Source organism: Chenopodium album, chromosome 9 (genome assembly GCF_948465745.1).
Source record: "Chenopodium album chromosome 9, dcCheAlbu1.1, whole genome shotgun sequence".
Lineage (NCBI taxonomy): Eukaryota > Viridiplantae > Streptophyta > Magnoliopsida > Caryophyllales > Amaranthaceae > Chenopodium > Chenopodium album.
Window position 1 is genome coordinate 22,308,809 of NC_137842.1, and position 72,089 is coordinate 22,380,897.

Consider the following 72,089-nt stretch of genomic DNA (forward strand, 5'->3'; position numbering starts at 1 on the left):
CCATATCCTTTCACCCTCAATGGCCAGTACATAAAAGAAGGGAAAGACTTCCCATGCTATGATGTCCCTGAGCCTTACGTCCACGATGAGAAGCGTGAACCAGGATTCGAGATGTTCCTCGATTGTGACTTTGCCGATGAAGGCGAAGAACTCTTCACAACTGAGAAACCAGCTAGTCCAAGCTCTGATGATCTAAACATTAACCTTTTTTTTGGACTACAAAACACTAGTAGAAAAAACGTTATGGGAAGCGGTTCAAACCCCCTAATGGGAAGCGGTTCTGAACCGCATGGGTTTAGGGGGCTTGCCAATTGCCATGTAAATGGCAAGCGGTTCAGAACCGCTTCCCATTAGGGGGGAAAGGGAAGCGGTTTGGCGCCAAAACCGCTTTCCATTTGCACTTGACATAATATTATGTCCAGTGCAAATGGCAAGCGGTTTTGGCGCCAAACCGCTTTCCATTTTTTATTTTTTTTTATACTAGTCGTTGGAGCACGCGCGTTGCGCGTGCCCTCCGAACGGGTAGATAAGGAAATTTCTGGAAATTGTCTAATCAAATATGTACCCGTGGCTCTGTTTTGGTTATGCTATATTAAGGTTGTTTATAAGCTATAGCCTTGGCTTTAGTTTATGTTATTTTATGTGTAAAAAGGTGTATAGTTAAAGGGTATCTTAATACATTATGTAATAATATTGCTACTTTGTCGCGAAGCTTGTGATGTTGTAATTTGCTATTATTTGTTTTTTGTAAAAATGTTTCGTGTTACTGATTAAATTATGAAAAGTCGACATATTGCACAAGGTTATATATTTGTAGCACATAATGAAATTGCTATTACGTATCAATGCTACAGTTATTTGATACTGCTATGTGAGGGAATCTATTGTTCATAAATAGACAAAAGATGGGATGCAAATGAAATGATGGACTGCAAATCTCTTATAAGATAAGGCTATCAACTTATAATAACAATTTGGGAGTTTTCTGATGTCCAATTATTAGCCTGTTGAAAAATATAAAGGAATCTAAGAAGCTGTAAAAAACATAGAGATATGGAATCTTATACTTCAGTTTTTTTTGCCAAAATAAATTACAGCAGTACTGGCCTTAAATTTCTTGTATTAATATGTTAAGTAGTCTAACAGTTACAAACTCTTAACTCTATCTATAAATAGAAACACTTTCTATAGGTCAGTAAGCATACAACGATTTGTATTTGCCTTTTTTCTTTGGGTTTTGTTTCTTCATTTCATAATTTAGAGTGTATTTTCATTAGAGAATAGGGGTCTAGCATAGGAATTCAATGGCAGAATTTCCAATAGTATTTATAGTACGATATGGGAGTGATGATGATCATCATAAGAAGCTTGTATACAAGTATATTATTAGTGGCTTTATTGTTGTTGCAAGTGCATCTAAACTGTATTTTGTTGTTTGTATATGGATGCCTTCATTTTTGTCCTTGTCCTAACAATTGCTGAGTCTATGTATTACCTTGCATAGTCTTGCTAATGTATAAATACTACTTTATGTGCAGCGTATCCCTGATGGTTTCAGAGACGTTCCTGAGGATGGTTTTTTAAATATCGAACTATTTGTGTGTGATGGGCACAGATCTTGGTTAGTAACTCTAGTGCATGAAGAATGCAGTATTGATTGGGGAATATATCTTGATGCAGGGTGGAGTGATTTTGTTGGAGATAATGGCTTAGATGTAGGTGATGTCCTAGTGTTTACCAATTTAGGGGACAACTCATTTAGTATCAGAATTCAGGCTGATAGGGAAGCAAAGAAGATAGAAAAAAGACATGATAACACCTCAAGTAGTTCTCATAAAAAGCGTGGGCGGAAACCAGCCATTGAAGGACTTTCACCTAAAATGATTAAGACCAATGCTTGTCTTACTCAACTTACACCTGCTTGTCAGGAATATTATGTCCTGTTTTCATTTTCAGCAGCATTTATTCAGCAAGGAGTTATAGTATGTTTTCTAAGATGTTGTTATTCAGTTCTTGGTATGCCTATTATGTGTGTGTGCATGGATTAATACAGTGCTATTTTGTTACTGTGCTGCTTGCAGAACGTTCCATTGGATTTTGCTAGGGTGCATTTTTAGGATTTCCTTGACACTACAGATGTAATTCTCCAGAATGGCAACACAAAGTTCAGCGCTCAGCTGAAGGTTACTAAGATTGGGAACACAATTAGTACCTGCTCTATTAAGAACGGGGTTAACAAATTCATTGATTACTTCAGTGTTCAGGTAGAGGAAGGTGCTTTGATTAAGCTCAGAAAAAGGAACCTAATAATCTTTGATGTCAATCTAGTCCTAGTCTAACTGTTTGGATCCACTTGTCAATCTAAAATTAAATCTGATTAGGATTGTTTGTTTTTTGTCTTTTTTTTTTTTTTTTTTTTGGGGTGTTTTTCTTTTTTTCTCCTAGGTTGTGTTTTGAGAGTAATAGACTCAGTATAATAAGTAGGGGTTTTTCCTGTTCTAAGATAGAATAAGCGTAGGCACTATGTAAGTTCCTTGGTTACATATTTTATGATCTGATAACAGATCTAATTCGAAGATAGTACTGAAATCTTTCATTTGCTTATTAACTTATTATGCAGCATATTGTTCAAAGCAACTAACCAGTTCAATTTCAGCAACTAATATATGGTTGTATAGTGAAATATTCAAATTGCACAAAACGAATCAAAAGTCTATTCCATTAGCGATATTATAGCTATATATGCAAACAAGGCAAATGCACAGCCTCCTCAGTCTCACATGCAATAAAAGTTTACTTTTTTGCTAATGAAGGGAAAATGGATCCGAAAAATAGCGAACTGCTGTTGAAATTACATATAGGCAGATGGCTGCTCTTACAAAATGGATTTGTATACTAAAGCTGACTAATAACAAGTGAAAAGTTGTTAGCAGAATCCATAGCCTGTGTAAAAGCATTAGCAGCTATGTTCCATAATTTGATATATATTTCTCTTTGCATTGCTTTTTATGTGAAGGCCAAGAGTTTCTATGTTACAAAAAGTACCATGAATTGTATACCATGCAACATTAAACTGAAGTGTAAGTTCGATCATTCTGATTATCTTAAAGGAAAAATAGTAAGGGAATGCACACATAGGCAGGAATATAGTCACACTGATATTAATAGAGAAAATGACATTTATAAATATAAATTAGATGGCAATTTGTTTTGCCCTTTTATCAGATTAATAGCAAACTGCACTATTAGCTACAACCTATAGTGCTTAAAAGGGTGCCAATGAACTGTGATTAAAAACTGAAGAGAAAGAACGTATAATAACTTAACTTATATTGTAGATAAGTACCCTGATTTAAGGATACAAGCTAGTACATCATAGTTACCCCTGCATTACTATATACATAATATAAGATTTTAGGCATACTAAGTTGAGTGTCCAACAGAGAACTGCAGATCAGCATTTGTTACAGAGGTTTAGTACTATATACATACTTGATGTTTATAGGGAACACAAGATGTCCAAAATGTTCCTTCTAAACAACCAAAAGACATCCTAGATTTAGCAAATTACCATATAAAGGCAATTGATTAAAATCCACATTCTAACAGCAAAAGGTGGCACACACATATATATATATATTTTTTAGTCTGGCTTCTAACAAAAGTCACAAAGGAGGCTTCAAGACGCGTCTTCAGTGTCACAACTTTCTTTCTCAGAATTGTTTTTGAAAAGAGCTGTTCGGAGCTTCTTTCTAGGGACATGCTCCTCATCATCTAATTCCTACATCTTCTCAGCAGGCATTGGTTCTTTGTTTTTAGCATTGCTGCGGGAACGAGTAAGCCTGCTCCATGTAGGCAATTCAGTGGTTGGTGCTGGTGCTTCTGTGATTGTGATTCCTTTACTTGGTGGTTGAAACGGTGCATCAAAGGAATCTGTGTCGAAGGCCTGAGAAGCTAGCCTGAACTCATGGAGTTGAGCTATCTCAGCAAGAACCTCATCACTCATTTCTGTATTGTCTTCAATGTCAGTAGCATTTCTCTCTGTGTTACAGAAAGATGGTGGTTTGCCATGCATTTTGGCTCTCTCAGAAACTGCATCCTCATTCATGGAAATTTTCTGTATTTTCTGTCCTTGATTAACTACAGAAACAATCTCCTCTTTGTTAAGAATTGAAGATGATGAACCTAGAACCTGGGCACTTGGTTCTACATCCTCCACTTTAATGGCTTTCAGAGTCCAAAGGAGAACACTGTTCCTTGCAAGTTCCAAAGTTGGCGTCACTTGAATGAAAAAAGGCTTGGTCGACAGAACTTCTTGTACAGCCTTGAAAGCATCAAAATTGCCCTGCAATATTTAAAGTATCACATAAATAGGCAGTAGACGATAGGCATTGCATACATACTCGAATGTCACTCAGCAGCACTAAAAGCCATGTAAAATGCAAAGTTGCAGCAAATAGGTTCTAATTTAGAATAGAAGGTCATTTAAATAATGAGTAGTATATCGAGTCAACCATGGCCATTGAATGTAATTTTATAGTGCAGATAAGTATCTATATATAACAAGTATGCTCGAAAAAAGTCTTTACAAATTTAGAAAGGTGTGTATTCTTACAGTGGTTTTCATCTCCCAAATTTCAGCTGCTGTCTTTCGGAAAAGCTTTTCTGTGTCATCATTAAAGGTTGTGAATGACATAGTTCCACTGGCATCAATAGCTTCAAACTTGAACGTTAGTCTGTAAAATAATACAAGTTAGTGAAGGCACGTGTAATAATTACTTTATCGTAAAGCATAAATGAAACTGAATAACAGGACTATACTTGTGGACAGCAGTAGCATCGGCTTTTTTGCATGAAATGCAAGGAAAGCGAGTCCCAAGCGCAAGATGTGTTCGCTTTCCACAGCCAAGACAACCTATGTAGGCATTCACCCTTTGCAAGTCAGCTTCTTGTATAGTCACTCTAATCCAAGCTATCTCATCAGGAGTTGCATTAGCTGCCTGCATTAGTAGCATTAATCATATATTAGATATCAGGTGACAATTATGTCTATAGGAAATGCTGTGAATCATTATTTATGGCCTTTTTTTTCCCAGTTAGTTTTCTAAATTTAATTAGAATAGTGTGTAGAGGACCTTTTTGTTTCGGAGTTCAGCTATTGTTACAACTTTCTTCTCAGTGCCTGGGTATCTAACATTCAAAATCCTCTCCTGGCGATCTAGCAATACATGCTGATACAATTGAACCCTGAAACAGAGAGGTAGACATAACTATGTTGGTATTCTGAGAAGGCATAAATGTACATTCACTATATATGCAATACAAGACTCACCACTCACGAAGCATGTCTGCCCGTGCTCCTTTAGGATTTAGGATGATTCTTGTCGACATAGTAGTATTAAGAGTAAATCCTAGAAAGAAAACGCAAAATGAGTAGCTATTTGACAGTCAATTATAGCTGTAAAGATGTAGATGATACCTCTTGTATGGCGGGTTTTCAGTGCTGTAAATCCAACAACATTGAACTTTTCAGCCCAATTCATCATAGCATCGCAAGGCTTTCTAGTGAGATCATTCCATGCTGAAATTGTCATAGCATGGTCTTGGCTGATTTACATTCAAGCATTGGCAAAAAGTTAGCTAACTACTAATGTATGTATGAGCTATAATAAAAAAAACACTGAAATTGCATTTTCACCTTGTGTCTGTAATAGATATCTCTCGCACTGGACTGTCACGACCACGTGTGTTAGGGATCAGCCTTGGTGCTTCTTCAACAAACAAAATCACTCCAACTATATCTGTGTCAATAAAAAGGATACTATTACATAATATGGAAAGCACTTGTGCAATGTAGACCTTGAATAAACAATCTAAGGCAGAAAAATATCATAGCAGATTTATAAGAAGCGAACCAAATCTGCCATTCGGATCAGGTGATCTAGGAATAGTTGATAGAGGTTGATATTTCGGCTCAATTGGTCCACTCTCTGGATTTAACCGCTGAATAATAGTTTGTTGCCCAACTGTCATTTGGTATGGAAGTTCTTCAAGGTTGAATTTGTACTGATCATCCACAAGTGATATAGGAGCCTTTGAAATCTCGTACTAACCAGATGGTTTGAGAACATCTTCATATGCTTCGATCTGGTCTCCAAAAAGAGCACATCGCATCTTGTTTTTCTGGTTAAATAGCCACCATATGAATTATTTAGACACTTACACTGCAGAAATCTACTACTCTATACAGAAAGCAAAAGAACATTCATATTAGCAGATTATTTCTAATTAAAAAGAGACCTTTAAGTAAACATCATGTCCTTCATTTCTCTCGTTTAACAGGTTATCTATACTGTTGTACATACAAATGTTCTTTAAAAAATTAAAATGGCAATCATAACAGAATTATGGTAGGTGAAAAAAGGCCGCGCATTACAAGCACATAACAATCTAATTTTTTTTGTAAAAAATAGACTTGTAAATAAAATTCTTTCCCCCCCTTCCCCTCCCCCTCCCCCCCTACCCCTCATGAGGTAATCTACACTCCTGCACTTACAAATGTTCCCTTTAAATTCAAAAAAAAAACCATAACAGAAAGTTACTATAGGAAAAGAGGTCATGCATAAAAAGCACATAACAAGCTTAAGATATACTGTTAAAACTAAATCTTACAAAGCATAGTTACCTTTTCATCTTGTAGAATTATCGTTTGAAAGATCACACCAGGTTTTTTAGGCGAAGGCTGAGCTCTTCCCTTTTCAGTCACAGTCACTTTCACTTTGTATTCCTTACTCTGAGATGTTAGTTCATCTAAGTATACAGGTTCCAGCTTCATCTGTGGTGGTGTATTCATAGTCTGTGATTTGTGGAACGTAAAATAGTAAGCATGTATACATTAGCAAGCTATAGCATGAAGCATACATCTAAATTGATTGTAAAAATTTGATCTTAATAAGAAAAATGTAGCCCTAAAGCAGTATATATTTGCATGTACAGAGTATAATGTATGTATACATGCATGATCGTGTGAGGTGCACTAATATAATCTAACCATTTTTACTGATTCCTTTTTCTACCTAGGATTTATTCTAAACAATTCAATGGCAAAATATCAAAACAATAAAAGGGAAAGAAAGGATGTACAAATGAACATAAAATCATAGACTTGTAGGGATAAATTTTAAAGGGTCTATGTAAAAAGCAGCAATAAGCATGACAAACATAATACATTAAAATGAAAGCTTATATATAGAAATTAAATAAACAAGAGTCTCAGCTACAGCTTTAATAAGGCAATATGTATCTATAGAGATTCTGTTGTATTTGTATGAACAGGAGCTACACTTTAAGGATTCACTCTTTCATGTGAAAACCCTAAAAATAAAAACCCGAGGGAAAACGGAGAATATACCACAGCTAAGGAAGAAAGTTCAGAGAATAATTTGATGCTTCAAAAGGGCTGAACTAATTTGGTATTTATAGGGTGAAAAAGTACGTAAGCAAGCTAAAAAAACCCTTTTCTTAATAGTAACCGTTTGGTTACAGTTAACTCTCTTTTTCCTCAAGTATAATTACAGCTAGCAAGCATAATAATCTGAGTTGTACTTTTTTTCTTCTACAATAAGTAAAAATTAAGTAATTATTATGGCTAACAAAACACCTAGGCACTTAAATGGGCAATCAAAATTCTTTTTTGTGTCTGAAATAAGGAGAAAGTACAAAACTGATATTTTATAACCTTGTTTACTATGAATAGTGCCTATGACTTGTACTTCTTCTCTTGTATCTATGCAAATGAGCTGTACTCATATTTCATTTATAAAGAGTAACTAAGCATGAAAAGTTTGCAATTTTAATTGTATGGGCTACAATAATAAAGCCCAAACATATTCAGTTTAAAACACAATACAAACTTTATTAAAAATTTAAAAGGCACAAGAATTACTACTCTAAGGAACCTAAATTCTCCCGAACCTACGGGCTACGTTACTTGCGATTGCTAGCATTTTTTTTGACTTGGTTAATCTATTCTAAGCAACAAATTATTTTACTCTATGCATACTAAATGAAAAAAAAATGAAATCTTATTTGTGAGTATAGTATTCGAATAGATACTTCTAAGCTAATATAAAGAGTGTATCACAACTGTAGCATACTTAAGTCGAGGAAAATCTGTAGTGCAACTGCAAAGGCAATACTACTAAGCTCTAATGGACTATTCTAGTCTTAAAAATAAACCGAGTATATTCTGGTGACCAAAAATTGCATAATCATAACAGAAGGGTCGTTATAGCTACACAGAATTACCTGTGCAATGTAACCGAAATAACAAACCTACATTGCTCACTGTGACGAGGAAACCTAACTGAAGGAAAAACACTCGAAGACAAAAGGCATAAACAATTTACAGAATCTGACTAACCAGTGAGAACGGCTGCTATGCTCATTAACATTATTAGACCCAACAACCCTTGCATTACTCCCAGCCCTCAGTACTTCCCACACTTGTTTTGTATTCTCCACTTTTGCTTCAACAAGTCCAGGAACGTGGTGCGAGCCTTCAGAAGCTTGCTTTATCTCTAACCTGAACACCAGGAGAGAAAAGCACAGATCAATAAGCAGTCTTTTAGGTGCAAAGAGAAACAGCAAGCTACAAAATATAAAATGACTTTGAAAAAATGAACTTGAATGCCATTGCCTATAGCCCATATGTTACACCAGGAGAGAAAAGCACAGATCAATAAGTAGTCTTTTAGGTGCAAAGAGAAACAACAAGTTACAGAATATAAAATGACTTTGAAAAAATGAACTTGATTGCCATTGCCCATACCCCATATGTTACTATTGTTTCAAAAGGAAAAAGTGAAATGCATAGCAACAGGACACAAGAAAGGGGTCAATATTTACTTTTTAGATGTTGGCGAGGAGCCCAAGAGATCCCTGATCTGCTCATTATAGACTTCAAGCACACTAACTGATAAGTCATACGTGTAGGTATCACTCCTCTCCTGGGCAATTTTAAACAGCATCTCAAGAGTTCTATAATTCACACCACGATTTTGCTATGTGCCCTCCATTGTAAAGGTCTTCCCAGTTCCAGTTTGACCATAAGGAAATATGCAAACATTATACCCATCCAAACCGATGTTTCCATTGGAGAAGCATCCATGAACACATCAGCTGCATAGCAAAAACACAACTTAGTTAATCTCTTAGACGTACAACATGAACAAGTAACCTTCAACTCCAAGTAAGAAGTCGGTACAATAGCTTTATAGCATTAAATTAAACCCTCAACAGTGTACCTTGATCATCTTTTGGTGTGTAAACTCTGTCAAATTTGAACATCTTGTTATTTGATCCGCCATTCAAAATAGCAAGTTCTCCATCTTTGGCTCCTTCAAAATTAACTATAGTTGCATATCCAGCTGTTTGTTCCTTCTTACTGAGAGGCCGGCAACGGCAGAAGACCCTGATATTCCCTGAAATTAAGAGTGATAGTCAGAATCTTCATTTTAAATTTTTATCTTGGAAAATTTGTATGGTGGTTATATCAGGATTTCTCCATTACTGAATAAGCTTCAAACTGCAATATAAAAATCACATGCCTTTGGCCTCTTGAACTTCATTAAAAAGCTTCTTTATCTTCTTTTGTTCTTCAATATACTTTTGTTTGAATTCCTCACACTGAGCAAATGCAGAAAAATTGAATGCAATCTCTTAACATCCACAAATAGGAGAACAATTCTGTGTCTTTAATAATCCAAACCTACCTAGCATCTGAACTGCTGAAACCATATTGGATAACTCGGGAATTGAATCAGCAGTTTCATGTGCATCATGGGCAAGTTGAGAATGTTCTTCCTTCATATTCTGTGTAAGTTTGCAACTCATCATTTGCTTGATAAAGGCATTGCAGATGAAGCTCAATTAATAAAAAATGTGGGTGCAAAGTACTTGTATAGTATACCTTAATTTTTTCTTCTAAACCAGATATTGTTGTCATCTAGAACTTCTTATCCTGCTCATACCTGCTAGATATGGCTTTTAAACTTTCAGCCTGTTTCTCCACAGTCTGGTCTATAGACAAAAAAGAAAAAAATATCAGGGAGGTAATATACAACATTTAAGCATGGCTTTGTATCTAAATTTAAAATATTTGGAGAATATACTTGACTGAATAATCACAATATCAATTCATAATTTGCCAAAACCACACAGAAAATTATCAGCAGAAGGCTCATACATAAAACTCTCATTTATGAAAATTTTCAGTGAGTTGACATAAAATAAGGACTTAAAACTAAGAAGCAATCTCACAATTTGATTCAAACAAGAAAAAAGCACCGGAAGAATTACGAATCAGATACATGAAGATGACAAAGTACTTTTTCATATATTGGACATCAGATGGCAGAAAAAATATATTAAGGTACAAATTTATAGTGTCCTGTTGTAGTTAACATAATTCCATAAACAAGGGCTTTGCGAAGTTTTTACATAGAGAATAAGACTTGAACACTCTGTTGTCAAGCTCCATTCTAACCTTTTCCAGCTAGTCGTTTGCTGCTGTCAAAGACATCCAGGCTTGATAGCATTCATCTATTTTGCGCTGACACTGCTGACTTAATTCTTCTATCTTTTTCTCATACTTAGCTGTCGATTTACGTCGCAAGCCCTTTTCTTGATGTGAAGTGTCATTACATGATTCAGAAGTAGCAATAAAACCTTAACATTAGAAATCGAGAACTGCACTGTGCCCATTCATTACCTGAGCTAGAACTTCTATTTCAACTGCACAATTCTGACACCTAAATACTTCATGTTTCACCTGAGAATCTATGTCAAAGTAGAAGTAAATATGATAAAATTAGAATCAGTTGCATCTTTGTGAAGTCAGATTTGGAATAACCCATAAATTCTAGGTGGAATCTACCTGCCAACTTTGGTGCTTTGCGAATGCAAATTCCGGTAACTATCGGTTTTCCAGTAACACCTTCAAACCTAATTAGGATCATACCATCCTCCTTAAAAGTGACTCTACAGTCAAACCCTGCACTGAGCAGAATATACTTGTCAATAGTGCTGGACAATGTACATAACTGCCGAAGGATATTTTCTTTTACACCAGGGCAGAGCTTGTTAATTAATTCAGTACGGTATATACTGCATCTGAGTTAGTCCTGCTAATAAAATGCTGAAGTACAGAAGAGAATGCATTGCCTACCTAAAGAGAGTTAATAAGAGCAGCTCTGATGGTCTTACCTTTATTCCAAGAAAGACAATACAAAAACCACACTATACTGTATCTGCTGGAATAATGCCTGCTAGAAGTAGAAACTCAAATGACACTACATTCTTAACACTATTAGCAGAGTGCTGATCTGTATCACTCGTGGTAAAAATGGAAATATCTTTCGATTTCTTGGCTCTTGATAATGCAACATAAAGCTACCCATGAGAAAAGCATGAACGTGGAAGATAGACGGATACTTGGTTGAGAGTTTGCCCTTGAGACTTGTTAATAGTCATTGCAAAGCATAATTTTATAGGAAATTGTTTCCGTTCAAACATAAACGGGTAGTTCACAGATTTAGAAGGTCTTAAATTTATCTTGTGTATGAATACTTCTTCCCCCTTGTAATGACCAACTGCTATCGTACACTGGATTACATTCGGATAAAACTTTTTACAGATTAACCTGGTACCATTGCATAACCCTGATGATGGCAGCAAGTTCCTCAGCAGTATAACAGGGCAGTTCTCTTTTAACACAAGCTCGTGTGGACTCATTCCACCAGGGCAAAGCTTGTTAATTAATTCAGTAGGGTATATGTTGCATGTATCGTTAAGGATTGCATCAAAACTCTTGTACGTAACAGCTTGTCCAGGAAACTTCTCAATCATGAATGTATTTATACAATCAACGTCATCATTCATGGGCGTCAAGATTGCCTTTCTAGTGAAAACCTCACTGTCAAAGGAGCCATGACCAATTTCGGGGAATGTTGTTGCAGTAACAGTAGGCACTAAGTCTGCAATGTTTTCAGTGCACTGTACAATCTGTTCTGGCAAATTGACCAAAGCATTTTCTGTTCGCTGTAATTCACCATTACCTAACCCAAGCAAAAAATCAGCATACACTGGATCTTCTCTCGCTCTAATATTTTCTGTTTGCTTAAATTTCCTAAACTTGGGCCACAGATAAGAAGTAACGATTGTTGCTTGAACTGCTTCTTTCATAGTCTTCCGAGGAACGACTGGAAGAACCTGCCTGAAATCTCCGCCAAATACAACAACCTTCCCTCCAAAGACCACCTTATTCCCACATATATCCTGTAATAAAAGATCTAAAGACTCTAGATTTTCCTTTTTAGCCATAGAAGCTTCATCCCATATTATCAATGTAGTTTCCTTCAACAATGCTGCTAAACAACCCTGTTTTGGAACATCACACACTAATGACCCCTCATGGTCAATTGGAATCTTAAATCGGGAATGTGCAGTTCTACCCGAAGGAATGTTTGCTGCAGCAATTCCTGGTGTAGCTGTAGGCAATACAATCTTGTTCATCTGTCGTATTTCTGCATATAGAGCATTGTACAAGAAAGTCTTGCCTGTGCCTCCATGACATCAATAAAGAAAGGGCCACCTTTCTGCTGCATCACATGTTCCATTATGCATTCAAAAGCTACATTCTGTGCAGCATTTAGCTTTGACCGACAACCTAAGCATTCCTCTGGGATCGGTGCATCAAGAGCATCTATGATATCTTTTGTACGGCTAAATTCATCACTAACTTCTAATGTTAAGTGTTCCAGTCCAAAAAAAGCAAGAGATCTTCCCATGGCTTCAAGGTGCTGCTCAACAGCTCTAACAGTGAGTTGTTGTATCTTCACCAGCTGATTTGGAAACCTATGACAGAAATCTTCAGCAAGGAAGGAATAATAGGTATTCCAAAAAACAGCAGGATCTCTTGGCTGACAGAACATCAGAATCGTTGCAAAAAGGCGACGTAAAGCAACAGGCATATGAGTTTCACATGCTTCAGCCATTCTCGAATTAGCTATATCATCATCTTCAATAAGACCCCGCTTCAAAGCAGCTTCTTGAAAATTTGGATACACACAACCATTCAAATTGCGTAAATCTTCAAATGACGTAGGGCTCCTTACATTCAACAATAGCAATCTAAGGAAGAATCTCTAACCTTCTACAGGAAAGACAAACGCTAACCGCCTAATTGAAATCCTGTTCTGAACTCTTTGTTTCCAAATCTTATCACTTTGATGCCACGTGTAGTTCTCGCAAAATTCACCATACAAATATCCTAAGCCGTGTTCAGAAGCAGCATTCATGGCAAAAAATTCAGTTAGCTGAGTTCTTGACCGCTTACCATCTGAAACAACAGACTGTAACCTTTCATGAGGATGAACACGAACAGTCTGCATGTTAGGTAAATGCACTTGTAAAGGCAAAACGGAAGAATACATGTCAAACATATCAAAACTGAATGGTTGTGTGTAACCCACTGGTTGTCTAGCTCTGCATTTCTTATAGTAACCTTTTCTCCAGTTTCTCTTCTGCAATACATAGGATAACCATCCTTATTATTTGTTGTTTCGCTGCAGAACTGCTTAGGGTACATGTTTTTACAGCTACGCCTAAGTCCATTTTTGCGCATGCAATGAGACTCTGGATTCAGTATACCACAAGGGTCATGCATCATATGCGCCAATACAATTCTTCTCAAACGGAGATTAGTCTCAACAGGAATTTCAGTACAAACAAATCTATCATAGTCAGTAGGAGATTTGAGCTTGTATTCGGGTTTTAGAATAATCAGGAAATGAGCATGTGGGAGCCCTCTTTTCTGAAACTCGATTACATAGACCATGGCAGCAACTTCCCCAAACACTTTTTTCTCCATTATCTCTTTTTTCAGTGCAAGTAGCTTTGCTCTAAAAATCCTTGCAACCAGATCGGGTCTATCCTGTCCAGTTTCACCAGCACCAAGCTCAGCCTTTATTTCAGGCCAATTAGCATTACATGTAATTGTTACAAAAAGATCTGGCTTGCCGAATCTCTGGACTAAATCCATAACATTTAAATAACGCTTCTTCATATCACGAGGACCACCAATATAAGTAGGAGGAAAAATAACTCTACGACCAACATTTTCCTCAAGAGTCTCCCCGGCATCCAGTGAATCCAAAATACCTTTATACAAATCGGCTCTTATTTGTCCTGATTGTTTCGAAAGTAATCATGCCTTGTATTTTCAATCTTCACATACATATCGACAATATACTGTTGGAAACACCTTCCTGCTCGCAGCATCATATTATTAGGCCTGATCTACAACCTGTACGCATAATACTCCCTAGTAGAGATAAACTTGTCTGCTTTAGTATTCTTCCTCTCTTTGAACCTACAGTGAGAAGGGCAGCCTAAAGGTTTCAAATCCCGAAATATAAGAACACCAAAAATGCAATTAGATAGCTTAGGCTAAGAAATGCTTACGGGTTTCTTCCTGATTTAATAATTCAGTTGTTGTATGGACAGCGCAAGACATAATAGGATCTGGAATCGCATCTGTTGCTGTCCGACTTAGATGAGAATTCTTTTTAAGCCCCTGAGTCCAGCCACATTCTCCCCGAGGAAATAACAAAGGATATTGGAGCGGATCATAGCAACCATAATTATGGTAGATTCGGTGAGACTCATTAGATGTCGCTGTCACTAATATATGAGGGCCCAAGCTTTGGCTAGATGAAGCACTTTCTGGCCAGATGACAGCAACATCATCAGTAGCAGGAGCATTATAGATGCGTTGATCAAGAACCGTTGCTTGATTTAGCACAATTCTTGTATCTGCATGAATAATTTTATCTCTTAAAGTCCGAAAGAACACAGCATAAGGATTTTGTTGAGATACCTACATTACAATACTGATCACATATTCTCTTAACTCAAGAAAACAACCCAGCCTATGTTCTGCCTCATGCTGGCCATCATAAAAGTAGAGCTGCAGGTATTTTGGATTACCCTCATCAGGCAATAAATCTGGAACAAAATGATACATTTGCCCATGCAATTTGAATACATAAATCCCTTTGTAAGTGTTTGCATAGTAATGACCCCCAAGCGAACTAAATGCAAACAAGTTGTTATATAGCCTAGCATATTTTCTAAAATGCACAGCACCTTCATCTTTAGAAGTAAACAAGTACACAAGTTCATGAGGATAGGCATTCTCAGCTATTGTAATGTCTCCATTCCCACATAAAAAATGTAAGGACTCAAACATAAATTTTTTTGCACCGCATTTGTCACAGAAGAAAGGCAGAGCAAGTCTGAAAGGTTCTGCTGGTAACTGTCTATCCATAGAAGCAGCAAGAACATCTACCAAAAAAACCAAGAGCAGAAAAAAAACACACATGAGAAATCTCATAAGAGCGCAAAGCAAAGAAAGCAATATATATAACCACAGAATCATTTACCTTCTAGGTTAGCTTGTTTCTGTGTTTTTTTAAGACCATTTTTTTCGGTTCTGCTACTTTGCATGAATCAGAGGCTTCATCATGCATGGTATATCACAGCTAAAGACAAACTTTCCAAGATAATGTAACACAGTATAGCCACTACCAGGGAAAAAGACAGCATGCTAGCATTTATTTACAAAAAAAGAAGGCTTAATTTAAACAGCAGAAAAGATGACAATAAAAGGGGCTATTCAGTTAATATGGTATACCTATCCACCTGAGGCATAGCAAGTTCTTGTATACATTTCTGTCGCTTTGATGTACAAGTCCGTGGACGACATTTAACACCAAGTTGGGTGTCTGGTAAAGGCGAGCTGCGTTTAAAGATATTGATTATTTTTTTGTTTTTTTTTTTTTCCGAAAACCCTTGCTAGCATTCCTAAGTAATACATCATTGCCAAATGTATGTACCTAGCGAATGCTGACTGTGATTGGGAAGCCTTATTTAATCTACTGCATCGCTTTCGAGATAGTTGAGGTATGCCATAGTGACAATCTACCAAACACCAGGTTACAATTACACAAAGCAGTAAATCAAACCAAGGACAACACTTTAACTGGTAATGCATCAAGCTAAAACAATACTCATAAGTACGACCACAAAACTGGTTGTATACTTTGCCGAGTAACAGGAATTCGTGAAACCTTCTGCAGATCAAATCCGCAGTTGATGACAAATTTTGAGCTTTGGATCTGCCAAATTAGTGAGAAAAAGGGTTTCAGAGCAAGAAGAGTCCGACTGACAAGAGCAATCGCGCAAAGCAAATTAAAGCATCAGGCAAAAATATAGACCTATGGAAGTACATCAGAACATCTTCTGGCATCAGATCAAAACAATAATAAGCAAAAATATCCCCTGCTGAAACAAAGCCATAGGAAAATCTAACAAGGAAAACTCTTTAAATAAGGCAAAGCTCAAAACTTGACATGATAAACACTAAATAAATAATAATTTCATTCATTAAAAGGTAGCCATAATAGGCAATATATGAATAGGCTTCATTACAGGCCCAAAATTCCAGCTACATCATACCAGCTAGCACCTCTAGTTCAGACAAGCATAAGTGCTAAACAAAAGATAGCTACAAAGCTGACCACAACACCAGTAAAATCCTAACAACTGGTCACACACCCCTAACTATATAAATTCCAAAAGAAGCTAGACCTTCTACACAGAGCAATCAGTCCTAGCACATTTTTAAACAGCAGATAACTCAGCTGGACCAGTAACCATCTGATCAGAAATATGGACTCCTACGCCACTTGCATTTGGCTCATTTCTCTCGATCATACGCTTCACCGGTAGACTTGGCGGAAGCGCCAGAACTGAAATCTAGTTTGCCTCGTCAGTTCATGTCACACATGAATCGCTAGCCAAACAGGTAGCAGGATGAGGCTGAACAACATTCCTTTCCAAACATTCAATATGGCCTTTCAGCACCAAATACCTCTCCCTTATTAGAGAACATTCTCCACTCATCTTTGCTGCAGCACCATAGTTAACATCAACTATTTCTAGATTGAACACAGAAGCTATAAAGAAGCATGCTTTCTTTACAACCCTTTGCTCAGCAATTGCTGGTTCAGTACAAGGGTCACTGAAAATGCATTCCATGGCAATACTATTGTGAGCATAGGTAACCATCAGCCAAGACATATAGCCATGTCCATCTAACCTAGTGGTCTCAATACCGGTCACAGTGACACCAGTCTTTCTCGCTAAGACTCCCAAATATTGTGCAAAATCCATTGCAACATGAACATCATGAAACGATACATCCTCTCTTGTACTGCACTCTGCACGTATGGAATTCAAATCTTCTCTGTGTTTTACTAATTCAGCGCATCTATTTTTATATAATTTTACACACAGACGGTACATCTTAATCCGTTCATAGGTGAAATCAGACACACGAACATTAAAACGGCTGACTAATCTCTTCAAGCCTTATGAGCTGCTCTCTCGCGAGATTCTTCAACAGAAGCAGCATCTCCACCGTAGAAAATTAATTTCGTACGGCAGTTTGGCTTATTAACCCGCACAAAAACATTGTTCTTAGCAGCATCTATAAAGCCATAAACCAGAGATGGAAACTGTAGCCAAGCAACCACCTTTTCCAAAAGAGGCTGGAAAGGAACAAAGACTCTATTTGATCCTCTAGCCATAACCTGTAATGGCAAAAATTATGTTCAGGACAAAGTATGTAGAACAGGACACACTTTCTCTCGCACAGAAAGCACTAAGCCCTATCTACAATAACTAACATAAACTGTAATCAATCAAAGGGCAAAAAAGAAGTCTATACAAAGAGAACCCTAGAATACAAGGACATTAAGTCCATGTTTAATGGCAATATAAGTAACAACACATCAATTATACCCTTAACTTACAATAAGTAATAAGGATAAAAAAACCAACAACTGGAAAGGTGTAAAGAAGCCAACCAGTATATATTTCAATTAAACATGTGCCACATGATTCCTTCAATCTTCCTTCCTCCTACATACTCCTTTGTAAATGCACATCATCACCCTAATCCCTCAATTCTATAATACATTAAGCCTTAAACTTATAACAACATAACAGCGATCACCCATCCAAGAGTGTGGTTTCCTTGCTTAAACCATCTCACTAACTAATGCACTAAGTCTAACAAATGAATGCAATACCATATTCTTCATGTTACCAAACAAAACAGGCAACCTTAACTCTTCTCAAAAATTGACACAATTTTGTGCCTTTTTTTTTTCTTTTTTTTTTTAAAAAAAAACCTAAACAAACATATAAAAAATCATGATATACCCAAAGCTAATAGCAACACATCAGAAAACAAGCATACTATCAAACAAAGGGGTTCAACAGCAAGAGGCAAGATTAGCATAACAAGCACCTTAAAAAGTCTTGTAAGCTGAAGAAGGAAAATGAGCTGCCACCAGCAGCAATGCAAATATCACAACCAGCAAACCTGTAACCCCACAAACAACCACAGTAAGAATAAACCAATCCAGATGTTCATTAATAAGTATTCCCACTAATTCTTTCCTTCACAAAGTATTCAAATTACTACGGTCATTTAAGGACACAGAGACCTATTTTATGACTCAAATAATTCCTACACACCACAGAGCAATTGTACCACTAAAGAACCACTTCCAACACCACAAGAAAACACAAAAACGAAGATCAAACCATTATCATGGGTAGTCAAACAGCAAAAGCACACTAGTGAAGATATTACCATGAATTAAGTTTCGATAATCTTAGGTCCAATTTGTCAGGGAATCCGAAAAAAACTACATATTCACAAAGCAAGTCGATCAAATACAGAATATAATGTCATCTATAACAAAGCACAACCTCTTAAAAATACACTCCTCCAGAAGAAATTCAGATCGCCCACACTCAGAAAAGGAACACTCTCCCCCTCTATATATAGACAACGGTAACCAAGGCCACCCCAATTACATAACCCTGGAACTACAAGACTTTTTGATTCATATTCAAAGTCAAAGTGTTTTTTAATTACAGAAAATAGGACATTGAAGTAACGGCCAAGTAAATGACTCCCTTAAGGTAACACAAAGGCTACACCAAAGACAACATAACCTACACCACGATCCAGAGGAACAAGAGAACATACCAGCCACTGTGCGAGAAACAACCATACCCAAATCAAAAGAAATCCATTCCAGACCTCATCATCAACCCAAAAGTGTACGCAACAAACCCAGCTACAAGAAAGACCCAAAGCAAAATAACAAAGCAAGAACAAAACTAACCTTCAAAACCACTACGAACAACAACACCTTAGCTGGCAGGCAAAGACAAAACGAAGGACAACTGTAGGCTTCAGCACACATGGCAAACAATTGCAATAAAGCTAAGCAAGGGCAATATCAGAAATGCATTAAAATTAAGGGCAAGGTTGTAATAGCACCACACAACACTATTCACCAGCTACAGTAATTACATTTGCATGTTTATAAGGGTTATAGATATATAAATTAATTAATTAATTAATAATAATATTATTAGTGACCTGTTTTGATATGCACATTAATCTGTAATTTTAAAAATTATTATTATATTAATATTATTATTAAATAATATTAATAATTAATAATAAATAATTTAAAATATTACAAATTTAAGAATAATAATTCAATAACAATAAAATGAATAATAATAATAACATTATAAAACTCATAAATAATATATAGTACTAATTAAAAATAAGTAATATAATGTACATATATATTTAACAAAAAAAAAAGATAGTAACTAAATATTAATTGTTTATAATAAAAAAATACTCAATCTCATTCATTATCTAACTAACACATATATATTACATATTCTACCTAGATTCCATCAAATGTCACAAAAAAAGCCCACATGTCGCGAATTTCATCAACTTCTTCCCTTGTCAAAGGGCCTTTCCTTTGAATCTTACAAACCTTTGAAAAGAAAAAAATACCAAACATTAAACATCATTCATATATTACATAAAATTCAAACTAATAATTAAATAATAATGTATATGTTAAATATTTCAACCATCATTCATATTAGTGACTTGTTTTGATATATTAAATATTTCAAAAATACCAAACATTAAACATCATTCATATTCATATTACATCACTGTATTAATTAGGTGTCCAAGTTTTGAAATCACATCAAAAGAGGGTTTTGTAATTTATAGGACGGTCGTTATCCAAAATCTCCCAAAAAAGCCCCATTTGACTTCTACTTTGCCCGATTTCTACATTTCTTATCTAAGAACTATTTCTTTATCCTAACATTTCAATTACAAGTAGTCTTAGGTGTCTAATGTTTGAAATCATAGCAAATTAGCATTCTACTAAGTTTTAGGACGGCTTTTACCAAAAATCGCCTATTTGACTTCTAACTTGCCCGATTTCTACATTTATTATTTAATGAACTATTTATTCATCATAACATGTCAATTATAACTAGTCTTAGGTTTCTAATGTTTTAAATCATAGCAAATTAGCATTCTACTAGGTTTTAGGACGGCTTTTACCAAAAATTGCCTATATGACTTCTAACTTGCCCGATTTCTACATTTCTTATCTAATGAACTATTCCTTTATCATAACATGTCAATTATAACTAGTCTTAGGTTTCTAATGTTTGAAACCATAGCAAATTAGCATTCTACTAAGTTTTAGGACGGCTATTATCCAAAATCGCCTGTTTGACTTCTACTTTTCCTGATTTCTACATTTCTTATCTAATGAACTATTTCTTTATCATAACATGTTAATTATAACTAGTATTAGGTGTCTAATGTTTGAAACCATAGAAAATTAGCATTCTTCTAAGTTTTAGGATGGCTTTTATCCAAATCGCCTGTTTGACTTCTACTTTGCCCGATTTCTACATTTCTTATCTAATGAACTATTTCTTTATCATAACATGTCAATATTAACCAGTCTTAGGTGTCTAACGTTTGAAACCATAGCAAATTACCATTCTACTAAGTTTTAGGAATGCTATTTTGAGTCGATGAGGATTTCTGATCCTGACTTTCAGTCCAAAATGTGTACCCATTTATGTCATATCCCTCAAATGAATGAACATCTTCCTTTGGACCATAAGCTAGCCACTTTATTGTATCAGACACAGTCTCATCCAATTGACGCATCACACGATCATGGAACCACTTCACAAACATCTTATTATGCAACTGCATTAGTGCTCTTTCCCCTTTTGATGGATATTCAACACGCAAACTATCCATGTGCTCTTCTAAGTATGGGTGAACCTCCTCAATATGATGAAGCACAAATAGGTGAGCTTGCATGATTTGATCTCGAGTAGCCCAGATCCTTTTTGACCCGATTGTGCCATGACCATCAAGTCTCCCTTCATGTCGGGAAGTGGGAAGCCCAATAGGTTCGGCAACGGCAACATACTCTGCCACGAAATTCCCAATCTCCTCGGACACAATTCCTTGTATCATACTGCCTTCCGGATGGGCTGGATTTCTTACTTTATCTTGCAGTGTACCCATGTGTCGTTAAAAAAGGTAGCACCACCTCATAAATACTAGACCGCACAACTTAATCTCACGAACCAAATGCAGAATCAAATGCACCATTATGTCAAAAAGTGAAGGTGGGAAAAACATCTCAAATTTTCACAAAGTTACCACAACATTCGTCTGGAGAGCATCAAGTGTAAAAGGATCAAGAACTTAGCTGCAAATAGTATTGAAAAACCCACATAGGCTTGTTATAACTTCTTTAACGTGCTTTGGTAAAATACCATGAATTGCAATCGGTAGGAATACATCCATCATCATGGGATTTCATACTTGTCTATTTCAATTCTCCATTTAAGGAAACAAACCTTTTCATGTTTGATGAGAACCCAGATGGAAGCTTAATGTCATACAAACAAGCACAAAACCTCCGTTTTTCTTCCTTTGATAATGTGTAGTAAGCTGGAGGTAAATAAACCTTTTAGTTCTTTCCTTTTCCATCACCTTTCTTCTTTGCGATACCCGTGGCCTTTTCCTTGCCCTTCCCCTTACGGTTTTGACCACCATCTTCATTTCCCTTTTCCTTAACCTTCGCCATCCTTACCCGAGCTTAAACCCACAACTCCGGACGAACACCCACGCTTGCAAATCTAACCGCGCACTCTTTCCATCCTTCGTTTTTCCAGGAATGTTCATAATTGTCCCCATAATTGCATCACAAACATTCGTCTCTATATGCATCACATCGAGACAATGTCTAACATCATGTTCTTTCCAGTATTCAAGCTTCCAAAAGATTGATTCCTTTTTAAAGAGAACGTGTGGGTCAATTGGTTTCGTTGTTTTACCAAAAACACATGGAATACCCTTCACTCTTGCATAAACCTCCTTTCCACTCAATGGCCTAGGCGCAACCCCATCCTTAACTTTCCCATCGAAGGCCTTTTTCTGCTTACGATACGGGTGATCGCGCCTAAGAAATCTTCGGGTCCTCACGTACATATCTTTGTCATAGTGCTCAAGGTACACGTTCGGTGTGTCATCAATACAAATGGGACATGCTTTATGCCCTTTGTTCTTGTACCCGGACAGATTGCCATATGCGGGAAAATCATTGATGGTCCACATAAGGGCAGCACGCAAAAGAAACATCTTGTTCTTATGGACATCATAAATGGTAACACCTTCGTCCCTCATCTTTCTCAAATCATCAATAAGGGGCTCAAGGTAAACATCAATGTCGTTTCCAGGTTATCAAAAGTGAAAGCATTATATATTTCCGTTTCATACACAACCACGGAGGCAAGTTGTAAATCACCAAAAGTACCGGCCATGTGCTATGTTTAGTACTAAGAGTGCCAAATGGATTCATACCGTTCGTGCACAACCCAAGCCTTAAATTTATGACTTCACCACCAAATGCCCTAAACTTCATATCGATATTCTTCCATTGTGGAGAGTCAGCAGGATGCTTCAAAAAACCATTTTTCTTTCTTCCCTCAGCATGTCATCTCAGGTTCTTGGCGTCTTTTGGTATTGAAAATAGACGCTTTAACCTTGGAATAATAGGAAGATACCACAACACCTTGGCAGGAGGTCCTTTAATACCAGCATTGAAGCTTGCTCGCTTGTAACGCGACTTACTGCAACGTGGACATTCTCCAACTCTTCATATTCATTTCGATACAAGACACAATCATTCGGACATGCATGTATCTTCTTATACTCTAAACCAAATGGACACATTAGTTTCTTTGCATAATAATAGGAATTAGGAAGTTCATTCCCATATGGCAACATATCACATAACGCAGTCAACAAAGAAGTGAGACTAGTGTCATTCCAGTTATGCTTAGACTTAATGTTAAATAGTGTAAGCACGGCTGAGAGTTTTGTGTATTTTTTGGACCCGGGATACAAAGGCTTTTTGGCAGCCTCTGATAGTGACTCAAATACATCAGGTCGGTCACCAAATTCACCTTCAACATCACGCATCATCTCATCCAAATGATCATCACCACCATCCTTGGTGTCATCCCCTTCACCACCATTATTACTCCAATTTTCTTCTTCAACATGAATCTCGGCACTTTCAACATGCGTCTCATTTCCAACAACATTCTCCCTATACGATTCCTTCTCACCATGCCAAACCCAAACATGATATTGAGGCCTAAACCCATGACATTGTACATGAGCCATGATGGTATCAACACTATTGACCCTAGTGACATTATTATAATTGACACAAGGACAATAAAGGTAATTGACACTCGTTCTAAGCTGATACTGTGAAACACTCTTGCAAAACTCTTGAACCCCATTAAAAAATTCCAATGTATCATGTCTACCATACATCCAACCGCGATCCATTGACGCTTTAAATTGCCTTTAAACATACCAACACATTTCAAACAATGATAAATGTAACATATATTATGTCAATCAAAGTACATAGCATATATATCATCCATATAATGTAAAAATGAATGCTCCCAAAAGGTCCTTATCACTCCAACCTAACCCATCCTTGAACGTCTAATCTCACTAGTGAATGTATGTCAACTTTTCAATTTTGAGGAAAATCCGGCAGCATTTCCCCCCAGTTCTCCAAGTACACGATGTAGGTAATAACTTACCTACATATGTACCCAGAGAACATGGTGAGAAAATGAGAAGCCCGTATATTCCTTAAAATCGAAAAAGAGACATACATTCACTACCTAAGTGAGATTAAACGTCCAAGAACAGTCCCAACTGGGGACTATTCAAGACTTTCTCCTATTGAGAAAACTCGAACGAGTATCTAGGAAGATGATGATGCAAGCATTCAATTATTTGTATTTATTTGACATTCAACAATAAACAAGTTCATTCATTTAAATAGTGTTAATAATTAAATTAACGTACATACAATCAATATAGCAATTCATTATATTCATACATTGCAATTTACTAACCACATTTAATTTAACAAACTAAAATGTTAACTAATATAAATTCTATTAAAAAATTTCACTTTAAAACTACTCAAATTCAAACAATATATATATACATATATATAACATTTAAACAATTAAAGCAACAATAAACATTATCTAATATACAAACAAATGATATAAAATTGAGTTAACTACTTGAAACCCTAACTTGAAATTTTATAATAAACAAACAATTAATACAAATTAATACATATGAAACTTAAAATCATCTATGCAAGTAAGGGCTTGACTTTTCTTGACTTTTCTCTCTTCTCTCTCTTCTCCAATGGCGATTTTCTGAGCTGGTCTCTTTGCTCAGCTTGATCATCAATGGCAAAGAAGATGAAGCAATTTACTCCATGCCCTAATAATGCATCACAAACACAAAAACAATCTATGGAAGTGTTGAATGATAGATCATTAGGTGTTGTGACTTCATTTGGTTCTATCCCAGAATGTGGTGATGAAGATCTAGTTACACCGCCGCCTCACTTGGTTCACCAATCTGCTGGGATGATATCAAAGGCTGACCTCTGATTGCTTGAGATCCATCATCAATTGGTAATGGCTAGTCAACAGAAAAATCGACTTAATCAGTCATTAGGGTTTCCCCGGTTACTGTTCCATTGAATCCTGCTGCTGATTTAAGCCCGATTACTGTTCCGGTGGATCCTGTTCATTCTGTGAGCCCGATTCCAACTGAGAATCAAGGCAATCAATCATCTGAAGTTCCTGAAGCCATGTATGCAGGAGTTGAAGGGAAATGGGATGGGAAGCTTACTGCTAAAGGAGCTCCCCTGTCTTTTGTTGCTCCGAAGGTTCAAGATGGTAAAAGAATTGCTCAATTGCAGGAATCTGAACTGAATGCAGGTAACTTGAAATGGAAGAATGCTATTGTGTTTTATGTTGTTGGGTATTACCCTACTATTGCTGCTATTCATAGATTCTTTGCTGAGAACTTGAGTAGTATAGGGAAACCTGAAATATATTGGCATGATGATTGTTACTTTATTATTCATCTGAAGTTTGAGGATGATATGAATATGATTTTATGCTCTGGACCCCATATGTTTTCTGGTAAGCCAACTATAGTCAAAGCTTGGAGTTCCAAGTTTGATTTTCAGGCTAAAGTTCTAAGGACTGTTCCCCTATGGGTTAAGTTCCCCAACCTTCCCTTAAATTGTTGGGGAGTGGACACTCTTAGTAGAATAGGTAGTCTGTTGGGAGAGCCTATCTATGAAGATGAATGTACTACTAGACAGATGAGGGTTTCTTTTGCTAGGGTGTTAATTGAGGTTGATATAACCGAAGAATTGCCTAGTTATGTTCTGCTTGAAAGCCCTAATGGTGAGATAATTGAATTAAAGGTTGTTTTTGAGTGGAAGCCGCCTTTCTGTAAGAAGTGTAACAAGGCAGGGCACGATTGTACAGCTATTAAAAGTGGCAAGCAAACTCAAACTCAGAAAAAAAACCCAGCAAATAAGTCTCTAGCTCAGGAAAAGGTGTGGGTGCCTAAGCAGAAGCAGGTTGTTCCTGCTGAAGCTCCACCTGACCCTGAGCAGGTTCAAGCCACTCCAGCTGTTGCTCCTGGTAATTTTAATTCTGATGATGGATAGAGAGTAGTGGGAAGGAAGAAAAGAAGCAGCCACAGTGTCAAGAATTCACAGCCAATTGCACAGTCTAGTGCTTTTTTGGCTCTCAATGTAGAAGATGGTGGGTTTTTCATCAACACTGGCAGGGGTCAGTCAATACCTCCTCCTGTTACATGATTATCTGGTCCTGGAATGTCAGGGGTTTGAATGACCCTGACAAGGTAGCTAATGTTAAAAGGCTACTTAGAAATCATTCAATTGAGGTCATTGGTTTACTTGAGACTAAGGTAAAGCAGGGAAAATGCAAGATTCTCAAGAAGAAGTTTGGGTTATCTTGGTCTTGGGTTGGTAACTATTTCTACTCTTAGAATGGTAGAATTTGGGCTGGGTGGAATTCTGATGTTCTTAATCTTGATGTTCTAACAGTTCATGAGCAGTTTATTCGCTGTGCAGTTAGTCATAGAGATTTTACAGCTCCAATCCCTTACACTTTTGTTTATGGTCTCCACTCTATCCATGATAGGAAAGCTTTATGGACTGGGATTCAGAATCTTGGTATGCAGTAGAATCCTTGGATTTGTGTCGGGGACTTCAATTCTGTTTTGTGTTCTGATGATATAATCAATGGCAATCCTGTTTCAAATTATGAGGTGAGAGATTTTCAAGGCTTTGTAGATATTATGGAATTTTGTGAGATTAAGAGCAAAGGTCCCTTTTATTTTTGGTCTGACAAGGCTCATGATGGGCCTAAGACCTGTACTAGAATTGATAGAGGTTTGGTCACCCAGAAGTGGTTGGATATTTACGGGCATGTTGAGGCTCTTTACCTTAATCCTGCTCTTTCTGACCATAGCCATGTCTTGATTGAGCTTCATTCTGCTCCTCCTTCTCAAGGAAGGCCTTTCAAATTCTTGAATTGTATAGCAAAGCATGATCAGTTTCAGAATACTGTCCGGGATTCTTGGGGTAATGCTGTGACTGGAAATGCAATGCTTAGAGTGTGGAATAAACTTAAAAATGTTAAAAGCAAAATTAAGGGTTTGCACTTGAAGCACTTTGCTAAAACTGCTGAAAGGCTTGAAGCTGCTCTTGTTGATTTGGATAGCATTCAGAATGATATGGCTGTAAATACTGATAGTCCTGAGCTTCAAATTAAATAGAATGAAGCCATTGCTCAGGTCAAGTACTGGACTGGAATCCAGGAAAGTATTTAAAAGCAGAAATCTAGGGTGGAATGGGTGAAACTGGGTGATGCTAATAACCACTACTTCTTTTCTATGATGAAGCAAAGGCACTTTAGGAATAGAATTGACTCCATTTATAATGAGCAAGATGTTCTTATTAGAGATCCTAATCAAGTGGCTGCTGAAGTGTGCAACTTTTATAAGAAGCTTCTGGGTGATAAAGCTGTCTGGTTGCCTGCTGTTGATTTGATTGCCCCTATCACTCATGCTGAGATTGACAAAGCTTTAAAAGACATTGATAACTCAAAAGCTCCAGGGATAGATGGTTTTAATGCTTACTTTTTTAAGCAAGTCTGGAATGATGTTAAATCAGATGTCTATGCTAGGGTGCAGGAATTCTTTGCTACTGGGGTTATGCAGAGGCATTGGAATTGTACTACCATTACTTTGGTCCCTAAAGTTCCAAATCCTTCTTATGTGAAAGAGTTCAGACCCATTGCATGCTGTACTGTGCTGTATAAGTTAATTTCTAAGGTGATAACAGCAAGACTAGCTCGGGTCATTGGAGAGGTTGTTGATGATGCTCAGGCAGGGTTTATTCCTGGGAAGCATATTGGGGATAACATCTTGCTTGCTACTGAGTTAATTAAAGGTTATTCCCATAGATTCATTACCCCAAGGTGCATTCTCAAAATAGATTTGAAAAAGGCTTATGATTCCCTTGAATGGAGTTTATTAAGGGTTGTTATGGAAGAGATGAGTTTCCCTAAGCAGTTTATTGATTGGGTTATGGGGTGTATTACTTCTGTTTCCTTCTCAATTCTCTTAAATGGGTTTCCTAGTGTCCCTTTTGATGCAAGGAAAGGGTTAAGACAAGGAGACCCTATGTCTCCCTTTCTTTTTGCTATTGGGATGGAGTATCTTACAAGGTGCTTACATGATTTGAAGTCTACTCCTGAATTTAATTATCATCCCAGATGTGAGAAAATGAGTATCACTCATCTTATGTTTGCAGATGATCTACTGATGTTTGCTAGAGCTGATATGGTCTCTGTTCAGTTGCTTTTTCAAGCTTTTCAAAAGTTTTCTAAGGCTTCTGGCTTGTCTGCTAATTTGGATAAGAGTGAGGTGTTCTTTGGTGGTGTTAATGAAGATGAGCAATAGATTTTAAGAGATGCTCTTGGTGTTTCCCAAGGCACTTTTCCATTTAGGTACCTTGGGGTACCTTTGTCTTCAAAGAAACTTACTATCAACCAGTGTAGGCCCTTGGTTGAAAGAGTTACTGCTAGAATCACAAGCTGGACAGCTAGGCATCTTTCTTATGCTGGTAGGATCCAGTTGCTGAAAGGAGTTCTTTTTGGAATCCAAACTTATTGGGCTCAAATTTTTATTATTCCAAAGAAAATTCTTAAAGAAATTGAAGCTAGGTTTAGAGCTTTTCTTTGGACTGGAACAACTAATTTTTCAAGGAAAGCTCTGGTGGCTTGGGATACAGTTTGTTTGCCTAAAGTAAGTGGAGGGTGGAATTTCCTTTCTCTTCCAATTTGGAACAAAGCAGCTGTGACTAAGTTACTCTGGGACTTATCTCACAAAGCTGACAATTTGTGGGTGAAATGGGTGCATATCTACTACTTTAAAGGCAGGGATTGCTGGGATTTCCCTATTCCTAAGAAATGCTCTTGGGTGCTTAGGAAAATCCTGCAGTGTAGAGAGGTTGAAGATAGTGTAGGGGGGTGGGGTAACTTTGTTCAAGATACTGTGATTAAGATTAGGAAGCTTTATGCCTTGCTTAGACCCCAAAGACAGAAAGTTGATTGGAGAAGATTGGTATGCAATAATAGATCTACTCCTAAAAGTGTCTTCATTCAGTGGCTAGTTCTTTGGAACAGGTTGGTGACAAAGGATAGGTTATTAACTTGAAATATCCACTATGATCCTATCTATTTGCTTTGTTTACAAAAAGCTGAAACAGTTCAGCACTTGTTCTTTGAATGTTCCTATGCTCAGAAAGTGTGGAAAGCTGTTTTAAAGATCCTGCATTATAATAGGCAAATTTTGAATTTTGCTGATGAAATCAAGTGGTTGATGAAGAATTGCAGAGCTAAGAAAGGGTTGCTGATTATGGCTTTTGCTGAGACAGTCTACAACATTTGGATTCAAAGGAACTCTATTGTATTTAATGGAGTCTTTAAACCTGCTGAAATTGTTGTCCGAGATATTGTTTTTAATATGGCTTGTAGATGTAATGAGACAGACTATGCTTTACTTATTAGCTAATGTTTTTGTCTGCTGTTGGTTCTGGTGTATAGCCTTTTTGTTCAGTCCTGCTATAGGGTATAGCTGAGTCTGGAAAGGGCTTTTGTTCTGTTTGCTGCCCTATCTCCTGCTCTCTTTCTTCCTTTCTGTTTGGTAGTTTGAGATTGGAGACAGGCTCAGGTTCTGCTACTAAGGTGAACCCTTCCGAGAAGGTGGCACCTTTGTTCCAGGACCTGATTTGGGGATTAGTTGCCTGGTTCAGGCTTATAGTTTGGGGGTTGCAATTAGCTCTTTGTAAGTTGTTTTTCTTGTGCTATTTTGGTAATAAAATTTTATTTACCAAAAAAAAAAAATACATATGAAACTTAAATTTAGCAAAACTTACCCTAATTTGAGAGTGAGAAAGAGAAAGATTGAGGGATGAGGAAGAGTAGTGGTGTGTGTTGGGCTCGGTTCACCACCACCCACGAAGACCACCACCCAATGCAACCAATCCAACAACACCACCAGCAACTAGGAGCAGCAACCACCACATGCAACTAACCCATCCACGAGAAGCCTCGAGCAACACCCACAACCCGGTCGAGCAGCCTCGAGCAACACCCACACTCGAGCAGCACCCTAAACACCCTCAAAACAGCCCCTACACGCGAGCCCGCAACAACCACAATCACCCTCAAAAGCAAGTGAATAGAGTGGTGGTGGTGGTGGCCGGAAAAGGTAGATGAAGTGAGAAGAGAGGGTAAGGAGAGACAGGGAGGAGGAGTGTACAGTGAAGGTGGGAGTTGAAAATTTTGGGAAAAATGATTAAGTGAAGAAGTCAGAAAGGGTAAGGAGAGAAGAGCCCGCTTTTTTTTTTTTAATTAGGAAGCGGTTTGGGGTTGAACCGCTTGCCAATTTAACTAATGGTAAGCGGTTCAACCCTAAACCGCTTGCCATTAGTTAAATAGCAAGCGGTTCGCGCCAAAACCGCTTGCCATTTTATTGGTTTTATTTTTTTTATTTTTTATTAATAATGGGAAGCGGATTATTAAAACCGCTTGCCAATAATTGCATCCCATCACATTTATTCTACTAGTGAAAGAATGAATCCAAGCCTATCTGCAATGATGATTCCGAGTTCATTCAAGCTGTTATATCAAGCAAGGATTTTGACCCCTCCGAGTTAATCGTTCATGCTGATGATATTTTAAAGGGATGGCGCAAGACAGTAAAGATCACTACGCCAAGTGGAGAGAAGTTGGAAATAACCGCTGGCGAAGGTCCTATGTTTGATGAGTCTGAGTCGTCTGGGTCCGAGTCCGAGTCTGAGTCTAAGTCTGTAGACGAGTCCTTAGGGTTTGAGGCCGACCCTATTTCTGCTATAGAGTCCAATCCTGAGTCTCTTGTTGAGTCTTCTCTCTCTAGCCCAAATAATTTCGGTGAGATCGCAGCTGACCTTGCCCCTCTTGATGTATTGACCGATGAATTCAATAAAATGAATACCTTTGCTTACGATGCGTGTCATTCCCCTAACCCTGATCAATATTGCTTTGCTAATGATAAAAATGACAAAGAAATAATAAAAGCAGTGGAAGAACAAGAAAATAAAATGACAGTTATCGAAGATACAAAAACAGTTAACATTTCAAATGATACGACTATTAAAGAAGTAAAAATTGGATTAAAACTAAGTCAAGATGAACGCAAAGAGCTAACTTGCTTAGTGAATTTGCTGATGTATTTTCTTGGTCATACCAAGATATGCCAAGAATTAACAGGGATATAGCTCAGCATACGATACCGCTCATTCCAAGTATGAAGCCTGTCAAACAAAAGCCGCGCCATATGAAACCGGATGTGGCCCTTAAAATCAAAGAAGAAATTAGAAAGCAATTTGCAGCAGGTTTCATCAAAGTATCCTAGTATCCAGAATGGATAGCAAATGTGGTTCCAGTTCCGAAGAATGATTGAAGGATCAGAATGTGTTTTGATTACATGGACCTTAATAACACAAGCCCGAAAGATGGGTTCCCTCTACCTCACATTGACATTCTGGTCGATAATACAGCAAACCATGCACTCCTATCGTTCATGGACGGCTACGCCGGATATAACCAAGTATTAATGGCCGAAGAAGATATGGAGAAAACCACATTCATCACACAATGGGGTACATATTGCTATACGGTAATTCCATTCAGGTTGAAAAACGCGGGTGCAACCTACTAAGGAGCAGCCACAGCATTGTTACATGATATGATGCACAAAGAGGTGGAGGTCTATGTCGATGATATGATCGTTAAGTCTAAAGATCGCCCAGGCCACATCATTGCACTTTGCAAGTTCTTTGAAAGACTCCGCAAGTACAGCATGGGATTAAATCCAGTAAAGTGTGCATTTGGAGTCACGTCAGGCAAACTACTTGGATACGTGATCAGTTCTCAAGGGATTGAAATAGATCCCACAAAAGATAAAGCAATCATGTCCATGCCACCGACAAGAATGAGAAGGAAATTCGGGGCTTCATCGGAAGGCTGCAATATATAAGTAGGTTCATATCAAAACTCACGGCGATATGTGACCTATATTCAAGAAGCTTAAGAAAAATGTCCCAGTCACATGGGATGATGATTGCTAAAAAGCCTTCGACAAAATCAAAGAGTACCTGGCAAACCCACCCGTGCTAGCGCCAGCAATGCCTTATTTTCCTCTTCGACTCTACCTTACGGTCACAAGAGAAACGATGGGAGCAATGCTAGCACAAGAGATCGAAAGCAAGGAGAATGCAATTTACTATTTGATCAAGAAATTTCAAGGATATGAGACAGGATACACACCACTTGAAAAATCGTGTCTCGCACTTGTGTGGGCCGCACAGAAACTAAGACATTACATGCTCACTCATACAGTGCATGTCGTGTCAAAGATGGATCCTCTCAAGTACTTGTTTGAAAAAGCAACACTCAATGGAAAATTATCAAGGTGAATAGTAAACCATCAAAGGTTCTGCAGCATTTGACTTGAAATTTTTACCGAAAAAAGCCATCAAAGGTTCTGCAGTTTCATACTTCTTAGCAGATTTTCCGCTAGAAGAAGATGAGTACGATTTCCCTGACAAAGACTTACTCATGACCGAAGATGATAGCTGGACGCTCTATTTCGATGGAGCTTCAAACCAAAAAGGTTGTGGTGTAGGAGTCTTGCTTGTATCACCCAATGAAGAGCATACCCCAATTTCCATGAAGCTCGTCTTTGATGTCACCAACAATGCCGCAAAGTACGAGGCATGCATTTTGGGATTAAAAACAATTGTGGCCTTGGGAATTAAGAAGCTCAAAATCTACGGTGATTCTTAACTAATAATTAACCAGATCTCCCAGAGATGGAAAGTTAGAAGTGAAAGTCTCGCTACGTATCAAGCTCATCTAGAAACTTTCACGGAGCAACTAGATGAAGTGGAACATAAGTACTTGCCAAGAGAAGAAAACCAGTTCGCCGACGCACTTGCTTAATTAGCATCAATGGTGCGAATTCCAACGGATACAATCAGAATGCCGTTGACCATAGAAAGAAGATATGAACCAGCTTATATTCACGCACTTGATAATGAACAAAAATCGCAAGAAGAAGATGAAGAGCCATGGTATACAGATATCCTTAACTACTTGACAAAAGGAGAATACCCTCCTAATAATGATAAAAGGGCACGCCGTGCTTTGAGGCTCCTCGCCTCACAGTATGTGCTCAATAGAGGAGAACTCCACAAAAGGAGTGCACTAGGGAGAAATCTCTTATGCATAGCCAAGAAAGAAGCACACAAAGCCATGGAAGATCTTCATCCCGACATATCTGGAACGCATATGAACGCTAAGATGTTAGTCCAAAAGATTCAACGATAAGGTTATTGTTGGACTACCATAGAGAGAGATTGTCACGAATACGTCAAGAAATGTATGAAATGTCAAGTATATGCAAATTTACAGCACGTTCCACCTTCGCTTCTATACACATACACCTCTCCATGGACTTTCTCTACTTGGGGTATCGACATCATTGGAAAGATAACGCCACTAGGACAAGGGGGCATGAATTCATCCTCGTAGCAATCGACTATTTCACCAAATGGGTTGAAGCTACCACATATGCTAAGTTAATAGCAAAACACGTAGCTTAATTCATTGAGAAAAATATTATATGCCGCTATTGGGTACCTCATGAGATGATCAGTGATAATGGAACGCATTTCAAAGCCGAATGCGCGGAATTATTACAGAAATATCATATCAAACATCACAGATCATCACCCTATAGACCACAAACAAATGGTGCGGTCGAATCGGCCAACAAAAATCTGAAAACTATCACCGAAAAGATGACGGAAAATTACAAATATTTGCCAAGTAAGCTACATTTTGCCCTTTGGGGTTATCGAACCTCTGTTCATACATCAACGGGGGCAACCCCTTTCTCTTTGGTCTATAGAGTTGAAGCTGTACAACCAATATAGCTCGAAATCCCTTCTCTCCGAATCGCGTTAGAAAGCCAACTAGATGAAGTCGACTAGATTAGAGCAAGATATGATGAATTAGTCTTACTTGACGATAAACGCTTGGCAGCTTTGTATCATATCCAAACCTACCAACAGCGTATGGCGCGACATTTTAATAAAAAAGTCAAGACTAGGAACATCAAAGAAGGTGGCCCGGTGCTTAAGGCACTTTGCAAAAATGTGTTGGATCCATGAGGAAAATTTAGAGCAAATTGGTCAGGCCCGTACATTGTTAAAGCCATCTTGTCTGGTGGAGCGGCATAATTGGTAGACATGGATGGTAACGGTTTCCACAATTTAACCAACTTGGATCAAGTCAAGAAATTCTATGCCTAGTTGCATGGGTTCATGACCCAATAGAGCTACGTTAGGCCTGATTCCTTTTTAAGGTTACGTAGGCAACCCCTCAAGGGGGCTCGGTAACTAAAAAAAAAAAATCCTCCCTCTGTCGATCGAGTACACGCACCAGTTCAGCATTGCGTCACGACAAAACGGAGCTAAAAAAAACGGTTGCCGCGTCACGGGAATATTTACCGCGTCACGGCAAAGTCCACCGTGGCGCGGTGGAATTGCAGCCAAAAAAAAAAAGTTGTCGCGCTACGGGAATTTCCAATCGTGTCACGGAAGTTTCCACCGTGGCACGGTGGAATTTCAGAATTTGCGATTTTTTTTTAGTGACGTAGTCTTTGCAAATTCATTTATTTGTTCGACGTTTTTTATTTTCATTCTTCCATTGCGTCCGACTTCTTGACTCGGATTATAAAAAAAAAAAAAAAGTCATTGTAATTTTTAAGGCGAAAAAAAACATGCTATTATTATTAAAATAAATGTGACTACAATTATTGGCATTATGCGCCTTATTTTAAATCATATAAGCAAAGCAATATAGATCTAATCCTTCTTCACTTTAGGAACCTCCTTCTCTTTTTCAACTAGGTCGGCCTTCACCATTAATGTGTCTTTTGTAGCCCAACCGTCACACCCCTAGTCGAACTTTCACCCCTTTCACTTTTCTTAAAATTCTTTGGTTGCTTCTCTCTATAAACCATCTTCTCCTTACCCTTCCCTTTCACATAACTCTTCCTTTTAGGAATTATAGGAGTCTTAAACTCAATCCCTTGTGTTCTCGGACCTAGACGATCTTTAGGAGGCGCTTTCTTATTTCCAAGGCGGCTCTTCACAACAAAGTTGCATGATCCGACTCGATCCCTTCTAATTCTAGGATTGAACTATGCCTTGTATGCACTAGATAAGGAAGGAGGAGCTTGGTTACTTGCGGAAACGGTCCACAAAGGTCTTCAATCCAATAAGTCTCGTACTTGTGAACGTTACTTTCATGCAACGATACTTCACGTGGACTATCGTTATAGCTTAGAACTACTTGTTCAAGTCCATACTATCGCATCAAGTGAGAAGGACAATAAAAAGTCAGCCTTGAGATACTAGGAACACGGCAATACGAAGTATCATTCGTCGCAACCATCCTAGTAAGCCTCCGCCAAGGCACCACCCAACGAATGGAAAATTCTCTCTTTGCAAAGAAATTCTTCCAATCTTCATACGACATGTTCACTGAGTAATTCTTCTTCCTGCGGACTAAATCGTTGGGACCATATTTTTCAATATCGTCGGGGGCTTCAAAAAGTTCTAAACGCTCCATCAACAAAATCTGCAAAACAAAAAGAAATAAAAAAATTTAAAAAAAAAATTACTGATCCCACCGTGACACGGCATAATTCCCCGTGTCACGGCAGAAGTGCACCGTGGCACGGTGCCTATTTTGTGTCACGAGGGCTACTCGGAGCATGTTTTTACCTGCAACAGTACTAGAGAGCCCTTCTTGATAGCTTTCCGATCAGCTTTTGCTTCGTCAAGGCCGCGAAAAGTTTCAACATGTTCAAGCACAGATGCTAGACAAGCATGTCCTACCATACCATTTGCAAATAAAAGCTTGCTAAACATGCAAAAAATATAAGCCCTTCTACGGTATTCATGATAAGACTCAGAGACATGGCGATTGAAATATAAATTTGCAAGTTTTTCTATGTCTACCTCATTACCACACACAATTCTATTTAAATCTGGATCAGTTATATTCAGATGGCGTTCAAAGTCTTGGTAATAATACTCACGTAGGGTAGGTATAGCAATAAGATTTCTAGCAGGAAATCCAAAGATGGCACCGAATTCCTCCGGCAGGGGACAAATTTCATCGTAATCAAATTTAAAACAATGTGTTTCTGGACTCCAATAGCCTAATGCTGCACTAAGAAAATCATGTTCAATCGCTTCATGTCTCAGGGGTAATAAACCCCTGACATGAAACAATTCCAACTCTCTTTTGTCAGCATTGGTACAAGAATAAGACTAGTCGCGCAGTGTATTATCAAAATTTGAGACATTATTATTGAAATATGAAATTCTAATAATCTTATGTTTCGCAATTATGCATACTACGAATCTATCTTTCTATACGCGTAAACCACACTGTTATAGAATACGCGCACCATGACACAGGAATCCCACCGTGTTACGGCAACTTATGCCGCGACACGGCAGATTTTTCCGTGACACGGTGTACAGTGCCGTGTCGCGGCGCCCACGCATTTTCTATTTTTATCCTTTTCCTATATCTATCCGGATTTTTATTGTTTTTTCTACATCGTTTATTTAATATTTTTTTTAATTCTGTTTTTCGAGAGTTTCATTCCTAATAAAATTCTCAACTTTTTTTTTATTAATATTTTTATTTTTATCATTTTTTTTTACTTTATTATTATTTCCATTCATCTTTATTATTTATTATTTTATTTTATTATTTACTCTTTTTTCTATTATTATTATTTTATTTTTTTTTCTTTCTTTGGGGAAGTTATAAACCTTGTCCCATTTCCATACATATTTATTTTGGAGGAGTTGTAAAACTTGTTCATTTTTTCTTTTCTTTTTATTTCTTTTTTTCTTTCGGGGAAGGTCGGTACCCTCCACTTACGTTTTTTTTTCGCATCATTAATACACAATCAAACACAATGAGTCTCAAGCACACACTAACACACACTAATAAATACATAAGCTGTGAATAATGTACAAAATTAGTTATAATAAATAAGCAGCGTCAAGTGTCATCACAGTATGCACAAATAAAGACCCTCGGTAAAAAATCTGTAGAACTAGAAGAGTGAGGATCAGTGTCATCTCCACCCTTTGAATATGGGAGCGGTGAGCCAAAGAGTCCCGCCATCATCCGGGTACGAGGAGTAGTATCCCTACTAGTCCTTGTAACTCCAGTAGTAGTCAAACTCAAAGCAGGACCCGTCCAACTGGCAAACGGTGTAGACTGACTCAAAGAAGTAGGAAACGTCGGTGGAGGCATCGTCCCATACACTGGAACTGAAAACAAGCCTGGCATTGGGGGAGGAAGCACCCAGACGATGGAGCTAAGTATAGGCCCTCATCCACGGGAGTGATAACTGGCCTGAACTCAGGCTGTGAAGACTGTGAAAATGACTGTCGCTTCCACTGACCCTGACCCTGAAAGCGCTGGAATGCTTGGGAAGACTGAGGCTGCTGCCACTGAGCCTCCTGAAACGGATGAGAAATCTGAGGCTGAGACTGAGAATGCCGATGAACCTTAGGAGATCGTCTGCCACGACTAGGCTCCCCCTCGTCCGAGCATCTATGCCTTGAGCGCGAGCGGAACCTCCGTCGCTCCTGAAAGACACAAAATCAAAAGATGTTAATGGCGAAAGACAAAACAAATGGTAAAAATGAAAAAAGTGAACATACCTTAAGAACATCGCCAGAACCACCAAGACAACTTGCACCACGCTGAAGCTTGATGATGCAGTACTTCAAAGCATCAACCAGCTTCATGAAGCCCATCATCTCCGAGTGAGTAGGTTGAGAACAAAGCAAAGAAAAAAAATCAGTAACAAGCGGTATTAAAAAGGATGAATAATGTATCAAAAGCTTACCGGCTCAAAAACATCAGGCAAAGACTCCTGCGCCTGTCTGAAACCCTTTAGCGCGTTAGCAATATGGTCCTCAGTAATACCAATCGCCCTTGGGTAGCGGATAGATTGAGTCGGAATCTCAATCCTCCCCACACGGCGAACAGTCGTCCGAAAATACGATTGAATAATCAAGCTATTCGACGGTTTAAACAGAGACTTGCAACAAACTCTTCAAAAGAAATCATACCTCAGGAAGACGAGGTGGAGGAGCCAAGGAGGGAAGCAAGTGTTGCGCATAATCGCCCTCCATATGCACAAGCTCATGCCAAGGAAAAGTGTAGCGCTCTCCCCTGTTTATCAACTCCCTAAGCACGTGAGTCCAGCATCGACTTTGGTAGAGACAAGGGCACCACAAAGCGATCACCACTGTGCTGACGAACGACACGCATGCTTTCCCAGATACCAGACAAAGCATCCAGTACCAACAAAAAAGTGCGGTACGTTGAAAGCTGCAAGGCCTCGGGAAGATTAGTCATCCCAGCCTAAGGCCGATACTGGACATCAATAGCAACCCGAAAACCATAAAAAGTTACAATGAAGCGCCGAAAATTACGTCGAGATAAAAAATAACAAGCTACAAAAGTAATTCTTACACCAACAGAAGAGGTGCCTCGGCGTAGCTGCCCGCGTAGCGCAGAGACAGACTCCACTCGTGACTCGCCTCGGTCACGCCAGCTGGCTCCGACATGGAAGTCATGAACCGCTCCACGACGCCATCGAGGGGCCAATCCCGGAAAGTACTCATAGAACCATAGCTGCAATGAAAAGTAATCTTTGAGCACATGAGTCGAACAAATTAAAACAAAACAAGAAGAGGAAAGGATCGTCACCTCTACAACTCTCCTTAAACCGTAGACAGTGACAGGGGACTGGTCGTTCAGCTGCCTACAGCCATGATGTAACGACAACAGAAGATCGGCATATCCAAGGCTGGCCCAGCTAAAGGATCCTATCTCACTTATCCTAAGCAAAGAAGGAATGTAGCAAACGAGCGCACGCAAACTCCTATCTGAAGAAAGAGTCATGGAAATGAGAATCAAAATAAAGATTCGCACTCGCTGCTCAGGTGATGTCTCCTCCGTATCTTAACCACGGGCTAGAATAGAAGCCAACTATGATCGCCCGCTCCTAGGACCACCTCTAGACACCGGCTGAGTCCTGATATGCTGAACTATCGGACCTAACAAATCGGCTGCCTCAGCCGCCCCCCATGAAAGATTGGACATCTGCACTACGACTCGGTCGGTGAAGCGTAGACCACTGATCATGCTAAAATCCAGAGGGGTCACTGTCATCTCCCCCCAAGCAAAGTGAAAGGTGTTGGTAGTATCCCAAAAATACTCCAACAACGCGCGAACGGCTGTCGCGCCACAACCCCGGGGGCTGCAAAACCCTACGATCGCCGAATAAAAGTCTACTAGACTAGTAGATTCCCACAAGGCGTTCGTAATAGGATCCCTCATGATAATCCCATGAAGTCGAGGATCAAATCTCCGGCTCCAGAACCGTGATGGCGAAGTGTGCCATCGACTATGCCGGTAAGTGGACGATGAGAAACGTTGTTCTCACGACAGAAAACCAACTGGTCTGGTTTCCACGGAGGTGGAGCCCACCTACCCCTTTTCGTAGAGGGTTGAGGCTCAGACTCTAAGATGTCGTCATCCATACCCTCGAGAATCGTGGGAGTGTCCTCCCGAAAAGTCTGACGCCGGCCATGAGTGGAAAGATCGCGATCTCGTCGTTTAGGCATGCTATTACGAAAATAAAAATCTAAATGCTTAGCATCATTTCCTAAGTTATTTAGTGATTTATTCTAAACAGCTTAATGGCTATTTAAAGTTGCATTATACGCTAAATTTTTACCTCAAGGCTAAAAATTAGCAAAATAATGGAATTATTTCTAGTATTTAGTTTCTCCATGACAAACTAATACTACATTCTCCTAATTGCATGATATTATGTTCTCCATGACAATGTAGTAAATATACAACACAAAACATGTTTCAAAATTGCACGAAAACAATAGATCAACACATTATGGCATATTTTACAAGATCTACAACCAATATATCATCATTTCAAGTGCAAAAAAAAAAAAAACAACATAAACAACAAGAACACCATTTTACACAAGTAGTACCCAAAAATGGTGATTTACTCAATTCTTCACCAAATCATGCAATTTTTTTCTCGAATCGCTCACAAACACACATACATACATACATATACAAGCTAATTCATGCCAAGAATTTCAACATAAATCTCAAAATAAAAAAATCCCCAAATTAATTTTTAAGGGTTTTTACACAAAATTACTCATTTGAAGCAAATTCAAGACAAAAGGCAAGAAAATTTACATGGATCCTTGTAAGAAATCGGAAATGAGGAAGATAGCAAAAGATTGAACGGAATTTAGTAAAGAATTGAACTCCAAAAACCCGAAAAACTACTGGATTTTATGTAGTGCGACCGCCCAACCACCGCGGCACGGTGGTTAAATCCCGCGGCACGACAACAACTCCCGTGTCACGTTGACCCCCAGCAGCGGCGAAAACACTCCGGTAGTAGCAAAAAGCACCCAGACAGCAGCAACGAGCAGTAGCGAAAAAAAAAAACGCAGCACAACCGCCATGTCACGGTGAAGACAATCGTGCGCTGGTGCAGCCATGCCGTGGTTCGGGAATCTGAGCAACTTAAAATGAAAAAAAAAATTATTAAAAAAAATAGAGAAGTGAAAGAGCAGAAAAGGCAAGAAAATGGTGAAAAGCATCTCGAATTTAAAGAGAAAAAGTTTAGGCGCGTGGTACAGTATGGTGCACGTGGCGCGTGGGATTTTTGAGCCAAAATAAAATCCCGCGGCACAGGAATTTCACCGTCTGACGGGAATGGTGCACCGTTTCGCGAGAATTGTCCACGTGGCGCGGAGCTCTGGCTGCAGTTCTGCACACTCCTCGAAGCTGACAGCGAATATTCCTGGCATTTTGACCAAATTTACACGATTTTCCGCACAAATTGGACAGTTAGCTTTTCATTAAAATTACACGGAAAATTCTAACTGACATTTAAAGGGTATCAAAATTACTATTTTGGCCCCTAGGAAGCGTCAAAGTCAATTTCGTCGATATTTTAAACACCTAATATTGTCGGTTAGTCGACTCGAAGGTGTGAATCATCTGCGACCCACGCTCGGGGATAGTCGAACCATCATACAAATTTCAGCGATTATATCAGTTGTCGGTTTTCCTCAAGCATGGAAAACATTATCGGTGGATTTTTCTTCAAGTATAGAAAACCGCCAAGTCAGCTTTCCTCAAGCAAGAAAGCGTTATCGGTGGATTTTTCTTCCAGTATTGAAAATCGCCAAGTCGGCTTTCCTCAAACATGGAAAGCGTTATCGGTGGATTTTTCTTCAAGTATAGAAAACCGCCAAGTCGGCTTTCCTCATGCATGGAAAGCGTTATCGGTGGATTTTTCTTCAAGTATAGAAAACCGCCAAGTCGGCTTTCCTTAAGCATGGAAGGCATTATCGGTGGATTTCTTCAAGCATATAATGACCCCAAATTCATACGTCGACTTTCCTCGGGCATGAAAAGTATCGGTAGGTTTCTTCAGGCTTAGAAAGCTACCAAATTCCTCAGTCGGCTTTCCTCAAGCATGGAAAGCGTTTTAACGAATGTCATCCGGTGGATTCCTTCAAGCATAGGAAGCTGCCAAACTCATTTATCACCGATACACTGGTGGCAGATACGTATTCTATCCTTTTACTCTTTTATCTATGGAATTAACATTTTTCTGCAGGTATCGGCGTATGCAGAGTGATTCAGGATCGCAGAGCGTCTTAAATCATTCTCCGTCCTAATCGGCTACTTTGATTATCGTTTTCGAAACTGACGTTTCTACAAACTCAGTCAAAGTGGGGGCTTCTGTAGACGCCTAAAAATGTCACCCCAAAACCAAACCCGATGATGAACAACCTTTCATCGCCACTATTGGTCGGGTTCAGTATTTAATCCCGAGAGTGCTTAAAAAATTGTATTTAAATAAATTCAATTTTTGAATAGTCCATGGATCAGTCTTGATGTTTAGTCAAAGCATAGTTTTAATTTTAGCCCAAACCTTTTTTATTTTATTGTTTCAATATTTATTTTGGCCCAAATTTTTTTTTATTTTATTTACTTATTTTCTTATTTTAGCCCAAATAATAATAAATCAGAAATGGCCCGAAATTATCAATCGGCACTTAAAATGCTGAACGAAATTAGGGTTAACAATGAATTTAGACGTTAAAACAGGCTAAAATCTCCTGCGTCACGGCATTGTTCTACCGTGTCACGGGAATCTCTCCCGTCTGACTGTGAGATTCCCCGTGACACGGGACACCTGCTGTGACACGGGGGTTCTCGTGTCCTTTCCGCGTAAACCCTTAACGCGTTTTCTCCCCCGTTCACTGAATATTTCCCGCGTCACACAATAGTACACCGTGTCACAAGATTGTCTCCCGTCTTACGGTGGGGTTTCCCGTGTCACGGTACACTTTGTCGTGTCGCGGTATACTTTTTTAGGTTTTTATCATTTTAGGGTTCCGTGTGTTCCCTTAGCACATTTTTTCTATAAATACCCCCTCATTTCTGATGTACGGGGCATCAATTAATTCTCTATTTTTTCTCTCTTTTATGCTCTAGCCTAAACACTAGCCTACCCTTCTTTTTTCAAAATTCCTTCTTCAAGCACTCCAAGGAGTCCATACTTTACTCGTGGCTCTTTCCTTAAGCCAAGGCGTGAAAGGTAGAATTGTTTAAGGGTTTTGGCCCCAAATCAATTCTACTTAATTTAATTTAATTTAATTATTGTTTTATTATTATTTCCTTGAAGTTACTAACTCGTTTATTTTTTTGTAGTTGAAAGCAAACATAATCAAAGTAAGAATTATGTTCCTTTTATTTCTATTATTTTTCTAACGATTTTATATTGTTGGAATTATTATAAAATTGCTTCCAATATTAATGTTTATTCTATTTATTTTATGATCACAACATTGCATGTTAAAGGGAATATGTAATTGAAAATCACGCCTGTTTATTCTATTTATTTTATGATCACAACATTGCATGTTAAAGGGAATATGTAATTGAAAATCACGCCTTATAAGATAATTTGGAAAACCAGTTTAGGATCCTTTTTAATCTTGTTGTTTAATCAAGTGATCACGATATTTTAGAATTATTTTGTTGCATCAATATTCAACCCATTTAGCTTAATAATAGTTTGGAGCAAATTTAATATTTTGTTTGTATGCCTTTGAGATCGCAGGAATCACTTTTCACTATAAGAATCGAGTAGAGGCCAATACGGGCGAATGTGACTCCATGACTCAATTCGTACCATCATCCTCGATCCTCCTTTTGTTTTTCAGAACCATATGGAGTTAGTAATCTCATGGATTATGAATGGGGTGTAACCTTCACGGGTCAATCGTTGTTGCCTATCATTCGTGGTTGCCTTTTATGATCCGTGAACGGTTAACAAGTTCCTTAAAAACTTGTTGGCGGCTACCTACTTTCCTTGTCCCTAATCGTATGATGTCTATTCCCTCTTCCTATAAGTACCAAGCATATTCACACATGCTTTAACGTAGGTGAAATTCGAGCGACGCCTACAAATGTGTTTGACTTTCATTTGATTTGAAAAGATTTGTTTGAATGTGTTTGACTTTCATTTTAATCAATTAGCTTCGTTGAATGCATTTGACATTCATTCGATTCAAAAATCTTTTTTAAAATTTGTTTTACTTTCGTTTTATTTAAAAAGCTTTGTTTAAATGAGTTTTTCTTTCATTTGATTCAAAAAGCTTTGTTTTATTGTGGGTAATTTTTCTTTGATTCAAAAAGATTTGTTTGAATGTTTTTGACTTTCATTTGATTCAATTAGCCTCGTTAAATGCATTTGACATTCATTCGATTTTAAAAGCTTTGTTTGTATGTGTTTTACTTTCCTCTAATTTAAAAAGATTTGTTAGAATGTGTTTGCCTTTCATTTTATTCAATTAACTTCGTTGAATGCATTTGACTTTTTTCGATTCAAAAAGGTTTGGTTTACTATGTTTGAGTTCATTTGATTCAAATAGCTTTGTTTGAATGTGTTTGACTTTCATTTGTGTTTTGGGTGTTTTTGTCCCTTGGGAGAGTTACGTCAAAAAGACTTGTCCAGCTCGAGCTGTACCTGCAAAAACACGGAGACTCCGGTTGTAATAGCTCCCCCTCCGACGATCAACTTAGCAACTTGAAAAGGAACAAAGAGTGTAGAAATTTAGGTGGGTATCTGCTTGGATTCCAAGCTTAGGTGTTTCTCATATGTGAGAGAATGTAGGTGTAATAAATGATTGATTGCGTCCCCAAAATGGGGGAATATCTCCCTATTTATAGGGTCGTTGGAAGGTGTGCCCTAATCTAGGTCACTTGAAGGCCGTAATTTCAGGAAATATCTGAAGGGGACACGTGTAAGATGGCTATCGGTCCACTTTGACTAGCCTAGGCTGGACATGTGACCTTCTCTCATTGGTCCACATGTCTAGGTTATTTTACCCTAAACTTTGTCCCCTCACATGGGTCACGTGGCGGGCCACGTGACGCTGTGACACGTTTTCACCTGTGAGAGGTGAACAGTGAAAATGGCTAGTAAAATCTGGGGTATGACGGGGATGCCCCCGTTTCTCCCCTTTATAAATAGGGGTTTACCCCCCGCCCTTCCCTCACTATTTTCTTTACTTTGACTTTCTAGAGAGAGAAAGAGAGATTCTTAGAGAGAGATACTTTGATCTCGTCTGCGTCAGATTCTCAAGATTTCCGTGTGCTCACTTTTACAACACCCGATCACCCGTCTGTAGTAGTTTTCAGAGTTTTCAGAGCTAAAGTAAGGTAACCGCCTGTACCATTTTTTATCTTTTCCTACATTTAAATTTGTAAACATTCTCTTTTCCGTCTGTATACATAGTCTTTAAAAATAAAAATGAGCTCTCAATTTACACACTTGGCATTGCCTAGGACATTCAGCCAGTCTCCCAGCACGACTGAATCTAGAACATGGGGTGCCTTTTCTGGACTGTAGGAACATTTGTGCTCATCCCCGAATTCCTCTCTCTCCGTGTCTGCGCAGGACACAATGACTAGAGTTAAACAAACGACTAATAAGCCTAGAAGCTGGAGTGCTATGGAAGTGCCCACCAATGAGGTTGTTGCGGATGGGGAACAAGTGGAATCGGAGGAGAAAAATGGTTCCGATGATGAGACTCCCTCCTCCTTCGGCAGATCAAGCTTGATGGAGGTAGGCAACAAAGAGGTCGCCTCCTCTCATGGGTTAGGAGAGGAGGCAGGCGGCAACGATGCCGCCGAAATATCGGGGGGAGAAGCACCTAGCTCCAATCAGGATAATTTTGCGGCTTACTATCTGTAGACACCCATTTGTGTCTCCCCAAAACCTAACCTAGTGATGAATACCTTTCACGTCATTTGATTATCGAATAAAGCGAAAGTGTGAAAAGTCTAGTGATGAGGATGTTTTTATTAACATATCTCTTCTTTCTGTTTTTGAAAATATTTCTTTTCTTACCTTATTTTTGAAAAAAGTGCATTCTAGTTTAGTTTGGTCCATGATAAGGGTCGAATAATGGTGTAGTTGGATGGGGTTTGAAAATACCTTTCCAACGATATATTATAAGCCCAATTCCGATGAATAATGAGGAAGTTATGGCCAAAATACTAAACTATGCCCGATTTGGTTTTTATATGCAGGCCAATGATCTAGAGGAGGGCCTATTATTAATTATCATTCCTAAATCTATTAGGATTGATTATAGTCTTTTAGATTACTCTAGAAGGTTCTCTTAAATCCTAATGGAGTTAGGATTGATAATTATGTTTTAAGAGTTTGAATTTGAATAAAACTACTCCTTTTGAGAATCCTTCTTTTGTACGAAGTGGAATATATTAAGATTTTATTTTTGTGCCTCATAATCTTTATCCAAATTTTATATGGTTGGATAGATCTTGAAATTATCTTTCCAATGATATATTATAATATTAAATCTGAGTTATAACGAAAAAGATATGAATGAGACATGAAACTCTATCCAAAACCGACACCCTTCCACTATTTCAGCAATATCATTTTATCTACAAAATATTTTAATCTGATTCAAATTGTGATGGAAATTAGACTTCAAGAGCTTTCCAACGACATATTATATGCCTTATTTGATCTTCCGCATCAAAAGATATGATAAAACAAACGCGTGAAACTGATTATTAGCGTCTGACGCTAAGCATTAGCGCCTGGCGCTAAGGCTTGGCGCCAGGCGCTAACCTTCAGCGCCTGACGCTAATTTCCAGCGTCGACGCTAATCATGTTTTATGCGCGTCAGAACTCTGTTTTGATTTTATATCTTTTTGGCTGATTTTCTCTATAAATAGCTTTCTAAAAACTCCGTTTTCATTAACCAACTCTCACCAAGATTTTCTTGATTACTCTCTCTCTCTTTTTTCTAAACTAGCCTTCTCTCAAATACAAAATTCCGCATTCGCAAGACTTAGATACACCTAGCCATATTTGAAGTTGCCTTCGCCCTAGACGTGAAAGGTTTTAGTTTCTGAGGGTTTGGTCCCAAATCTCTCTTTTAATTATTTAATTTAATTGTTTTAATTATTATTTTCCTTGAAGTCAATAACATGTGTATTTTGTTATTAGAAAGAGATACGAGGCATCCAAGTAAGTACTTTAATGGTTTAATTGATATTATGATGTAGAAATCATGCTTAGATTATTGTTTTGATTCCTAGTATTATTTTAGGATGTTTTCCTTAATTTGATGTTTAGGGTGACAACAATAAATTCCTAGTATCATGTCTAGGGTAACTTTAATATCAAGTATGGTTAAAAGTATGATGCCTTTTATGTTCTTCCTAATATTTATGATTATTAATATCGTGTTAGGGTTAAAGCTTTGATTTTTAATGCTTGGTGACATGCTAGGGTTTGTAATTAATCTTGTTAGTATCATGCCTAGGATCTTGCTATTATTATGCTTTATTGTTAACATGATTATTATGATTATTTTAATTATAATTTGTTATTATGATTATTGTTTATGATTATTATGTTGCTTGGTGCTTATTTATTGTTATTGCTTGATCACACCGTTTATGCATGTTTAAAGGGAATTGGTACTTGTAATCACGGTTAATAAGATAATTAATAATCTTGTTTAGGGTTAATATGATTATAATTCAAGTAATCGCCAATAATAGTTTACTTGTGAATTAATATTCAACCAACATAGATAAACAGGTTTAGGGTAAACCTATTGATTATATGTTAGTCAGATAGCGCACATGAATACGATCAAAATAAAGTAAAGGCCTATAATTAGGGCAGGTTCAATCTCTTTTAGGTTGGATTTGTACCTTCATCCCCGAACTACCAGTCATGGTTCCAGACATATTGGAGTTAACAATCTCCTAAATCGTTAAGGGGTGTAACCTTCACCTCGTGAACGGTTTACAAGTTCCTAAAACTTGTTGGCGACTCTTTTGCTCTATCTTCTTTCCCTTTGGACGCCACCGTACTTAAGTGTATGATCATAGTGGGGTTCAAGTTTGGGGTAATTCTTGAAATATTCCCTACACTATCAACAGCCGGCTAAGACTTCAGCTAACCCTGACCCGAAGAAGATAAGGATGCTTCTGGGTGATAAAGCCTTGTTGAAGAGCGACTTCAAGGCCTTCAAAGAAAAACACCCCATTGGAAAGGGGTGGTATATTATAGTTCCTCCTGGGATACGTTCATAGCCAGGAAGGACAACATTATGTAGAAAACTACTTTGTCTACTACGAGGCGGTAATAGAAGCCGGACTCCGATTTACCCTCTATACTGGGATTAGGAAAATCCTAAAGGGGTATGATCTGGGTGTCTAGCAGCTTACCCCAAACTCGTGGGTGGATATTCTGAGTTACATTGCCGCCTGCGAGCCCCGAAATATAGCCCCCAACTTTTTAGCCTTTGCTCATATGCACTATCTGCGCAAGGCCCCAAACGGTCATGGGGCGTGGTATACTCTTACCACTTTGCCCCAATATCTAATGACCTTGGACAAGGTGTCCAAATGGTCCAGGTGGAAGGAGAAGATTTATTTTATCTCCTCCCACACTCTAAAACACAACCGAACGCTGCGCCGGTACAATAAAGAACCGGCTCTCCTAGGTAGGGAATGTCCTCTCCCGGCATTTTCTTCTAGAGCCTGGGAGCAAATAATGGACCCGGGTTTCTTCGAGACCACAACTGAGCCCCTGGGGGATGGGACTCATATTATTGTGCCAAAGAACTGGATCCCCAAGGATGAAATATTCCTGTCCGCCTGCGGGTTAAGCACCATGTTTCCCAAGGGTAGATCCACTTTGCATCCGTCAATTCTGTTGTTTTTTGTTTTTGTACTTCAACTTTTTATTATTTTAACTAATTCCCCGTTTTCCCCTTGCAGCCAAAGCCTTTAAGATGGTAGATCCGGAGAAGACCCCGGCTAAACCTGTTGCGCTGCTGCGCAAAGAGAGAGCGCTCTCCAAGAGAGCAGTCGTTTAGGCTAAAGAGGCCAAGAAAGCGGGGTATGATAGCCTGACCTGTCTTATTTTCTTTAAATTTCTTCTAAGTGCTTTTGTCGGCTAGTAACTTTTGATCCTCTATTTGCAGGATGCCAACAAACGTGTTCCATGCTCCATCTCCAAGCTTTTCAAAAGACAGGGGGAGGAACTGGATAAAACTCCGGCTGCCAAGGCCGCAAAGAAGAACCCTACCTAGTCAACTTCCTTGGCTAATCCGAATCGTCCTACGACCGACATCAAGTCTCCATTAGTTATGAAGGTTTTAAGTGAAAGCTCAGAACGTTCAGGGAAAAAAAGTGTCGGATGCCTCTACGGCATCGAAGGGTGGCCAACCACCTAATGTTGCAGGCGGTGCGACAACGACAGGGGAGGAGGAAGCCTCAAAGCCCCATCCATAAACCCAAGGTAAGAATAAGATTGAACTTCCTTGGCCACTTGACTTTATGCGAGTCAAGACTAAGGTTGACCCTTTGGGGGGTTCAGTTAGCAGCCGACTATAAATGAATGACAACTACGCTGCATCCCTCTCACCAAGTACTTCATATGATGCAGATCTTACATTCGACAAGCAAGATCTTCCTGGGTTTGCAAAACGAATGGTGAGGACCCTCACCCAATCTGAAAAAAACTTCATACCTGATCCGCAGGTACTGGACTTCGAGCGGATAAGAGGCAAACTGGCCCGGTTGGGGTTGGAGCTGGTCAACCTGCAAAACCAGTATAAGGAGGAAATTGTAAAGGAGCAGACCTGGCTAGTGGAGGAGAATGAGCGAGATAATACGACCCCCTGAAGATAGCCTGGGGGCTCCTCTATCCGGATATTGAATTAGAAGTCTATAGGCTTAGGAGAGGCAGCTCCGTGTCACTTTAAAGACAATGATGAGGAGCCGGCGAAGGGCCAACAAAACCAAGACAGCCAGCCTTAAGCGGCTGAGGATCAATCAAGAGCCCTCCCTACCGGTCAGGACCGGCCAGAGCAACAGCTTCCCCCTCAGCCTTGAATCAGCCTCCCCAAATTCTACGACAGTATGCCATTTATTTTCTTTTCCGGCTTGTAAGCCGAGTATATTGTAATTTTACCGACTATGGAGTTACGTTGACAATTATTTTTTTTTTCTTTACCAGATGTGATTCTTGTTAATAATCATTCTTGTCTTTGTACAAGTTTTAATTTTATGAAGTATTCCGACTCAATCGATTTTTTATTCATGTTTGCATTTGTGTTTGAATTTTAATTTTTGAATTAATTTTGCGTACATATTGCAATTCTTTGATATTTTGCCTATCTTATAAAAAGCATGCGGCAGATTGTAATCCGGTTGTTCTTGCCACTGGACGGCTGTGTGGTTGGTTTCATTTCAAATTGATTGATTGGCTTGAAAATATTTGATACTTTGAGAAGTATGGGATGTTTTTAGGCCAATCAATCACAATGGTGATTGCCCAAAACTAAGTGCACATCCGTCCATTTAAACCGGTGCTCCCAGCCTCTTACCCAGGCGGTAAAATTTTGTCTGGGGTGGTTGCATAGCCATCACACAATTCTTTTACCTCTATGGGAGAGTCTGTGCAATTTCGTAATGAAAAGCCTAAGAACTTTGGTCGAGAACTGGCTGAGGCTTTAGGGCATCTAGTATTTCCAAAACATAATCGTTCTGTAGACTATTCTTGTCAGACAGCTATGAGTTGACCAATTTGGTCGTTCAATCTTTGCCGTGTGCGTAGATACGTAGAACTAACTGATAGTCTTCTCTCTACGACGAATGCACCCGGAGGGGTGTCGCTGGACGCCGTTTTCCATATTGGGACATGCAATTTTTTGAAATAAGCAACCATCCGGCCATGGGACTTTGGTCTTGTTTTATGCCGGTTGCATAGCTACTAAGCGTTTTTGTACCTAGTTTATTGATTTGGCCATTGGCCGCATGTCACTTGGATGTTGAATTCGCTACTAAGTTTCCAACTTAGTTGGTTTAGCAAATAATCCATCTGAACATAGCCTAGGCGGAATAATAATTACAAAGATGACAGCACAATTAAAAACAAAGCCTGATTTCTCATTAATAAACTTTTTGTTTACAAAAAATTTACAATTCTAAGAAGTAGTACTTTTTTTAAGTTATCTACATTCTAAGTTTTGGGCAGGCGTCTTCCATCTAATGTTTCCAGGCGGTAGGTGCCATCCCTAACTTCTTCATAGATCCGGTAGGAGCCTTCACAATTGGAAGTTATCTTTCCAAGCTCATTGGCCCTACCAGTTGCCTTAATTTTTCGTAACACGAAGTCGCCAAATTTCAAAGGGCGCTTGTGTACTTTCTTGTTGTAGGCTCTCGTCATTATCTGACGGTATATCTCATGACGCAGGGCAGCATTGCCCCTGCGTTCCGGGAAGGAATCCATTGCCAGCCACATGGCCTCCCAATTTGCCTCTTCATCGTAAAGCATCACTCTGAGAGTCGGCTCGTAATGTTCGATGGGCAAGATGGCTTCAGCACCGTATACCAGGAGAAATGGGGTTTCACCGGTTGCACCTTTGGCAGTTGACTTGATGGCCCATAAAACATGAATCAATTCTTCTGCCCATAAGCCACCGACTTTTTCAATTTTCTTTTTGATGCCGTGTAAGATGAGTTTGTTGAAGGCTTAAACTTTGCCGTTTGCTTGGGGTCGGCCGACTAATGCAAAGCAGTGTGAGATCCCTTGATCCCCTAACCAAGTCTTAAGGTGAGGCATTTCAAATTGAGGCCATTATCAAACACCATAGACATAGGTACCCTAAACCGGGCGATGATGTTCTTCCAAATGAAAGAGATGACATCCTTTGTCTTGATGTTCTTGACCGCCTCCGCCTCCACCCACTTGGTGAAGTAATCCACAACCACCAGAATATAACGCTTTCTGCCTGATGCAGGCGTATAAGGATCCAAGATGTCCATGCCCCACTTAGCAAACGGGACTAGGCTGTGGATTGCCGTCAGATCAGTAGTCGGGTGGTGAATAAGCTTGCCAAACCTCTGACATTTGTCACATTTCTTCACCAACTCTTTGGCATCTGCCTCAAGAGTAGGCCAAAAATAATGTCTCTTGGCTCTGACAGCTAGAGACCTGTCGCCTATATGGGAGGCACGGTAACCCGCATGCAATTCTTTGAGAACTTCTTTCCCCTTTTCTCGGGTAACACACTTCAATAAAGGTTTAAGTAAACCCTCCTTGAAGAGCTCTCCGTTCCTTATCTCGAATTTTGTTGCTCGTTTCTTCATGACGCCTGCCTCCTGTGGTGAATCAGGAAGCGTGCCGTCTGTTAAATATGGCCGGATGCCATCCATTTAGGTAGATTTTCGGTCCAGGATTCTAATGGGTTTTTTTATATATACTTCTTTTTTCCAGAACTTCCCAAAAGAGTGACCGAGGCGTATCACAGTAGGCGGAAGATGCCAGTTTGGACAATGCATCCGCCTGGTTGTTGTATGACTTGGGCACTTGACTCAGACGGAATTCTTCAAGTGCCCCTGCCTCTTCTTTGACTGCCTGAAGATATTTGATCATAGCCGGATGAGTTTCCTCATATTTTCTCTCATACTGGCTTACGACCAAGTGCGAATCAAAATAGGCGTCAATTTTTGTTGCCCCTGCCGCCTTACACATGCGGATTCCGGCTAGCAGGGTGTTGTACTCCGCCTCGTTATTCGATCCTAAAACTTAAACCGAAGTGCATATTCAAATCTGTCCCCCTCAGGAGACTCATATATAATTTTTGCACCATAGCCGATTTTTGTCGAGCTCCCTTCTACATACACTTTCCAAACCTGATCAATGTTATCCGGAGGAACCGGTCGTGTCATTTCAACGATGAAGTTGGGAAACGCTTGACCGTTCACTGCCATTCTTGGTTCGAAAGTGATTTCAAGACTTTGCATTTCAATAGCCCATTTCAACATTATGTCGGATGACTCCAAGGTAGACATTGGCCGCTTGAGGGGCTGATCGGTGTAGATTACAACCAAATGTGCCAGAAAATAAGGCTTCAGCTTCTTGAATGCCATATATAAAGCATGGCAAAAAATTTCAACCATGGGGTACTGGAGTTCTGCTTTTTTTGGCACATGACTAATGAAATAGACCGGGAGCTAGATGTCTTCTCTCTCAGTAAGGAGAACAGCACCGAGGGCATGGTCTGAGACGGCTAGGTACATATATAACGTCTCTTTGGGCAGAGGGCTAACAAGCCTTGGCAAAGAGTGCAAGTGTTCTTTCAGCTTCTGAAAGGCCGCCTCAGCATCATCCCCCCATTCAAATATAGTCTTCTTCCGGATTTCATGGAAGAAGTAAAGGCATTTGTCCCCTGACCGGCTGAGGAACCTTCCAAATGCTGCCAGGCAACCGGTTAGTCTCTATACTTCCTTAACAGTGAGGGATGACTTCATGTCAATAACCGCCTGTATCTTCTCAAGGTTAGCCACTATCCCCCTTTGATCAATCAGGAATCCGAGAAACTTCCCATACTCAACACCAAAGACGCATTTCTTGGGATTTAACATAGCCTTATGCCCCCTAAGGGTTGTGAAGGTTTCTCGGAGATCAGCAAGGTGATCCGTCTGTTGCTTGGAATTGATTATCATGTCATCAATGTACGCCTCTACATTATTCCTTCCAATTTGATTATTAAAGATTGTATTAATCATCCGTTGGTATGTAATCGGCGCATTCTTCAAGCTAAACGGCATCACATTATAGCATAATAACCCATGATCAATGACGAAGGCCGTCTTCTCTTGATCTTTTTCCCATAGGGGTATCTGATGGAAGCCGGAATAGGCATCCATAAAACTCATCAAGGCATGCCCGGTTGAGAGTCGACCAGACGGTCGATCTTTGGGAGCGGATAGTTGTCCTTTGGACATATCTTGTTGAGGTTTGTGTAATCAACACCCATACGCCAAGTACCATTCGGCTTCTTTATAAGCACAACATTCGCCACCCATTCAGGGAAATTACATGGCCGAATGAATCCAGCATCCAGCAGCTTTTTAACTTCGGCAGCTGCCGCCTGACTTATTTCCTCACCGTGATTTCTTTTCTTTTTCCGGATGGGCTTCTTTTATAGATCTACAGCGAGTTTATGGACAACGAGATTCGGGCTGACGCCTGGCATCTCTGCAACTTAAAAGGCCAAAATGTCTTTGAATTCTTTCAGCAATAGGTGCAAATCTGCACCCAGGTTAGCAAAGTAGTCGTCCCAACCTTAACAGTACGCTCTGGACGGCTGTCATCCAGAGGTATATCAATATGTTCACCAGCCGGCTGGGGACGGAGCTCATCTGACCGTTCACCAGTTAGTGATTGCTATTTTTTCTCTTTCTTTACCTCCACCAGCTGATGAGCCTTTCTGTTCTTTCCGGCCGATGGTGGGGGTAGGCTGACGTCCTTGACATTGTCAAGGTCTATTCGTTCCTGTCCTTGACCGTCTGAGGCCACTATGGACTTGACGGCTGTGAGATAACAATCCCGGGCTATCTTTTGATCCCCATTCAAGGAAGAAACAAAACCGCCATCCTTCTCATATTTGATCGGCATAAGGGAAGGAATGATTATCGCCTTGGCCTCGTTAAGAGTTGGCCGACCTAAATAATGTTATAGCCAGTCAACTCCTCAACAACCTAGAATTTGACGGCCAGGTGTCGTCCTCATCCTTTCTCTCCTAGCCGGATGGGTAGATCAATTCTACCGACTTGGTATACCATCCCCCCTTAAAAGCCAACCAGGAGGTGGTTTACCGGGTGCATGCTGCTGGGCTTATACTTCAGCTTCTGCAAGCACCTCTAACTGATGATGTCTGACGAGCTACCGGTGTCAATATGGATCCGCCCAACTAGCTGATTGGCGACCTTACATTCAATGACAACCGGGTCGTCATGCAGGCGGCGGACGCTGCCCCTATCCTTCTTAGTGATCAAAACATCTGGGAAGGTGGATCTAGTTGACGCCTGCTCATCATCATCATTTTCCATCTTTCAAAGATGGCTCTTGGTGCCCCGGATGGTAGGGCCACCACATGAGAACCCGCCTGTTATAGTGTAGATCGGCTCTTTGTCAGTTTCTGAGCTACTAGCAGGCTGGGGTGTCTTAGATGACTGCCCCGTGTTCTTCTTATTAGTCCCTTTGGAAGCAGAAATGTAAGACTTAAACGTCCATTTGTAAGTCAGACGGTCCAACGCCCGTTGAAGGCTGAAGCAGTCGTTGGTGTCATGGCAAAATTCCTCATGGTATTGGAAGTATTTATTTCTGTTCCTTGATTGAATGGAACTTTTCATTGGGTTCGGCTTTTCTAAAGATAGCCGGTCCTTGATCTCCATGAGGATGGAGTTGCAATCCTTGTCAAACTCGTACTTTTCGGACGTGTGGTTTAAATTCTTTCTTTTTCTTCTAGGACGGCTGGTTAGAATCACTCACCGCCCAGACTTCTTTTCTCTTGTTATTCTCATGTTTTTTCTTTGCCGACTGAGCAGGCCGGCTGTCTTTTTGTTTTTCAGACTTCTTGGAGTCCGAATGACTACCAGGCGAGCAGAGGTCGGTTGCTTGAATATAGCTTTCCGCCTCCCTCACGGCCGCCTGTAGGGTAAATTCTCCTATTCTTACAAGGTCGAACTTAAAGGTCGACCCGTCTCTCAGACCTTTAAAGAAGTCTATGAAAGCTACTTCATCAGACAATCGCTGAATCTGAATTCTGGTCTGATTGAACCGCCTGATGTAGGAGCGTAATCCTTCTCTCTCCCCCTGCTTAATGGTGCTGAAGTAAAGATTTGTTTTCTTCGCAGGGATGTTCATTGAGAAGTTGGAATCAAACAAGAAGGAAAGCTTCTTGAAACTATCAATGGAACCGACTTGCAAGTTGCCAAACCATTGTTGGTCAGCCCTTTAATGTAGCTAGGAAGCATCGACACCAAGTGGCATCATCCAACCCCTGTAAATACATGAGGTTGGTGTAAGCCATGAGGTGATCTTCCAGGTTGGAGGTACCATCATTAGTACCTACCAACACATTTTTAACCTTGGCTGGTTGTGCCACCTTGGTTATTTCCCGGGTGTACGCAGAAGGTTGCTCACCCAGGCGGAGCAGACAAAGCTACCAGTCCAGTGGCTGGACATTGCTGTATGCCTCCTAACCTCCGTAGAAAGCCGACTACATGAAATGAGGAGAATAAGGGTCATAGACCATAGGCGGTACGTGCGGTGCATTCCCAATCATCTGAGGGCCAGAATGTACGGTATTACCGCCTATATGGCTCTCATGCAAGGATTGTACATTCCCTGTAGATGTATTCTGAAAGCTTTCTGGAAAGCTTGAAGTGGAAGCTGACTGTTGAGTCCTCTTGCGGGTGATGATCTCCCGGGCATCAAGAATGGATTTTTTGTTTCCCACCGGCTGTTCACTCTGGCGGGTATTTTTGGTATTCTTCTTGGGCAAAAGAATCTTGGACTAGTCAAGGGTCATGACTGCCTTTTCCTTTGGATGCAGAGTTAGCTGCCTGTCCCTTATTGGCTTCTTCTTTTCTAGAGGAGTCTTCCTTGATGAAAAACCATTACTTGGGCCAGCCCGGCTCTTGGTGATTAGATCCTTGATTTCACCCTTGAAACTAGTCATGAATTTCATGAGTTCATCTCGAGTTACTGGAGCAGATCCACCGACCGTAAAGGTTTCCCCTTCCGGCTGACCAGGGAGACGACTTGTACCTGCCTGGCTTGCACCCCGTTCCAGAGTGTCCCTAGGACGGATGCTGTGGAGAATATTTCAAGCATTACTCCATGCTTGAACCTTACTGTGATCATACACTAAAGTACGTTGACGTCTAGAGGGAAAGAAGATAGAACAAAAGAGTCGCCAACAAGTTTTAGGAACTTGTAAACCGTTCACGAGGTGAAAGTTACACCCCTTAACGATCCATGAGATCGTCAACTCCAATAGGTCTGGAACCATGACTGGTAGTTCGGGGATGAAGGTACAAATCAAACCTAAAAGAGATTGAACCTGCCCTAATAATAGGCCTCCACTTTATTCTGATCGTATTCATGTGCGCTTTCTGACTAACATGCAATCAATAGGATTAACCTAAACATGTTTATCTATGTTGGTTAAATATTAATGCACAAATAAACTATTATTAGGGATCACCTGAGTTATAATCATATTAACCCTAAACAAGATTATTAATTATCTTATTAAGCGTGATTACAAGTACAAATTCCCTTTACACATACATTAAAGGCGTGATCAAGCAAAAACAATAAATATAATCATCAAGCAACATAATATTAACAAATAATCATAATAATAATAATAAAAATCATAATCATGTTAAAGCATAATATTAATAGCAAGATCTTAGGCATGATACTAACAAAATTAATAACAAACCCTAGCATGTCACTAAGAAATAAAGATCAAAGCTTTAACCCTAACATGATACAAAGATGATATTAGGAAAAGAATAAGAATTATCGCAGGAATCATAATAAGAATATTTGTTATAATAAACTTTTCCCTAAACATAATACTAGGAATCATTGTTGTCATTCAAAACATCAAGCATCCTAACATGATACTATGAATCATAATAACAACCTAGACATTATTTCTATATCATAATATCAATAAATATATTAAAGCAGTTACTTGGATGCCTCGTATCTCTTTCTAATAACAAAATATACGCGTTAGTAACTTCAAGGAAAATAATAAAATCAAACAATTCAATTAAATGATTAAAAGAGAGATTTGTGACCAAACCCTCAGAAATTAAACCTTTCACGTTTAGGGCAAAGGCAACTTCGAACAACGCTAGGTGCTTCTAGATCTTTTGAATGCGGAATTTTGTATGCAAAAGGGTAGGGTTAGAAAGAGAGAGAGAATAAAGAAATTCTAGATGAGAGTTGGTGATTGAAAAAGATAGATATGACCTCTATTTATAGAGAAAAAAAGAGGGTCGAAGAGTAAGAAAAGAATATGAATTCGAATCGAAATAAAACTCGATGGACAACAGTTTTTGCGGATTTTGTTTTTATCATATCTTTGGATCTAGAAGTCCAAATAAGGAATATGATATGTCGTCGGAAAGCTCTTGAAGTCCACTTTACAACCAAATTAGAATCCGATTAAAATATTCTGTAGATAAAATGATATGGCCGAAATAGTAGGATGGTGTCAGTTTTGGATATAGTTTCATATCTCATTCATATCTTTTTCTTTATAGCTCGGATTTAATATTATAATATATCATTGGAAATATAATTTCAAGATCTATCCAACCATATAAATTTTTGATAAAGATTATGAGGCACGAAAATAAAATCTAACTGACTTTGAATGATTTCAAGGAATGTTTTAAAAAAAGGAAAGTTTTTATTTAACTCAAATTCTTTAATCTTATCTTTTCAAAAAAGGATAATTAACATCTTTTAGAAACTTATAGAAGCTTCTAGTTAATCCTAATTAGTTTAGGAATAGGATTAGACCTTTTGACCCTCCACATGATCATTGAGTCGTAGGTAAAATCCGGTTTGGGCCCAGTTTAGTATTTTGGTCATAACTTCCTCATTATTAATCGAAATTGAGCTTATATTGTATCGTTGGAAAGGTCTTTTCATGGCCCATCCAAATACACCATTATTTGACCCATATAATGGACAAAACTAAACTGGAGTGCACGTTTGTCAAAAATAGGGTAAGAAAAGAAACATTTTCAAAAACAAAACGAAGAGATATTTTAATAAAAACATCCTCATCACTAGACTTTTCACACTTTTGCTTCATTCGATTATGATTTGACATGAAAGGTACTCATCACTGGGTTTGGTTTTGGGGAGACACAAATGGGTATCTACAGATGCGCTTGGTTATCAGAAACTCTATCTAAAATTGTCACCCTTCCACTATTCCGGCCATATATTTTTATATACAAAAGATTTTAATCTGATTCTTATTGGGTTGGAAAGTAGACTTCAATACCTTTCCAACGACATATTATATGCCTTATTTAAACTTCTAGATCAAAAGATATGGTAAAAACAAAATCCGCAAAAACTGTCTTGCAGCGCCGGACGACAGACCCTATCGCATGGTGATAGACCCTGTCGTGCGGCGATAGACCCTGTTGTTGGCGACAGAGGCGTGTTTTATTCCTTTTCAAACTCTGATTCGTATTATCAATTCCGGACTATTTTACTATGAATAGCATCCTTAGACCTCCGTTTTAAACCACCAACTCTCATCAAGAATTTCTTGATTTTCTCTCTCTCTCTCTCTCTCTCTCTCTCTCTCCCTCTCTCTCTCTCTTTCTCTCTCTCTATCTCTCTCTCTCTCTCTCTCTCTCTTTCTCTCTAAACTAGCTTTTTACAAAATAAAATTCCGCATTAACAAGATCTAGACACTCATAGCCAAGTTTGAAGTTGCCTTCGCCCTAGACGTGAAAGGTTTGATATTTCTGAGGGTTTGGTCCCAAATTATCTATTTCAATTATTTAATTTAATTCTTTAATTTTATTATTTTCCTTAAAGTTACTAATGCGTGTATTTTATTATTAGAAATAGATACGAGGCATCCAAGTAAGTGCTTTAATTTATTTATTGATATTATGATTTAGAAATCATGCTTAGGTTGTTATTTTGATTCCCGCTGTCATGTTAGGATGTTTTATTGCTTCCTAGTATCGTGTTTAGGGTAACAACTATAATTTCTAATATCAAGTATGATTGTTATGATGCTTCCTATTCTTTTTCTAATATCATGTTAGTATTATGTAAGGCTTAAAGCTTTGATTTTTATTGCTTAGTGACTTGTTAGGGTTTGTTATATATCTTTTTAATATCATGCCTAGGATCTTGTTATTATTATGCTTTAATATGATGATATTATTATTAATTATAGTTATTATTATGATTATAATTGTTATGATTATTATGATGTTGCTTTATGATTATTGTTATTGCTTAATCACACCTTTTATGCATGTTTAAAATGAATTGGTACTTGTAATCGCACTTATTAAGATAATTAATAATTTTATTTAGGGTTAATATGATTATAATTCAAGTGATCGCCAATAATAGATTTATTTGTGCATTAATATTCAACCAACATAGATAAACAAGTTTAGGGTAATCGTAATGATTGCATGTTAGTTAGAAAGCGCACATGAATACGAGAAGAATAAAGTAGAGGCCTATTGTTAGGGCAGGTTCTTTCTCTAATAGATTTGATTTGTACCTTCATCCCCGAACTTCCAGTCTTGGTTCAAGACCTATTGGAGTTAACGATTTATTGGATCGTTAAGGGGTGTAACCTTCACCCTGTGAACGGTTTACAAGTTCCTAAAACTTGTTAGCGACTCTTTTGCTCTAGCTTCCTTCCCTTTGGACGCCACCATGCTTAAGTGTATGATCACAGTGGGGTTCAAGCTTGGGGTAATGCTTGAAATATTCCCTATAGTTTTTGGCGAATCCTGTGGGAAGGATTTCTATTTAAATTCCTGAAATTTATTTTGGCAATGATTTAGAATGAGGGGATGAGACATGAAAATTTCTAAGTATTTCATGTGCGTAATTTTGATTAACATTATTTTCATATGCATAAAAAAGGTTATCATTTGAAAGACCATCCGTAATGAATAAAAAAAAAAGGATTTTTAGGAAATTTGAGGAATATCTTTCACAACTAGAATCGAAATAATACTTCGAAAACTTGAAAATTCTAAGAACGCAGAAAGCTGCTGAGGAATGTAGGAACTAGCGTTTAGAAAACGGAGCCTGTCGCCAATGATATGGCTCTGTCGCCTAGCGACAATTCTATCGTCTGGCGACAGAGCTTATATCCTGGCGACGGACTCTGTTGTCTGGCGCCGTGTTCTTCCAATACCGAGCCAAATATCTGCCTTCTTGTTTCGACTAGTTCTAGCACTTTTGCCTCGATTATACTTCCTGATTGAGTTTTTTTTTCTCTTTTTTGAAACCCATATGTGTTCTACATATGGACATAACCCTCAGGGAATTCATGCTCCATCTACCCGATTTAACATTATGAGCAACTAAGGGTACATCCGAGAATGTTGAATTCACCAAACAACAGAAGCGAGTTTAACTCGCGTGGTCCCATCCACACACGCCAACCCTTCCAAAGGTAAGGCTTCCGCGTGGTGCATCCAGACTCATAACCATGGACCCTCTTTGACTAACCCATACCCCGAACTTTAGAGAGCTAGAGCCATGGTAAGGTTGCAAACTCATTGAATCATATTATGACTACTTATGCATTCTTTGCTTGTGCATACTCTATGTGTTTTTCCTAACCATTTGTTTGACTTGTGATTAAGTTTAAATAAACTATTAAATGGCTAAAGGACTTTGCTTAATTAATTAATTTGAGCTAAAAAATATACCTTAAATCGAGTCATAGTTCCTTTAGGTCAACCTGGATTTTTATTCCAGTATACTACACAAGCGTCAAATTGTTTTGGTCATAGCTGGAGTTTTAGAAAGAGTTACGAGTTGTAAAAACCTATGGATCTGTAGCCCCGAGTTTTATCTTTAATTTGGCATTGGTTTTGTCCCAATCTAAATCACAGATAATAAGGTATGACTAAAATACCACATTCTGTCCAGTTTAATGCATATACATGAAGTCTTAACTTAGTCTTTGCTTGAGTCTAGTCACATAGTCTAGCCACATGGTCATGACACGAGTCTTAATATTTAACCTACACTCACTATTCTTAGCACACACTTTGTATATGTCACCATGACCATGTCTTAGGTTCATGCATGAGTCGTTTTCTGTCATTCGAGTGGGGGTCCAAACTATTCCCATTCTCTTCCATGTTGAATAGAGCTTGAGTCAAAATAAATAATAAAAAACTTACCCCTAATTTCCTTTTACACAGTACTTGGTCAAGGAGAGAAGGGCAATTAATCAAGGACAATACCTTTGTTCAAGTTCAAATTTTTGATAAACAAGTCGGTCAAAAAAGAAAAGCTAAGAAGATAATGGCAATTCAAAAAGAAGTCAATGAGCTCAAGAAGCAAATGACAGACGTGACTGAGGTGTTGAAAGCTTTAACCATTCAAATCAATGACCCTGTAAAAAAACAACAAATGGAGCTCATGCAAGAAAGCTTGAGCAAAATATCCAATGATTATAAATTCCAGGGTATAAGCTCACAAGGGGTCTCAGTGGACAAGAAGCTTCTTCCGCAGAAGTTCAATGCCAATGACATCCCTAAGTTTAAGCCAACTGACAATCCTTGCTTTATTTAAGGACCTTTGAAACTGTAATGAACATTAAAGGGATTGATAAGAATATTTATCACTCTTTATTCTCGCTATCTTTTGAAACCGTTTGTCAACATTGGTTCTTCTCCCTTGATAAAGAGAAGACCTCTACCTGGGATGGAATAAAAAATTCTTTCATTGATTTATATAAGTGTAATATTCAAATTGAAACCGACCATTGATAACTTGAGATGCTAAAACAAAAAGAAAACAAAGGGTTCACCTCCTTCTTCAAAAAATGGAGGGAATCTTCCGCTAACATGATCGAAGTCCCTACTGAAAAAGAATCCGTGAGGATGTTCATTAAAAATTTACAAGAAAAGTATTCAAAGCACTTAAAATATCAACACAACTTAAATACATTCAAGGCTGTCTATGACATAGGCATCGAGATCGAAGATGACCTTGCAAAGAAAAAAGCTACTAACAATAGTAACCATAGTAGCTGGGAAGGAAAGAAGAACGACAATCCATCTTCTTCCGAAAACGCCCACTCTAGTAACAATGTTACTACCGTTTATCTCAGTGAAGTTTTAGCCATGGATAACCAAGGATCTAAGAAGCAACTAAGGAAGACTTCACCCCCATTGGGATGATCTATGATGCTGCCTTTGATCGACTCCATACTAAGGGACTCATTACTCCCATTGGACCTATTCAAGATCCTGCACCTGAAAAGAGATTGCCTAGTTGGAATCCAGATGCATATTGCAAGTACCGTCAAGGTAGGGGCATATTACTGAGAGCTGTTGGAAGCTAAAAGAGGTTATCCAACATTTGACCGATAATAACAAGCTTCCCATACCTCCAGCAAGCAATAAGAGCAAATGATGATAAAGCAAACAACATAAGGCGAGCTTCAACGACAAGATTTCGTGACATCTTTTTTTTATTTTTATTATTTATCCCTTCCGCAATAAGTCTAGCATAGGCACCTTTTTATTCCCCTAAGATTTATTTTGTAGGATCATTCTTTCTTTCCCTTTAATAAAAATGAGCATTTATTTTCTTACATATGATCATTTCATTACATCGCATAGAAAAAAAATCCATGCCGAACTAAGTGCAAGGTATACCAATGATTTGAGGCACCCCTTGTAGCCACATCATATCATGATTTGAGGTTGCCTACGTATCCGTTAGAAATCAGGCCGAACGTAGCTCAAACCGAACTTTGCACAAGTGTATGTACACCTTAAATAAGTCTTTCAAGGGTTGTAATATGGTTAAGTTGATGGTTTAAAGAAGAAACGGGTACAAGGCTCAAGACCCGAGAGAATCCCCAAGATGCGTAATTGTGAATTTGAAAATTTTGAATTTTGCAAGTTTATTTTCTTTTTTTTTTTTGGTTTTGATTTTTTTTTTTTTTGAATCAATGTGGGCAATCTCAGATCATGCGGTCCATCACTCACTTAGCATTCATGTTTCTCATGCACGGTTCCAAGCACTCGATGAGAGACGCAATTTGAGACGTGTTCATATCAAAGACATTGGAACACTTGCCCTTAGACATTGTTTTATTGTTGCTTTGCTACTTTTTTTTTACTTGCTTTTTGAATGTTATACAATTACACACCTTCCCATTCTAGGGTTAAGTGAATGTGGGTTGAATAAAAAAGGTCAACCGTTAGACGAGCCTCAAAGTGGTTGATGAAGAAATGGATATGTGATTGAACGGTTAACAGGGAATGACAGGGTTGCAAAGGTGCCTCAAGTCATTGGTGTACCTTGTGTTTAGTTCGGTAATTGATTTTTTTTCTTTTTTTTTTTGGCGAATGACATGATCGAATGCAAAGGAAAAGAAATACACATTGATGGAACTTGGCATATAGACATAAGGATAAGGAAAACCTATGCTAGACTTATTAGGGGAAAAGGGTTGAAACGAAAGAAGAAAAAAAAACATGAAATCTTATATGGGAACTTGTCTTGTGGTTTGTCTTCAGGGTTTCTTATGAATTACTTCTTGCCCCCTGGTACTCGGATTGGAAAGGAAAAGTGTATGAAAGAATTTTGAAAACTGATGGGAAAAACTCCTCTCATTCCTATTACGACGGAAAACGACGCATGCATGGTCCTAATATACGATCATAAACAATATAGTGCATTACTCGAAGGCAAAGTGTGTGAAACGACTCAACATGTGTGATTAGGTGAGTTTATTAAGACTCGTGGTATGATCGCATGGCTAGACATGAGGACGTTGTGAAAAAACAAAGGACCCAATGACCAAATAGCATGGAAGACTAAAAGACAAACTAACTTGATTAATTTTGTCCAATTTTAATGTTTATGCTATTTAATAGGTGAAAACGGTCCATTGGCAATCATTAGTCATAAATAAGATCAACCACAATCAAAGACAAAGAACACATGTTAAGGTTAGCACTAGGAAGAGGACTACAATTCTAGAAGAATTAGGACTCAAGGGTATTAAAATATAAATAAATAAAATAAAAATCTATAATCCTATTTTATATGAGTTGACACGGATTAAAGGATTTGGCTAATACTAGCTTGACACGAAAAGATATAAAAAAATTTTAAAAAATAAAACAAAAGAAAGTTGACGCTAAAAAAAAATATAAACTGGACAGGCTGTAGTATATCGGTTATAAATTTTGATCTGTGACTTTGATTTGGACGAAACCAACTCTAAATCAAAGATAAAAATCGGGGCTACAGATCCATAGGTCACACGACACGTAACTTTTTGAAGAACTCCGTCTATGACAAAAACATGTTGACTCTTGTGCAGTATACGGGAATAAAAATCCGGGTGACTCAAAAATAAAAAAGTAAAAAAAAAATCTATGGCTCGACTCTAATAATAAAAAAAAGGGTTTGATAAGAGAAATTTTTTTTTAAAAAACTTCAATAAAAAAAAATGCACATATAAGCATATCGTCACGCATGATGCAATGAAGTTCGCAACCTAAAGTCAAGTTCTATGTTCTATTATGGTCAAGCTTTTGGGTGTCAAAGGGTACCATGGTTAAGAGTTTGGACGCGTTAGCAATGCAGCCTCCCTTGAGGGTGTATGCCAACGGGCGGCTCCGCAAGTTCGTGATGAAATTGAACTCGACTCCATGGTTTGGGTGGATTTAAAAACTCGGATGAACCCTTATTTCCATGAGCGTTTTCGAGTTGATAGAGCATAAATCCCCCGGGCTAGCCACATACGTAGAACACGTACTATTGTGGCAAAATGGGTAAGCTAAAATGCATATGCATATGTGACAATGCCAATTAAATCACAGGTATATTCTTCAAGAATCTTTCAAGCCTCATCCACTCATCTCAATTAAATACCGATCACTCAAATCGATAAATAACCAAGAATCCTCCCCAGTGGAGTCGCTAAAGTGTAGGCGTCGTTCGAAGTGCGCCTACGTTAAAGCACGTGTAAGTATGATTGGCAATCATAGGAAGTGGGAATTGACATTACGATTAGGGACAAAGCAATGTAGGGAGCCGCCAACAAGTTTTTAAGGAACTTGTAAACCATTCACGGATTATAAAAGGCAACCACGAATAAGGGACAACGATAGGCAACACCGATTGACCTGTGAAGGTTACACCCCATTCATAATCCATGAGATTACTAACTCCATATGGTTCGGAACCACGAAAGGAGGATCGGGGATGATGGTACGAAGTGAGTCATGGAGTCACATTCGCCCGTATTGGCCTCTACTCGATTCTTATAGTGAAAAGTGATTCCTACGATCTTAAAGGCATACAAACAAAATATTCAATTTGCTCCAAACTATTATTAAGCTAAATTGGTTGAATATTAATGCAACACATAATTCTAAAATATCGTGATCACTTGATTAACAACAAGATTAAAAAGGAACCTAAGCCGGTTGTCCAAATTATCATATTAGGCGTGATTTTCAATTACATATTCCCTTAAACATGCAAAATGGTGATCATAAAAAATATAATAGAATAAACATTAATATTGGAAGCAATTTAACAATAAATTATTAGTCCAATCAAATAATAATAATAACCCTAATCATGATACTAGCAATATTAAAATAAGAGTAATTAAATTAATTAATTACTCACATTCCGCACGTTCCTTTAAATTGCTACATCATGAATAAACTGTTAGTAACTTCAATTAAAATATAAAGTAAATGAAAATTAAATTAAATAAACATAGATATGATTTGGTCCAAACCCTCGGTTATTTATACCTTTCACGCCTTGGTTTAAGGACGGAACCTCGGGTTTAGTATAGACTCCTTGGAGTGCTTAAGGGAAGAATGGTGTAATTACGAATATAGGTTTGAGGCTTAGAATATGGGAGAGAGAAAGAAGAGAATGATTTTTGGTGTAAAAGAGAGAAAGAGAGAATGATTTGATGATCAAGCTTGTTAATCCCTGAAAAAGGGGTGATATGACCTCTATTTATAGGGAAAAAAGAGGGTCAAAGAATCAAGAAAAGATAAGAATTTTAATCGGATAAAGCTCTTGCGATAGACAATAGTTTTTGCGGTTTTTGTTTTTATCATATCTTTTGATCAAGAAATCGGAATAATATTAATAAGATATCGTTGGAAATCTATTGAAGTCTACTTTCTAACCCAATTAGAATAAGATTAAAATATTTTATAGAATAAATATATAGCCGAAATAGTGAGACAGTGTCAGTTTTGGATTGAGTTTGACATTTTATTCATATCTTTTCCGTTATAGCTTGGAATTGATATTATAATATATCATTGGAAAGATAATTTCAAGGTCTATCCTACCATATAAAATATGGATAAAAACTATGAGGCAAGAAAATAATATCTTTCTATCTTTGAATGTCTTTTAATTCGGATAGAAATAGGACTTTCAAAAAGAAAAGTTTTATTCAATTTCAAACTCTTTAATCTTATCTTTTCAAAAAAGATAATTAAGATCTTTTAGAAAATTGTAGAAGCTTCTAATTAATACTAATTGATTGAGGAATTGGATAAAATCATTTGGACCCTCCACATGATCATTGGGTCGTAGGTAAGGTGGGCTTAGGTTTGGTTTGGGCTTAGTTTAATATTTTGGTCATAACTTATTCGTTATAACTCGGATTTGGGCTTAAAATATATCGTTGGAAATCTCTTTTAAATCCCCATCCAGATATTAAATCATTGGACCCAGATTATGGACCAAAATAAACTGTATTAAACGTTTTTATAAAAACGACACGAAATGAATGATTTTAAAGGACACGAAATAAATTATTTTGGGTTTTAAGGCATGACAAGAGGAAAATAAGTTATGGTTTGGGGAAATGGGCTAGAAATTGGGTTGGTTTATGAAATGAAAATATGGATTTAAGCACTCCAAGATAAAATACTCAACCCGACCAATAATGGCGGTGAAAGGTTGTTCATCATCGGGTTTGGTTTTGGGGAGACATTTTTAGGTGTCTACAGCAATATATGAACGGAAGAAAGAAAAGAGAGCTAAAAAAGAGTTGACAGCCTCAAGCATACAAATATAAAGATTCAAAAGCAGGGTTGAACACTTTGGGGGCTTATCGAGGGTCTTGAGCCTTTATCCCCTTCTTCTTCAAACCTTTAGCCTAACCACGTTACAACCCTTAAAAGACCTCTTTGAGGTATACACATAATTATGCAAGGTTCGGCTAGAGCTACATTTGGCCTGATTCCTAACGGATACGTAGGCAACATCACATCGAGGTGCGGCCGTAATAAAAATGCATTCACATTCACACACTCACACCATGATCATATCAAGGGATCCTTTATGCTCATTCTTATCCATTTAGAGCTAGACTTGGGGGCTAGATCCTTACATTATTAGCCTACCCAGCCTAAGAGTCACCACCATTTGACTCTTTCAATATATATTTTTCCACACACTTAGCCTTTGCGGCCTAACTTTAGTGTCACTATCACACACATCACAGATACATGACCAAATAAACTTCTCTTAGGAACCCTTTGTCATGAAATCTTAACACAACGTTGAAGCATACTTTGTCATAACAAAATCATTCATCAATAATCATTGCATCACAAAGTATGAAGTACTTAGCCTCTGCGCCTAAGTTACCTAAATACTTTCATTACCGAGTCAACTAGGATAGTCTAAGATGTTCCAATCCTTGTACTGTGAGAGACAACGTTAACAAATTAAACGCATTTTACATGCACCCTCTAACACTTTGATTCTTTTTTTCGCGTCTTTCTTTTTTGGGAGAAAGTCGGTACCCTCCACAAAAATGACGGAAATTTTTTGAATTTTTGCTTTTTTGCATCTTGAGTCAAGCACATCACAATACAATGCACACATGAGTCATGAGTCACACGTGTCAACTCACCTTGGGTCAACCTCAAGTTAGTCAGTGACATTGAGCCAACCTTAAGTCAATGAGTCAAGAAACACTAAGCCTTGGGTCAACCCTAAGATAATTAAAGAGATGAGAAAATTCTTATAGTCCAAAATATAAATGCAGGCACACCCAAGCAAGCAATAACATTCCCGGATGTTTTTCGGAAACCTCGAATATGACCACATGAGATTCTTCCAAGATGAGAGGAGTTACATAGATCAATTAATTAGAGATGAAGAGCTTTAATTTACAAAAGATTTGAGCGGATTTGGTTGAAAGGAAACGACCAAGTTCAAAAGTTCGGAGCAAAACCGAGCAACGAACAGCAGCAGCAAGAGCAAAATAAGGAAGACCCGACTCTAGCGCCATATGACAAGGTTGTCGCCTGGCGACATAAGCAAAGTACGATGACGCATTTTCCAAGCAGGCGCTGGTACGACGACACAATGCGTGGCCCCCATATTAGATTATGCAGACCTGGTGTAGAAATTTTCGGGTTCCTTGGTACGCCAGTTAGCCCCTCTAAGCAATTTGACATGATTTAGTAATTGGATCATTACAATCACATAAAGTGATCGATCTGATAAAAGATCATCTCACTTAGCTTAAAGCGCCTAAAAATTGCCTCATAGCAAAGGCACCGACATAATGGTTCACAAGTAGTAAAAGCACCGACATAAAGGTTCAAAAGAAGTAAAAAGCATCGACGTAATGGTTCACAAACAGCAAAAATGCGCCGACGTATTGGCACCGCGGAAATTACAGCAAAAAAAAAAATTTTGCAACAGCAAAGTTCAAGTGAGCTTTAAAGATCGACAAGTGTTGGTCTTCGGTAATTTTCTTTGGAACATTATCGTAACAACTGAGGATGACTTCAAGCGAAGTTATCTTCAACAGCGTTGCCTAGGATATGGAAGGTTGTTCGAAAGCTGAGGATGGTTTCAAGAGAAGTTATCTTCAACGACGTTCACTAAGATTGTAGAGGTTGCCATTAAGATTTGAGAAGATAGCACGAGATGGGCGATCTTCGACGACGTTCGCTAAGATTGTGGAGGTTGTCATTAAGATTTGAGAAGATAGCACGAGATGGGCGGTCTTCGAAAGAATTCGCTAAGATTTTGGAGGTTGTCACCAAGATTTAAGAAGATAGCATGAGATGGGCGGTCTTCGATAGCATTCGCTAAGATTGTGGAGGTTCACCAAGATTTGAGAAGATAGCACGAGACGGGCGGTCTTCGACAACATTCGCTAAGATTTTGGAGGTTGTTACCAAGATTTGAGAAGATAGCACGAGATGGGCGGTCTTCGACGACATATGCTAAGATTGTGGAGGTTGTCAGCAAGATTTGAGAAGAGCGGTTCGTGATGAGGCGGCCTTCGACGACTTTTGATATGATTGGGAAAGTTTTCATTATAATTCAAGGAAAAGGCTCGAGACGTAGCAGCATTGATCGACGACGTTCCCTAGCTTGTGAACGGTTGTCACAAAAACTGGAGGTGATTTCAAGCGAAGTTATCTTCAATCATATTCCCTGGCTTGCGGAAGATGGTCACAAGGTGGTAGAAGATAGTTTCAAGCAAAGCAATATTTGATAGTGTTCTCTAGCTTGCAGAAGACTACCAGAGCGGAAAATAGAGGCGGTTACAAGCGTAGAAGTCTTTAGGCGGTATCCCCTAGCTTGAGGAAGATCGTTAAAACAGCAAGATAGCGTTCCCTAGCTTGTGGAAGGTTGTCGCAACAGCAAATGAAACAAAATGGTTACCTCCTGAGACGTGTGCTCGACGGTGCAAGATACGCGTTTCTTAACTCTCTTATCTGTTTTAACTAACGCTAGTTTCAGGTATCGTCGTTACAAAAATGATTTAGGATTGTAGAATGTTCTGAATCATTCTCCGTCCCTATCGATACTTTGACTTTTGTTTTCGAAACTTGCGTTTCTCCAAACTCAGTCAAAGTGGGGGGTTCTGTAGACACCCAAATGTGTCTCCCCAAAACCAAACCTAGTGATGAATACCTTTCATGTCATTTGATTATCGAACATAGCGAAAGTGTGAAAAATCTAGTGATGAGGATGTTTTTATTAAAATATCTCTTCTTTCTATTTTTGAAAATATTTCTTTTCTTACCCTATTTATGAAAAACGTGTATTCTATATTAGTTTGATCCATGATATGGGTCCAATAATAGTGTAGTTGGATGGGGATTGAAAAGACATTTCCAACGATAATTATAAAGCCAATTAACTAGGGTTGAAGCTAGGTCATTGAAACTAACCCCTACCCAAAGCCAAATGAAATTTGTAAACACTCAACACACCCCTACACAAGTATAATGGTAAGTTGAGGGTCGAACCCAAAGGATTGGTGGGCGAATATCTATTGTCTATGGTCAAGATATTTCGAAATGTAATGATTAGGTGTGAATGTTATGGTAGGACAAAGATGACTTGCTATCCTCTCCTGCAAAATGAATTCCTCATTAATAGGATGTTCCTGAATTTTTCCTGAATATCCAGAAGCTTCTTTTATGCAATAGAATCAGCAGTCTCAACACAAGTAAACTTATACAAATCTATACTTTTAAGATGCTTCTTGGTTTCAGATAATTTTTTGACAACCTGGAACATAGCAGTCCCCTGGAACATAGTATTCTAGGCTTCCTTTACAGTCTACAAAAATCCTGGGGCATCAATCAAAATATTGAAAAATCTAAAAGGTTTCTTCATAGTCATACCACTCCCAAATAGTTGGATCACACAAGGACAATGATCCATCAAGCCCTTAGGGAAGAATCAGCCTTCAAATCAGCAAATTCATCCAAACAAGCAGTATTGACTAAAACACTATCGATTTTAGTACTCACCCTATTATTTCCATCCTGTTCATTGTTCCAGGTATAGAACTTACCCCCAGTTTGCCAATCAAAAAGCTGAGCATCTCTCACACATTGCCTAAAAGGTTCAATCTCAGAAAGTGAGACAACATAGCCCACTCTATCTTCCAAATTCAGCACATTATTAAAATCACCACCAATCAGCCAGGCCTTTTGGACAGTCCCAGCTAAATTTTTAATGTGTTCCCATAACTCTCTTCTTTGACTAGCTTCATTCAAATAATAAACAAAGGTAATTTCAAACTGAGTACAAGTAGCTCTATGCACCACTTCGCAATGAACAAGCTGAACCTCCACCTTGATTACAGTCACATCAAATATTTGGGGTAACCAAATAACCTAAATTCTACCCCCTTTATGTTTACTGTAATTAGCACAAACTGACAAGTCACCCCCTACTCTATAAAAAATAGTCCCAAATTTCCTATCCTTCATTTTTGTTTCCAGAAGCACAAACATGCCCATACATTTTTGTCTTAAAAACCATAGAACATCACACATTCTACTAGGAATATTCAAACCCCTCACATTCCAGAATCCTACTTTATCCATTAAAGGGATTAGAACATTCCCCCTCCTTCAATACACTAAATCTACTTCCACTTCTACTCACCATGAACACACCAGTCTGGGTCCTAGGCACCACACAGGCACCTTATCCGTATCAGCATTCACTGCATTAGCTTCTGATATGTTCCTTTCATCTGGAGCAACAACTATCTTAGCTGGTTTCTGCACTGGTCTCCATTCTTTCCTTGAAG

The 72,089-nt window shown here is 38.5% G+C and overlaps 3 protein-coding genes and 2 long non-coding RNA genes across 5 annotated transcripts; all 5 read right to left on the minus strand.

Annotated features, from left to right (window-relative positions):
- Window positions 1-3,353: 3,353 nt before the first annotated feature.
- On the minus strand, window positions 3,354-9,471 carry LOC145559660 (replication protein A 70 kDa DNA-binding subunit B-like). Its single transcript, XM_081621041.1, has 12 exons — window positions 9,306-9,471; window positions 8,908-9,180; window positions 8,423-8,584; window positions 6,686-6,856; window positions 5,916-6,183; window positions 5,699-5,801; window positions 5,480-5,607; window positions 5,333-5,411; window positions 5,136-5,247; window positions 4,822-5,000; window positions 4,616-4,736; window positions 3,354-4,345 (listed from the first exon to the last, which is right to left on the minus strand). Exons 5-12 carry the CDS (start codon window positions 6,031-6,033, stop codon window positions 3,782-3,784), a joined length of 1,404 nt encoding a protein of 467 aa, XP_081477167.1. The 5' UTR covers window positions 6,034-6,183; window positions 6,686-6,856; window positions 8,423-8,584; window positions 8,908-9,180; window positions 9,306-9,471; the 3' UTR covers window positions 3,354-3,781.
- A 149-nt stretch (window positions 9,472-9,620) lies between these two features.
- Window positions 9,621-11,141, minus strand: LOC145559661 (uncharacterized). Its single transcript, XR_014092846.1, has 5 exons — window positions 10,937-11,141; window positions 10,547-10,839; window positions 9,971-10,080; window positions 9,774-9,873; window positions 9,621-9,687 (listed from the first exon to the last, which is right to left on the minus strand). It is a non-coding gene; the product is annotated as an uncharacterized LOC145559661 (long non-coding RNA).
- Window positions 11,142-11,451: 310 nt separating this feature from the next.
- On the minus strand, window positions 11,452-12,573 carry LOC145557521 (uncharacterized). Its single transcript, XM_081618694.1, has one exon. It carries the CDS (start codon window positions 12,571-12,573, stop codon window positions 11,452-11,454), a length of 1,122 nt encoding a protein of 373 aa, XP_081474820.1.
- Window positions 12,570-15,826, minus strand: LOC145557522 (uncharacterized). The gene is made up of 7 exons (XM_081618696.1): window positions 15,763-15,826; window positions 14,986-15,405; window positions 14,524-14,874; window positions 14,366-14,431; window positions 13,565-14,247; window positions 13,211-13,445; window positions 12,570-13,150 (listed from the first exon to the last, which is right to left on the minus strand). The coding sequence occupies exons 1-7, from the start codon at window positions 15,824-15,826 to the stop codon at window positions 12,570-12,572; spliced, it is 2,400 nt and encodes a 799-aa protein (XP_081474822.1).
- A 653-nt stretch (window positions 15,827-16,479) lies between these two features.
- LOC145559662 (uncharacterized) lies at window positions 16,480-19,294 on the minus strand. The gene is made up of 3 exons (XR_014092847.1): window positions 19,187-19,294; window positions 18,437-18,511; window positions 16,480-17,714 (listed from the first exon to the last, which is right to left on the minus strand). It is a non-coding gene; the product is annotated as an uncharacterized LOC145559662 (long non-coding RNA).
- Between the last annotated feature and the right edge of the window lie 52,795 nt (window positions 19,295-72,089).

What these genes read in the sequence shown, in the direction of transcription:
- LOC145559660 (XM_081621041.1), bottom strand. Translation starts at nt 6,033, where the DNA reads ATGACAGTTGGGCAACAAACTATTATTCAGCGGTTAAATCCAGAGAGT. An exon ending in TGATCCGAATGGCAGATTTG is followed by an intron (nt 5,802 to 5,915) that starts GTTCGCTTCTTA and finishes TTATTGACACAG; the next exon opens with ATATAGTTGGAGTGATTTTG. An exon ending in ATATCTATTACAGACACAAG is followed by an intron (nt 5,608 to 5,698) that starts GTGAAAATGCAA and finishes AATGTAAATCAG; the next exon opens with CCAAGACCATGCTATGACAA.
- LOC145557521 (XM_081618694.1), bottom strand. Translation starts at nt 12,573, where the DNA reads ATGAACAAGATTGTATTGCCTACAGCTACACCAGGAATTGCTGCAGCA.
- LOC145557522 (XM_081618696.1), bottom strand. Translation starts at nt 15,826, where the DNA reads ATGTCGTCCACGGACTTGTACATCAAAGCGACAGAAATGTATACAAGA. An exon ending in ATTAAATCAGGAAGAAACCC is followed by an intron (nt 14,432 to 14,523) that starts GTAAGCATTTCT and finishes TTCTCACTGTAG; the next exon opens with GTTCAAAGAGAGGAAGAATA. An exon ending in AGGGAGTATTATGCGTACAG is followed by an intron (nt 14,248 to 14,365) that starts GTTGTAGATCAG and finishes CGAAACAATCAG; the next exon opens with GACAAATAAGAGCCGATTTG.